A 72089-nucleotide genomic window follows, 5' to 3' on the forward strand; every position below is an offset into this window, starting at 1 on the left:
TTTCTTTGAGTCATCAGTTTCATTGTGGAAGCAAAAGACTGTGCTACCAACAAAACAAGATTAAGATCAGATATATTAATTCATTTAAAAGCTTTAATGTCATATTTACTGTTTAATTAATTATATTCCCTACCTACAATGTCCTTGAGTCATGAGAGTGTATTGTTTCTATATATGACTTTTATTGAGAAACATATATTCTATGCTACTATAGTTAATTAGTCTTAAGAGGAAAAATCCCTAATGTAGTCAATAACCCAACAAAGCAAAAGTGCAATTCCCACCACAAAGGCCTCTCTACCTACACTCACATCCCAATCATAAATGGAGAGTTTTTTTTCCTTGATTATGTTAGCTCCAAGGGGCAATGGGAGCTTAGATATAGAGATATATTGGTGGGTGTTTCCTACTCCCATGGTGGAGGATAACTTTCTCTATATTTTTATTTTCATAAAGGACATAGATGAGGTGCATGAGCTTATAAGTCTGCATGAGGACAAGAACCAGAGAGAAAATTGGGTTCTCCCCACCAACCATATGACAGGCTAGTCAATCCAACCACCTCCTTTAGCTGCTTTTTGTCTTTGGTTCTTTTTAGGGGCAAATTTGTCAAAAAAAAATAGCTTTTTGTTTTTTTTTTTTTAAATTAAAATTGAGGGCAAAACCATCCAATACGTATCGATATCGGAATCGTCCAAGATTGATATAAGTGACGGTTCCATCCTCATCGATTTGGATCCCGATTCCGAGTTTTTCTAGCTTACATGGATAGACCTGGATAGGTCACTGTGATAAAGGACCTCACACCATCTCTGTAGTAGAATTCAACCTAAAACAAGCACATAGAACAGTTAAAAAGATGATGTTAAAATTTCATATAATCACACAAGGATGACATATTTCATTATAATGGAATCAAGTGGCATTTCTGTAATTGTATGTTCCCCTAGATGTTTGTGGGTTTGGGCCTGATTTTAACTTATATACAAAATACTTAACTTCACAGATAATGTGATCCTTTATGAGAGTTACAACCCAACTGAACTTTCCCAAGCCCAAACCCAAGAAAATATGTGAGGTTGGGCTGTAACATTTTTGGCTTTAAGCCCATCTGACAAACTAAAATCCAGGCCCGGTGTACTTCATGGGCTAGCTGACGTGCGTACACCACCGTACAAGTCCATTCACAATACCTTGAAGAGTCACTGGGGTACTTTAGTCATTTAGAAAGAAGTTTTCATTCACCACTCAATGAAGGATCACCACCCCCATCAATGGCCATAAAAATCTGGATCCGGATCCTCTCCAATCACTTGGTTGTCCAATTTCTCTCAAACCACCCATCCAACGACTGGGAGGATTTGGACATGCATCCCAACACCTGTAAACACTTGAGGATGCATATCCAAGTCCTCCCAGTCGTTGAATGGGTGGTTGGAGAGGAGTAGGAGTTGGAGTTGGAGAGGATTTTTTTCCTAAAAATCTACCCCTTATTTATCAATGGTCAAACATACCCCCTACTATGCACGTATGGACATTGATCGATGGCCTCAGTCAATAGATACCCCATTGACTGTAGCTAAAGGAAAACTTGCTCGGACCTAAATTTAATAGGGCTCAAATTTTGTAGATATTTGGACCCCAAGGTCAGTTGTTCACATGTTGAATTTTAGTCTACTTGAACTAGGGCAAATGGCAAAACAAAGTACTGAAATGTCTAAGACAATGACAGAGGTTGTAATAGCGACCATCAAGAGAGTGCATGTATAAAGATGCATGGGAAGGTAAATGATTGAATTTGAGAATAAAATTTGATATGTTATCAATCCAAATCATTCTTTAGATATCCAACAGCAAGGAATTACGACATCACTTTTCCATATGGCAAAAGTTGATGTCCATATATTCCATGGCATTGGATGATTTTGACTTTGATAAAATTAATGATTCTCACCTCCAGAGTTTGATGGTCAAACTGTGTTGTTTCTCCAAGATCACAATTCCTCGTACTTCTATGCTAGCTACTGCAATTCTCATATATAACTTCATTCTTTGTTCTTAGTTATTTTTCTCGCATTTTCCACACTGTTTAATTTAATTTGTTGAGTCATACACGGTTTTACCAATGGTATCCGCTGGGGTGACAACACATAATTTGAGAGAGAGAGAGAGAGAGATATTTCAAGTTTGTTCATCTCCCCAATAAATAATAAAGAAAAACAAAAGTTCCATTGGTTTTGTAAGAGTGTTCCTAATTATTTATTGGGGCATGAGATCTCTACTTGGCACCGTAAGATGACGCTTTTGCCCCCTGGGTAAATACCCAGATGTGCTCACCCATTGGCGAGTGAAGGAAACACCACCAAGTAGAGATCTTTTCTCCTTTTATTTTTTTTTCATACTTTGCACACTGTTCTACATAATTTTATATTTGAAACATATTTAATAATGTTAAAACAGGAAATAGAGTGACAAACTCCTCCAAGAATTAGGTAAAAAGTTAATTATAAAAATAATCAAAATTTAGAAAACCTGGAGACTCAACCTGGTTAGACCGAATCATATTTTTTTAAAATACAATAAATAGTTATCCCACACACAAACTCAAAGCAAATGCATAAAAAAAAAAAACAAAACTATACCTTAAGTTTCCAAATTGATACAGAGAGAGAGAGATGACTTATTTATTTTGATAAGAGAAATGGCTTATTTTCATTCAGTCATTGACATTTATGGTACTGTCTTACCTAAAAAAAAAAATGCTACATAGAAAGTTGAGAGAGAGAGATGTTTCATTGTGCTAATGTGCCTATAAACTCAAGGGGTGTGGAGAAGGGAGTCGAGGGACCAAGGACCCGAAGAGTATTTGTTTGGTCTTCACTATTTTACATGAATGTTTGAGTTTGAGTTTTACATTTATTAGTTGTTAATTATTACATTTATTGATGTATTTGCTCAATAGTCATATACTTAAGTGGTCATTTATGTATTTGAAAAATTGACAAGACTCGCTTAGTTAACAGTGATTCGGGTAAAAAAAACCGAGTCTTACTTGACGCGGACGATTCTTCACTGAGTCACATCATTTTTCACCCTGGTCGAGTTTACGTGACTCTTGACCAAATTTTCCAAAGTTTTGAGTCAACTCGAATGACTTAGATGAGTTAAAACTTGGTTTTCCAACTATGGTGGATTGGTGGTAACTAGTAAGTTAACACCGCTAAAAGTGATTAATTTTTAATAAAAATAAGTTCCAATAGCAATAAAAACCACCGTCAAAAATTTTAGCAATACTATTTTGCAACCGTAAAATTACCTTTTCTATCCAAAAAAAAAAAAAAAAATTATCAGACTAGATATACCAACACAATAAAACCCATGTACTACTAAAATTTAATAGCTGCAATAGAATTCGTGGTGGATTCCCCTCAAAAGTAAGAACCACCGTTAAAATATTTAGCAGCGCCCGGTAATTACAGAAATTCTTTGGCTGCAGCCCATGTTCTTGCTGTACCCAATTGTAGGCGCAACCTTGAAAGAATTCCTTGCACCTTAAGGGTTCACAATTACCCACTTAGGTCTTAATATTTTCCAAAATACCTTTCTGAATTCCAATTCGGCACCTACATTTGAGGCTGCAGCCAATTTTTGTCCCGTAATTACCGCCGCAAGGACCAAGTTCTCTTGGAGTGGGCACCTTGTGGTTGTACGAGTGAGGTTGATTGTGATATGAACTTGTTGGGTCAGCCTATTTTCATCTGCTTCGGTCTTCTGTTGCTAAAGCGGCAACCATTCTTCTATCTCTTCCAATTTAATGGGCCAACGCATTGTACATAAGCTGATACATGTCGTTGAAGGCTCGATGGGGGCAGAGTCCTGCACTGCTTTCTCTTGAGGGACAACATGTACACCTGTCGTGACCTTTAGAGATCTAAAGTCCATCATCTTTGCCTTTTAGATGGCCTTCGTGGGCCTAAGAACTTCGCCATGACCGCCAACAAATTTCTTCATCAGATGGATTTTTAAAGAGTGAGAAAGAGTCTGGCTCAGTTGCGGGAAAGGGTATCAATTTGGGATCAGAACCAAGAACCATCTCAGAACCATTCCGTTAAAACGGTAAAATTTGTTATGGGATCGTCCCATTAATACATGGGTCAGTATTGGGATCTGATTTTGGTTCCGAATAATAAATGAGACAGGATTCCCAATGGTATCAGTACCGAAATACTGATTAAGTATTTGATGGGCCCAGAACTATTGATACTCGTCTGTTCAAAGGGGTATCAATATTGTATCGGTTGATATGTGTTGATCTCGTTGGTATTACTATACTAGACACCGATACCTAATCGACATGGTAATGTTGTATTAATGTATGGGTAAAATGGTTTAAAAATGACTTATTTTTTTCTTCCAAAAAAGGATAAAAACATCCTATAGGGTCTGAATGAGCCGATTCGTATCCGATCCCGATACTGTGGGTTTTTTTTTCCTTTATGGAACCGGTACCGTGATTTGAATCCAAACTTCGATTGCTGGGACTGATGATGCAATAAAGAATCTTTTATCATACGTCACCGTGAGCTCTTCCGCTACCATATATAGAACTGATCTCCTCTCAAACTTCTCGCTCTCTCTCTCTCTCTCCCCAAACCAAAGCCCCCCGGCACGCACTACAAAGTCCTTAATTAGATTCGAAGATATTTTCTTGTTGAATTCGTCTGTCGAGCTCGCCGGAGATTGAGTTACGTGAGACCAAAATCCGAGACACTACTGCTCAAGTAGATCACCGGAACGTTTTCACAGTAGGTAGGGCTCTCGGGGAGGGGAGGTGTGACCTAGCTACTGTGAAAACGTTCAGGTAATCGACTTGGGCGCTGTAGACAAGAAGTCCCAAATAAGCCGTAAAAATTGGACTTCTTATGGTTTTCTTTCAGGTTTTTCCTCCATAACTTCCCTTATGCATGTTATAAAAATACTGATTAACTTAACCCTTCTTTCTTCTTCCAGTGTTTTTGATCTGTAGGTATAGGGTGCAAATCAAGTGGTTCTACCCTATATTTCTATTTCCCAACCCTTCCCCAATTAAGAGATCCCTTCCCATCTCTCTGACTTACTACTCTACCCATCTTGGTTTCTTAGATTGGAGATCTGGAGAGGAGACAGTGCATGCAGGTAACTGATTTTGGTGATGAATGATATGATTATGTTACATGATCATGTACGTGAAATTAAGTACTGCTAGCTGATCAACCAGAAGATGAAGAAGCAAGCATTCACATGATCCGTCAAAGACGAAACAACCTTCAACTCCATTGCTATCCCCTGGATATACAATAGTGGTCGTCTCAGCTGTTCGTTCGTGGTACAATGTCTTGTATTCCATCACTTGGATTTGAGGGGAGTGAGTGTTCATTTATGTGAGCGTAAGTGAACAACTCACAGCCGTTCAGATGGAATATTCTCATAGAATAGATTCCATCTAAATAGTTGTGAGTTGTTTAATTACACTCACGTACGTGAACATTCACCTTAGATTTGTGGGTTGATTTCGATAGGCCATTAAGAAGTTGTTTAAGGACTATAAGATTATTTTGGTAAAATTTATATATAAAGTTTTGTTATATGTTTGTAACGAGGGTTCTTTTTCTAAAATACAATCTGAGAGATATATGTGAAGACGAACTACACTACTGTAACCCTAATCTCCATTAATTGTGTAACTATTGTTTGTAACTGTTTCAAGTGATGAGCAACTTTCTTTTTCTCTCTTCCTCCATTTCCTTTGGTTTCACATGCCACCGGAGACGTGCACACGCATCTCAGTACAGTTTATAGGCTAATTAATTCTAAATGGAAGCCATGTCTAGCTAAGTGTCCGCTCGAATCTCGAGTTTGGAAACTAGTTAGACCTAGTCTCACCTCTTCAAATTGGGAAAGGCTAGACAGGGACTGGGAGTGGTCGTCTTGGTTATGAGCGCCGGTCCACTACTACGTCTACAACCTATGATCACTCCCTTTTTCCTGTTTCCAAGAATGTTTCTTTTGTGCCCTAAACATGTAGTGCCCTAAACATGTAGTAATCTGCCTCAGCTCTTAAAGTTCTCAACCCTAACTTCTTGGAAGTTGGACTCCAACTCTCCAACCAAAATCAAATAAATAAAAGGGAAAAGGGGTGCACACGAGATTCTACTCATCGATGCCTCAAATAACGGGTGAGGGTTTTATAGTCATTTTGGATGGGTATTTACCATGTATATATAACAATTTTTGCCTTAAAAAATCAATAGGAGAGGGTTGGATATGTCACCAGTTCTCGATTCTATATACCAATCATAGGGTTAGACACAAGAATCGAATGAGAAGAGAGGACGACACGTGTTGGGCACCTTGATAACAAGCACAGCCACCACCTTTTTTTTCTAGGGAAAAATAAAAGAACCATAGTATCTCCAGCATGCACCCGCTTATTTTTTTTTAGTGCGGAAACTGGTCAAGAGGAGGACGAAATTTCCATATCAACTAGTAAAAGCATATTTACAATATTCAAAATGATCCCCTAGAAATTAAAGGAGGTCTCTCAAAAACAACAGCTAGGGAAAGAGAGGACTCACTTAGAAATGTGTGAACCAAGTCATTCTCCTCTCGACCAATATGTACAAAACTACAAAAAGCAAAGATCGATTTCAAAGATAAGATATCCAACATAATAGAGGAGATATTAAAGGGAAGGGAGAAGGGTGGAGGGCCTGATGGCATGCACCCTCTCACATAATGAGATGTGAGACTTATATTTATATATTCTCTTATTCTGATTCATGTGGGACCTATATGGATGATCTTATTCTCTATACTATCATTAGTCAGGCATGCAGAGATTTCTCTCCACGCTAGTGGGTCAATCTTTTGACTAACAAACTGGATTAATTCTTCATTAATATTATTATATTAAAGAGTGTAGAACGAATACATATCAAATGCTGCCACCTTTTCATGTAAATTAATAGGAAAAAAGGAGGAATCTTCCGTGCTCTCTCTCATGATCATGGGATGTCTTGTAATACATAAAATATGCAGCTTCCAAGAAATTGTTTACCAAAGAAAAAGATTACTATCTTTCGAGAAAAAATAGCTCATGAATTACTAAGAAAGCAGATGAAGCTTCCACTTCTTTTTAAAGGAAAAAGATAGAAGTAGTTTAGACTTAATTGGTCGTTGCACAAGGAAAGCAACTTAATTTCAACATTCAACAGTTCAACGAACCATAAGTTTAAAGACTTTAAGTCTTCTGTTTTTTGTTCCTAGCTAGAGACTAAAACATTCTTGAAGATTATTAACGTTCTATTTGATTGCAAGGAAAATTTAAGGGAAAGAAATTGAAATTTTAAATCTAAAAAAAATAAAATAAAACACACTTACAATCATTGTATAAATTAATTATTTAAATTTATTAACATAATTAATTATGATACTTTTCAGAATTAATTTTTATGGAAAAGGGTTCTCTTAACGAACAACTTTCCTATGTCCACTCACATGGGTTTTTTTTTTTTTTTTTTAAACTTTTTTTTTAGGTAGAAGAAAAAATCTCATGTGAGAAGAAAGCATAGGAAATGTTGTTGGTTCAAAGACACTGATTCTTAATTCCTACTTTACTTTCAAATCCCATGCAAAATAAAATGAAATTTGATAACTAAGTATACAATGATTTAAACTTAATCCTACAATCGTGTGGTTTAATTATCATAAAATTCTTTAATTTTCCTTGCAACCAAATGGAGTCTAAGAATCTGATTTTATACATGAGCCATGTATATACACCACCGTCAATGCATTGAATAACGACCTCACCCCCTGCCCGAACATACTACCCAGGTGGGGTGAGATCGTCATTTCTGCCCTCCCTATGAGAGGAACCTACGAACCTAACCGGACAGGAAACCTGAGAGGAGAAAATCTCCAAATTCATCACCTTTTAGGGAATAGAGTGTAATTATTTTGTAAATAAAACGAATAGTAGCTTACTTTGAGCATGCACGTGGAGTGGCGGAGCCATGCTTAGAAAATAGAAATAAGAACTCATGGTTGTTGGGGACTTGGAATGAGGGAATTCTAACTAAATTGTAAGGGATGTATAGCATAATTATGAATTGGAAATACATAAGTAAGTTAAATTAATAGAAAGAAATAGTCGTTGTAGCCACCTTTATTTTGATCGTTGGATCTGCTTCACCAACCATGGTCGTTGGCTGCTTTTTCCCTACTAGTGGCCTATCCACCAAATCTCAATGGAGGTAATTAACCCGCCCGCATCTGAAACTTGGAGTTCCCTCATTAACCATTTTGGTTCTCGCTCTAGCTAGCAATAAGGGAACTATATATGCTTCATTTTCTCACTCCTGGTAACATTGACGGTTAGAAAATAGTCTGTTAGCACACATAAAGAAATTGAAATTGAATTTGAAAGAGAAAGATAGGAATCAACAGTTGTCAGATACGTCGTTGGTCCGAAACCTACTTATATTCAGCTACGGTCCGTTATGTCCAACATTGATGGGCTCATCTTGGTGCAGTTGAAGCCTTTGTATGGTAAGCCCATTTGCACATATGAAAACACTGGCTCCAGGGAATGCCAATCTTTTGTCTATTTTTTTGTTGTATCTCCATTCGAGCTACAAACTGCCTTCCCTACTCAATTCCAATCATGCTTGGAGACGAAATCATTAAAAAACAATTTATTTATTATTGGCACCCTTCCCCTCGATTTGTTCATTATGTCATTTATTTGGTCATTCCGATCGATGATAACTACCCCATGAATCCAAATTCTGGCCTATAGTTACTGAACGTAATTGCAACTCACTCCCAACCCAAACCCCTTCTAATTCAACTCCTAATACCCCTCCGAACATCCTTCAACCCAACCAATCCACCACTAAGGTTTTCCATTCATCTAAACACACCTACCATCCTATCTTTAATCCAACCCAATCTAGACACATTTACCAAATCAAATTCTGATTCAAACATTAATTGTTTCTAAATCCAATTCAGAGACCCAATGCGTTAACCCATCTTTAAAACACATCCGATGTTTGACCCCCTCCACCACCACCACCACCTCTATGTATGTTCATGGGTGTTCTGGTCCCCAACGTAAGGGGAGTCTATCTCTCTCCACCAATCGATTTTAATTAGTTATTATTGAATTTATAAAGTGACACTTATCCTGTCCTTGATTTTTCTTGCGATCATGATAGAAGCCTACCCAAGGGAGGCATGTGATTATCTCCCAGTTTATAAATAGATCCATATTAGATGTTTTAGAATATTCAAGGGTTTGACGCCCCCCCCCCCCCCCATGAACAACACTTCGTTTGCCTCCTTCATCTACGCTAGTAATCATGCATCCTAATGTAAATCTCTCTGGAAATCTATTTGTACCATGCATCTCCAATAGAATTAATAAAATTTAGATTCTTCTCAGTGATTTTAACTCTGTCCTCTCTGTAGACGGAAAAAATTGGAGGCAATCCATTTCACATTGAAATCACCCGCAACTTCTCCAAATGTCTATGGCATGCCGACATCTTGACATGAAATGGACAGGGTTTAAATTTACGTGGAGCAACCAAAGTTCCAGTGACAACCAAATCTCCTGCAAATTTGACCGTGTGCTTATCAATCATGCCTAGTCACTGGCTTTCCCATCATCCCTAACTCAATTTCTTCTCCTACCATTTCTAATCATTCTGCATAGTGGTCTCCCTGCAGGACTGCAACATTCGAAATAATGCCCGACCTTTCTATCTCTACAACCATTGGTATGGTCAACCAAACTTCCTTGTGTTGTCCACCATTCATGTCGGTCCCCGCAATCTAGCACCCCAATGTTTCAACTCTTTTGTAAACTCTAGTCCACCAAGGTTGCCTTGAAATCATGGAACAAAAGCACTTTCCCAAATCCGGATGCCAACTCCTTTGTAGCCAACCTCCAACTCCAACTTCAGACCCACCATAGTAATGTTCTCCTTACTTCCCAAGAGAGACAGACACTCACTCATCTTCTATCCCTCCTAATGGCAAAGGAATTAGAACTTCATAAAAAATCGAGAATCAAACCGCTCCAACTTGTTGATAGGAATACTGAATTTTTTTTCACCATTCTCTCTCCTCTCTTTAGAACTTCAATAGAATTACATCCATCAAGACCTGGATGAGACTCTCTTAGTTGATGATGCAGCCATAAGGAAGGGAGCTATTGACTACTTTAGTCAAATATTCCACGACTCCCCCCAATGGATATCTCCGCTCTTGAAATTCCAACCAATAGATGCCTCTTAGATGTTAAATCTAATCTTATGTTTTGCTTTGTCACCTTTGAGGGAATCCATTAGCTTGTTTTCAACTATGATGATGATACTGCCTAGGGATGGATGTGTTTGGACCGAAGTTCTTGAATCCACTTAGGATATCATAGACAATGATCTCTATGAAGCTATCAAGGACTTTTTCTGCAATAAACGCATGCTTCAAGAGCTCAAGCTCTCTCAAATTACTTTTATTCTAAAAGGAGATAATATTGATCGAATCCTTTAATAACTTGAGACCGATTTCCATCAGCCCAATTATTTATAGATATATTTCCAAAATTTTGGTTAATCGGATATAACTTGCTCTTGATGAACTTTTTTTTTTGTAAATAAATCTCCGAGAGAAATATCACTAATTAATAACATTCTCCTCTACCAACAACTCATGCACCACTACCACCTCCCCAAAGGTATGCCTAGGCTTGTAGCAAAGTTTGATATCTACAAAGCATTCAACTCCATCCAATTGAGTTTCCTCTTTGAATGAAAGAAAGGATCGGTTTTGTCAAGCATTGGTTGCAAAATCAAAATTTGATTTCCCCTTGTCAAATTCAGCTTAGGCTTTAGGGCTGGAGTCAGACCTAGAAAGAGAAGCCCGAACCTGTGTATCTCCTTGGAGGGATCCATAGAAGTTATGTGGAATTGCGATATGATTGAGAGGGCTCTTCTTTTAATGATGCATAGAGTCCACATCTCAATTTCCCTTCAACTTTCATTTCCTGGCTAGCAAAATGCATCACTAATCCAACTATGTTGTCACCATCAATGATAGACAATCTGAACAATTTTGGGAAAATAGAGGCCTACGACAAGGTTGTCCTCTCCCCTTATCTAGTCTTAATCGCTCTCCAGCATCTCAGTGATCTCCTCAATGATGTTGTTGACTCCAACCTCATCCAGTTCCATCAAGACTATCATCATCCCAAGCTCATCAACCTCTGCTTCTCCAGTGACCTATTTATTTTATGTCACGCTAATCATTTATTTGTGCAACAGCTCATGGATGTTATTGATCACTTCGCCTCCTACTCTGGGCTTTCCATTAGTTGCAACAAGTTAGCTCTTATCTTTGCCAATTATTCGCCCACTGTCTAAACCTCTATCACTGGCATTATGGGTATCCTCATGGACTCCATTCCCATCTGGTACATTGGTGTTCCTTTAACTTCCGAACAGATCAATCATGATAGATTCACCCCCCTCCCTCTTGCTTTTCCTCTCTCAAAAGGCCTCTTCTTGGAAAATTCATGCCCTCTCTTATTCGGGGCGTCTTCAATTAATCAAGTCAATCCTCATGGGCATCATTAATTATTGGATTAAATCTTCAATTAAAGCCTTCTTCCAAAGTTTACTTGGCTTGGTCACAACTCCAAAGGAGTTTATGAAGTAACTTGGAACACTATTTGTCGTCCTCTTAAAGGAGGCGGGCTTGACATTTTCCGTTTAGGAGAAATCAACAATGTCTCCCTCCTAAAAAGATCTCTAAAATCTTGCATTTTTCAAACCCTCTATTTGGGTGGACTGGATCAAATGTAAATGGCTGAGACACAATTCCATATGGTCCATCCATATTCCTCTTTCAACCTCTCCAACTCTCAAAGCAACTTTGAAGAATAGAGATCATTTTGTTGGTCTAATCCAACATCTCATACATAATGGAAATAAGACTTTTCTTTGGCATGATCTATGGCTGAATGGTAAGTCTATATTCCTAGAGATCTTCCTCTTTTCCAATGCGGTTGGTCATTCTAATCATGACAAAGTCAACTCCCTCCTGACTAGTAATGGATGGCCTTCTGACCCTTCCATTGATTTGTTCATTTCCATCATATGGGATGATATTCTCAGGGTCAAGATCTACCATTATATGTCCTTTGACACCGTTTCATGGAAAGGGAACCTCAACGGGAAATTTTCCCGTGCTTTTGCTTGGGATTCCCTCCGCACTAGGCAACCCCAAGCTTTGGGCAAGTCTTGCTTGGTTTCCTTTCTCCACCCCCACCCTCCCAATTCAGCTTTACCACTTGGCTTGCCTTGCTTGATCACCTCTCCACCAAGGTGAGGCTAGCCTCTACGGGGCCAGTTAATGACCAATGTTATAGTCTTTTTCTTTGAAGCCCGGAAACATTGGACCACCTATGCTTCAATGTCCCTTTCTCTCATTCGGTATGAGTGCCCATTCTTCCTCTTAATGGCTTCTCTTGTATCCCCACTCCCACGTGGCATGAAAAAGCGGCGTGGGCCTCTCACCACTTTTATGGGAACTCTCTTATTCGACAACTGAAAAAATTCAGTTTCTATGCCGCTATGTATAGACTGTGGATGGAGTGAAATAACTAATGCTTCAAAAGCATTTAGCATAGACCAGAGGAAATTACTCATATTATTATCAATGACACATTCCTTCACTTTTGGACTTTAAAAATAATGTCCCAGACAATGATCAGAATCGTAAATTCTTTGAAGCTTGGGGGATAAAAGTCAATTTCCCTGTTAGAAGAACCACCTTCCATCGTTAGTCCCCCTCCCAATTGGGTAACCCTAAATTGTGATGGTTCCATTCGTGAAAACCTTTGAGAGTATGGTTGCATAGGAAGAAACTCCATTGGTGAGCCGGTATTCTTCCTAGCGGGTGCTACTCCCTCATAAAATATTCTATGGACTGAAATATTTGTCATTCATACGGGAATCATTCAAGCTTTGCAAATGTGCATCTCCCATCTCATCATTTATTCCGACTACCTTTCAACCATTAAACCCATCAATAATGAGCATCAAACTCATTGGAATACTTGGCAGCTTTTACAGGTTATCTATGAACTATCTTGACACTTCTTTGAAATTAGATTTGAGTTTTGTTTAAGGGAATCCAACCATTGCGTCGACTGGTTATCTGGAATTGTGAGCAACACAGAGGAGATCTCCTTTTGCATTGATAGCATCCCTCCCCCTTTGTGTTTCCTTATATTTAAAGATGCTAGGGGACACAACTACATTAGGATGTAATTTTTTTCTTATTTTTTATTGATCCTTTCCATTATATATATACATGGGAAGATCAATTTTAAGTACATGATCACGACCGTGTATGAATTATGAAACACGGTTAATCACTATCATGAGTTATTAAATCACACTTTCACATTTTGCCAGATAATTATGGTTACACCAAGCATAACACTTCTATATTAATCGCATCTTCCAAGCATACATGGGCCAACAATATTCTTGGGAAGAGGGTAATCAGCTGTGGACTCACTCATAAACAAAAACTAAATCTCGGTTTTGCAAGAAATCGCGCAAAACCGAGACAAAATTGATATATTGTACCAATTTGTACCTAATTTCAACATGTTTCGGCCATATTTCGGTAGTTGTGCAAGTTTTGACCAAAATCACCCATATAAATTCATCTTATCCCCTTCAGAACGTGACAAAATCTAGAGTTTCAATCTAAAACCTAGTTGAACCGCCTTATTTATGCCAAATACTTTGTTATTTCATTTACTTAAAGATATTATTCATAAATAAGAAAAAACCACCAATTTGAATCCAATAATAATAATTAGAAAAGCAAATTTCAAAAGGATAAAAAGCTAATCCCCCAATTCAAGAACAACAAAAACTGGATTTTTTGCATTAGGTGAAATTTAAACTTTCTAATGTAGTGATTTTTTTCAAATTTAAAAATTTCATAAATCCTACTATGATAAAACATTGCTAAAACCAAAAAAAAAAAAAAAAATCATTTGTTTTGATACTTAAAAAAATATTTTCATTTAGAATGATTTTGACAGTATTCACACACAACAAATAAAGTTTGACCGGAACATAATTCTTTCAATATAAATCGAATTTAAGCAATCTTAGACTTCTTGAAAAGCTTTCTAAAATGGACTAGGTTGTTACAATGGTCTTAGAGCAAACATCCAACCCCAATGATGAGGTCGAGCACATTGGGAACGTTGTGTCTCATAGAGGGGGTGAGGAAATAGCCAAGAAACGACCCAGTGAGGCCAAGCTCAAGAAACGAGGCAGTGAGGTGAGACAAGAACCTTTAGTCCCTCATCGACTAGGGAGGGAGATCCTGAGCAATTGATAAAGGGTTGCCTCCTGTACTTGGTATGACACATTTTATAGCCGTGAAGCCCTTTGGGCCAAAGCGAACAATATCATGTCAGGGGAGGGGCTAGGTTGTTAAAATAAATCTTTCCAACAACTGATTGCTTAAATCCAATTTATATTTAAAGGATTATTTTCTGATCAAACTTTATTTGTTGGACATGAATGTTTTTTTTATGGGAAAAGAAAGGTATATATTAACATAAAGATAAAAGAGTTTGTACAATATTGTCTGTGAGCCTCAAAGGTTTCATATAATTAGGTACATAAGTTGCCAACAAAATTAAGTTGTACATGAATGTTATCAAAATCGTTCTAAATGAAAATATTTTTTTAGGTATCTAAACAAATGACTTTTTTTACTGCTCCTTTGATTTTTATCATTGTTTTACCATATTAAGGTTTATGAAATTTTTAGGTTTGAGAAAAACCCCAACATTAGAAAGTTAAAATTTTCACACAGGCCAAAAATCCTATTTTTGTTTTTTGACTTTTTATCATTTTGGAATTTGATTTTCTAAATTTTTTATTAAATACAAATGAGGATATTTGCTTATTTATGAATAATATTTTTAGTAATTGAAATAATAAATAATAAATATTTATTTAATAATATTTGGCATAAATAAGATATAATTATGCTTTGATACAATTTTAGGAATAATATACACTATTAAACTTAGGTCAAAACCACAACTACCATTTTGAATGTTATTTATACGAAATTAATACATGGATTGGATTCAAAATATAAAAAAAATAAGCAACACAATAAAAATTAGGATTTGGCTCCTCTCCAGTGAACCCCCTTGCCCAATAAGTATCAGAGGCATCCAACGGTTGGGCTGCTGGTGCACACAGGAATGTGTGCTTGCATGGGTCCCAACGTGCATCTAGATGAGAGCTTAGCACTCTAGCAGCCCAACCGTTGGATGTCTCACTGGGCACTTAGGTTCGAAGGATAGGATCCGGATCCTAAAACTTAGGGCAAAAATACTAGGGCCTAGGAGAAAATTCCGATTGGGATATGATCAAATCCGGCATATCTCGGTATCGGGGCTGACCGAAACCGGCCACGAAATCGAGATTTAGAAGCTTTTGCCCATGAATGAGGCTTAGCCGCTGCTGAGGATAGACGGTAGTGCGGCAGTGGGAATTTGTTGCAGGAACGCCGGAGACTCTGTGTCACTTTCGAGCGCACGAGAGGGAGAGAGACTGAAGTGGTGAAAATTAAACTTTCATCAGCCTGATGCTTCGTCGCCTCTCATTTCCTCCCCGCCGAACTCTCTTTCCAGCTTCTCAATATCATTCTATAATCTCGCCGGATCCCCATTGTCCGGCGACCACACTACTGCTGGAGTGTCATCGCTCTTCCGTCGGCATGACACGAATTCTCTCCCGCCTTTTTCCTCACGCTTTCAGCTTGGCCTCTTACAAAACCGTTGCTTTTCGTTCTCTACCTCATTCAGTCTCCTCTTTTGTTCCATCTGCTTCTGATTCTTTGACTTTCAGCCGGAGATTTCCTGTTCTATGTGGAGCAGATCGAAATCCTGCGAGAACGGTCGGAGGGACTTTTACAACGCAGAGAGGGTACCGAAAGGTGAGGCACCGCTTGGGGAAGAAGAAGAAGAAGGAGTTGGAGCTTAATGTCAGGATTTGTATCGAAGAAGAATTGCCTGACGACCCCGAGATTCTGGTGCGTTTGTATTTGACTTTGCTTGTCTGGGTTTCTCTGTATAGGAATACCACCGAATGAATAATATGAGTGCTAAGAATTCATAATGAGAAGTGATTGTGTAGGATGCTTTGTTGAAAATCTGTATAAGTTGAGATCAAAATTATCTTTCAATTCCCTAATTTTATGTGATAATAGTCAATATTGATCACCCACAACAAATTGTTTTTTCATGACCTGAGCATATGGAATAAGTTGAATTTTTTTTTTTTCATGTTTGTAATATCATAAGATATTCATAACATGGACTGAAGCAATTTTGTCTGATCTCATTGATAGGACCAGTGGGATTTTTTTATTAACCTTTTTATGCAAATTTTTTTACCTTCTGATTAACACCATCATTTTCTAGCAGAGTCTTGCAGAAATGCTCAGACTAAATGTTCCAATGGCGATGAAGTTGGCTTTTGACGGTCTAAAAGATTCAGAGTATAAAACAAGAGACACTACTATAGATGATGTTGGTGGATTTGATACTGTTGAGCTATCTGTTCTTCTTTGCAATGATGAATTCATCCAGAAACTCAATAAAGATTGGAGGGATGAGGACCATGCTACTGACGTTCTCTCTATGTCACAACATATTCCTGAACTTAATCTCCCAATAGTATGAATTCAATCTTTTAACTGACTCTTGATTTTTCCCTCATGTTGGTGAACTGTTGACTATGCGTCACTCATTTCGCAGCTTATGCTGGGTGATATAGTAATTTCTGTTGAGACCACAGCTAGACAAGCAGAGGAAAGAGCGCATACCATTCTTGATGAGATCCGCATCCTTATGGTTGGTTGTACATTAGTGTTTTTCCCCACTTATGTCATTTCCAGATTTGTATTTTCAGCTTTCAAGCGTCTGTTTAATTCGCTGACATTGTGTTTTGTAGTTTGAGTATATTATTCTATTGAAATCGGCTGCCTTTCTTTATTTTTCTTTTTTCCTTTTAAAGATATATTACTGGATAATTATATAGCTCTAGACAACTATTAACCAACACAATAACTAGATGACTATAAGGCATATAACAATGGCAGAAGGTCCTTAACACAGCCACATAGGAAGGCCTTAATCCATGGCCCACCTACTTTTGCCACATAGCAAGGTGATGTCAGGGAAATTAGAAGTTAGTGCAAGTTCTTTTTTCCCAGGGGGAGGGGCTTGATATGAGGCTCCCTCTTCTGTATAGATCTTTTCCGGCCTTGTGTTGTATAACAGGCTTTTTTATTGAATCAATAAAATTATCTTTGAGTTATCATAAGAAAATAAAAGGGTAGGGGAAGGGAGGGGGTTGACCTAGCACTGTCAACATCCAGTGGTGACATGGCGGGCATCCTTGGTATGGATAGAGCAAAGATACTTTTTGCACAGTTGTGTGACTTTGCTCATGTTGCGGGCTTTCGCAATCTCTTGTTTCATTTGCACCTGGGCATTTCTTGTTATAAATTTTTGTTACCGAAAAAAGAATGAATGAAGAAAAGAAAAGAGGATTACTAGCCACTACCAGCTCTTTTGTAATGCATGTAGAAACAATACAAAGAAGAGAACATAAGAGTACAATGCTCTTGGGTTCCCATTGGATTGAGTCATCATCCAAAACTGGCTTGAAAGGATGGTGTAATATACCTATCTCTGCTTTAATTTTACTGAGAGGCTGATCCACACAAGGTCCATTATAATTTAAATCATATTTGGATATACCCTAATTCAATCTGTTAAAAGTATTATTCACTTTTGTATAAAGTTTCCTTAACATATCTTTATATGTATATCCATCTTGGGAATATCTATACACTGCTCGACTCAACTAAGCTTTATCCCTACTAAATGGGGTCAGTCGAATCCTATTTTCCATTCAACTCTACTGAGAGCAATGTCTCTTGTTAATTTTTAGCCATGGTTATATTTCCTCACCACTTCTTCCAAGGTCATTTGAGGGCTAACCTTTTTTCTTTTAGCTCCTCCAATTTGAACCATTTCACTCTTTAATGATGCATCCATTGATCTTCTTTGTACATTTCCACTTGTTGCATTGTTTCACTTACCTTTTAATAACAATGGCTATCCTGATCTGAAATTAATAACATTGAATCTGATATATCTTGGATTGAAAGTAGGCCTTATAAATGCATTAGTGAATCAAATTCAGATGTATCCTGTACTCAGGCCTGATCTGTTACGACCCTGTACTACTAAAGAGGTTCTGACACTTTTCATGCAGAGGTAGATTTTTCTCTTTACCAAAATTTTTTGAATGTAAGTTAAGAACTGTAATTTGATGTGTCTTCCTCCAGATTCATGGGTTGCTACATCTTTTGGGATTTGATCATGAGGTCAGTGATGAGGCTGAAGCGGAAATGGAGAAGGAGGAGGAACTTCTTTTGAAGAGTCTTGGATGGAAGGGGAAAGGGTTAATTCAGAGTGCATATGATGCTACTAATAAGGAGGGCCATCAACTGGAAACTTCAGATGGTAAGTGTTTCTTCTATTATACAGCTTTATGATGGGTCTTTCCCTTGGCTGGATTATTCTTGAATTTGTTCTGTAGTATAAAATTTCATAAAGATATTGGCAGTTTGAGATGCTTTGCAGGTGAGCTGTCAAAAGAGAGAAAGAGAGAAGGCAGTCTGCGATTTTACAAGCCAAAATTCAGCTATATCTTCTGTGACGTGGATGGTGAGCTCGTGCAGAAGTTGGTAACTTGCTTCTTGAATTTTTTTACTTTAACTTACACTACTGGCCTATATAAATATAAGGCACACTGCTGAACAATAGAAGCCAAGTTTCTCCAACAACAGCAAAAGCACTAAAGGAGGCTGTGTCAAGGGGAGTAAAAGTAGTGATTGCCACTGGAAAGGTGAGAAGAAATAAGTTTTACGCTCTTAGTTCTAGTCATCAAACTTATAGACTATGGGAACATTATTTTAGAATTTTTACCTATCATGTTTCTTCGTGGCCAACTGAGAGAATATTCCTTCAGCAACTTGCTTGTGTGTGCGTGCATTTTCACATGCACTCAGTTTATTCAGAACATTATTCCTTCTTCATTGAGTGATAACTGTCCTTGTATCAACTACTTATCCTGGACTTCATCTTTTTCTTTATTTTTTGGGTTCTCTGCTGCTTGTTTCATAATTTACCAATTATCAATTGTTTCTTTTGTTTTTGGAAACAGACTCGTGCTGCTGTTACGCATGCTTTGAAGATGGTTGATTTAGCTGGAAAAGATGGCATTATTTCAGAATTTTCACCTGGGGTCTTCTTACAGGTTTATCTTTTGGACTGTTGCTTAGTTGTTGATTTGTCTTTCAAAATGTCAGCTAACCTATGGGCTAGCATCTCAGGATAATTGATGGCATCATGGCTTTTTGGTTATACAATTGAAGATCTGTATACCCATTTTCTTATTATGTTTTTTTTCTATTACATGTTTGAAGCCTTTTTTTATGCACACAATGATGGTCCAATTTTAGGTTAGGCGGTTTGTTAATGGCTTAAGTAGTTCCTTGGGGGTGTCTTCAATGCCAGTAAATTGCCACGTGTTAGGTTCAGAGAATTGGGAACCACCTGGCAAGGCCAAAATTAGCTTGCATGCCTGCAGCTAGAGTAGCTTCCTGGGGTTTAATATTCTCACTTTTTGACTTTTTCTAATGGGTGGTAATGTTTAGGTGTATTCTGAAACTGCTAGTTTTTAAAGTGCAATCATTTGCATCATCAGATGCAATTTTGCTCAGTTTCTGGGGCAAAATATTAGAGAAAAATGCAATTATGGATGACTCTTGAACAACATCATAAACAATAACATAGCCTTATCCCAACTAAATGGGGTTGGCCACATGGATCCTTGCTCTCCAGTCAGCTCTATTCGAAGTCATACATGATACGAGGCCTAAACTAAGCATGTGTTTCCTAACCACTTGTCCTATGGTTATTTTAAACCTGCCCCTAGCTCTTTTAGTTCCCTCAATCTGAATCAAATCATTCCTCTATACTGGGGCATCCCAAGGCCTCCATTGAACATGGCCATGCCATCTCAAACGACTCTCTCGAAGCTTAAGGTGAATCGGAGCTACTCCTGCTGTGATTTCTATCAACTGATTGTCACATCTATTTTCTTGAAGATTACCACATCAAGATCATTGTTGCTTCAACAGGTTACAAATTTGTGGGTTTTTATTTGTTACTTCAACCAAGCAAATTGTTCCCTCATTTGAGTTCCCAATGTTCTTTTGGTTCCGTCATATGATTTCTTCGGTTTCCAAGAGAGAAGTTAAGATTTCTTTTGAGATCCCATTGTTCTCTTTGGTTATCCTTTTGGTTTTCTATTTGATCCTGCCTGGGATTAGACCTATTCTGGTCTAGTCTTACATTACATCTATCCCAACATCCTCATTCATCTTTGCTACACTTAGTTTATTTATATGACACTTCTTAACTGCCCAACATTCCACACCATAAATCGTAGCCATTTGTACGATGACTCTTGAATATTAGTAAATTCCACATGTGATGTAGAGGAAGTATCGGCCCAATTCCTAGATTCTCTGGACTGACAAAAAGTGACCCGATCTGGCAGAAAATACTAAAACTCCCAGGGCCAACTTCCGGACAGCATAACTTTGTCATTTCTCATCTGAATCGCCATTAAAATATCTTTTCGGAAATGGCGTGTAGAGATCTACATGTAGACAAGGCAGAGCCCGGTTAAGTCAAGTCATCCACCCAAAAAACCCTTTGTTTTCAAGGCCGTCTGGGGGTTCAAAGTTTTGGCGCAATTTTTTAAGTTTAAATTTTGGCACTCTTTTATTAGTTTGAAATGTATCATGACCTATTATATAAGGTCTCTCTTTGGGGTTTGTAATGGATCCTTTTGAAATCTATTGACATCTGTCAATTTTACCCTTATCTTCTACCTTGTGGATTTGAGGTTCGTTTGTGCTAGAAAGATATCTAGCCCACCCACCCTTCTACTGTGTCAACATGTCTAATTGTTAGAGGATTGGAAACCACATGCAAGGCCAAAATCAGCATGTACATCCACAGCTAAAATGATTGCTGTAGTTTAATATTTTCACTTTTTCATTTTTTTCCCTAGTGGGTGGTAGTGCTTAGGTCTAGTCCAAAAGTTACCTGGTTTTAAAACAAGTAAATCTATAATATGTGCAATCATTTGCATCATCAAATACAATTATGCTTAGTTGGTGAGGCAAGGAATATGAGTTGGTAAGAAGCCAGACCTCTCAATGGTCAAGCAAATGCTACAAAACCTACATTTTCATAGAAATCTTTCTAGTTTCCCATTTATGATTCATGGAGCTGTCTAGCTGTTAATAGGTGATCGATGCAGGAGGCTTTTACTACAACCTACTCCCTAGGGTTGGTAGGGCCCAAGAATAAAAACTGTGGAAATTATGGTTGCGCAAATTGCAAGGGGGGTGGAAGAAAAGATTTTGGAGTAAAAATAATAGAGAAGGTTTGAAGATTAAAGCTGAGATGTAGGGTTGAAGGAGAAATCAAAAAAATTATATCAAATCAAATCCAAATAGAGCGAAACATGACAGTCTGCAACTGTGGGGGTAAATACACCATATGGCTGAGAGAGAATTGATTTCTCTATGCTACCTTATAATGCCAGTTAGAGTGGATAATGCTGATGAAAATTAAAGGTTTCTTGAATTAGAATACCAAATTGCCAGCCAGAACTGTGACCAGGCATGATGATCAATTATGTTAGTAGATTTCTTGAAGAAGCAAGAATTTGATCAGTAATCCTTAAAGAGAACCCAGCCAAATTCCAAGGTTCAACTCTTGACATCAAGAATCAGGTGGTATTGAACAAGAAACAAATACCATTGATCAAAGATATTCCGTCTTTGGAACTGAATATTTCTCAACTTATGTACATCAATTTGCCAGTGTATGCTGGCCTATATCTGTATTATTGAAATTCTTTTCTGATTTGTTACCTTTATAATGTTGATTTCAAATTTTCACTCACAGTATGTTGTCATTTTCTTCCTGAATTCTAGGGATTGCTAGTTTATGGAAGACAAGGTCAGGAGATTTTTAGAGGAAATTTGGATCCTAATCTCTGTCGAGAGGTAAATCATTCTTTTATGAGTACAGAATAGTACTATTTGTTTCAAGTTTTCATTATATCTCTGGCTATTGCTACTCTTAAGGAAAGAAATATAGTCCCCGGCCAATGGATTTCTAACCACATAAGTGTTAGGGTTTAAAAAACCAGAAGAAATCAGAATTGCAGGTTAGGAACCAAAACCAGATTTTAGAGATTTTCAAGAACTTAACAAGGATAAGCCTTATCTGGGTAAAACTCTGGTTGAGTGATCCCATAGGAATGGGGAATAATTCAGCAAAGTTTGATTGAGATCTGAAGTTTATATCCCAAGTCATATTGGAATTTTTTTAGCCCTAGGATTCTAGTTTAGAAATTCAGAACTACAAAAATTAAATGAAAGATCTTTATGGTTCCACAACAGAATCTAAACTGAAGTCTTAAATGTTAACCCGAAATCAGAAACAGAAAAGCTCAGAATTGAAGAAGTAGAATAGCATCAGAATTCTAGAAATTGATGCAGGGAACTGGTATTCAACTGTAGTATAGTAATGATAGATTTGATGATTAAACAAAGAACTGAATTAAGAATAAGCGTCGAACTGAAGCCCCAACAGTAAAAGCCTAAATCAGAGCCAAGAGATTGTGTCAGTAAGCTGAGATTTTAGGTATCGTAATTTGAATGTTTTGAAAACTGAAATCAAACTAGAACCTAGAACTGAAACCAAACAGAAACTGAAGATAATAACAGCAGTAACCTAGCTGAGAGATTTTAAATCAGAAACTAAATACAGAAGAAATAAAGCATGCTCAAGGTTTAGAGAGGAATGCAGAACTGACCTGGATTGATGGAAAGAAAGAGATAAAGAGAAGAGGATATAATCAGGAGTCCCACCTGATTTGCCTGCTGAATCCACAGCAGAAAACATGCTACTGGATCCCACAGCAGCAGCACTCTTGAATCCACAAGAGCTAACATTCCAGAATCCTCCAGAGCTGGTCTGAAATCCACAGAACCAAGTTGCAGCCCAAGCCTTTTTCATTAAACATATGGAGGGGTATATTCAGCCTTTACATGTTTAAATAAAGGGAAACTTACGTTTACCACCCCTGTACTTTCAAACAATTACGTCTACCACCCCTGAAATTTCATCTTTTTCATAAATCTCCCCTATATTTTGAAATATTCTTACAAACGTACCCCTACCGTTAGATGAGAACAGTTAAGTGATGATGTCATTGCCCACATATAATCTAAATGCCCATAATACCCTTAATGAAGGTGCTATTCCATATTGAGAAGAAGAAGTTACCTGTTGGAGCAGCAGGTGGTCGCCGGAGCAGGAGGTGGTTGCCAGAGCAGCAGGTGGTCACCGCAGCAGGAGGTGGTCGCAAGATGCAAGGTCGTCAGGCTCCCAAACCCTTCTTGCTCCAGGTAACAGGGTATGCAACGGTAACAAGGGTGGGATGAGGTGAGTTTATTAATAACAAATAAAAAAGAGCAAAATTGTCTTTTCAAAATAAAACTAACAGAGTTAGCACTCAGGGGTACGGACATAATTTTGAAAATTCCAGGGGTGGTAGATGTAATTGTTTGAAACCACAGGGTTAGTAAACGTAAATTCCCCTTAAATAAAAGACATCAAAGGAAAAGAGAAAAAATAAACAGTGACTAACTAGGACTCTCCAGCCGCAGTCTGTATTTGGAGAGTCCCTAATTGACTCTAACTAATATTAAGACTAAACTGAAAAAGGAAACCCCTTCCAACCGCAAGCTATGAAAGGGTGTACTAAAGACACCCAATAACTGACATATTATAAAGAAAAAGACTCCAAAACATATCTGGATTTTATATTCGAGTCTGTCTAAACAACTTATCTTTAATAAAATCAAAGAACTAAAGAAACCTAAATTGACCCCATGATTTCTGGTTTCTACTTTCTAGAAGAACCAGAACTGAACCATAATTGAACCATAGGTTCAATATGAACCAGAAATCTGGACCAGGTTGAACCACAGGCTTTTCTTTTCCTCTTCCTAGCAAGGTTTAAAGTATCGGTATCGGGTATCGTGTATCGTATCGATCGGGTGATTTTAAGAGACGTATCGTATCGTATCGTATCGTATTGTATCGTTTCGGAGATACGTATCGAACAATACAAATATGCATAGAAATGGTCAAGATACACATGGAAATACACTTTTGGAACAAAAAACAATATAAATAAGCAATATATAATAAGTGTCATGCATAAAACCTAAAATGGTGACTAACGTATAACCAAACAAGTGCATTAAATTGAAATTGTTATAAAAGATGAAGTTTCTCACATGTTGTAATCGTCTATAGCCCTGAAGAGTATTGGATGATGCAAAAGGATGATGTTGTAGCACTCCTTGATTCGTTTTTTAGTTTAAAAGTGTAAAAAATCAAGATTAAATGCAAGATTTTAGACTCTTGGTTGAGAGTTTTCCTTCATTTTTTCGTTAGATTAGGAATTATATCGAGTCTGTGAGTGCAAATGGTGTTTTTATGGAATGTATCGGTACGTATCGGTATGTATCGGTACGTATCGGTGACATGTCGGTATGTATCGAGCCGTATCGGCCGATACGTATTAAACCACCCACTGAACCCTTTATTGGACATATCGATGGTATCGATACGTATCGGTCGTATCGTATCGTATTGGCCCGTATCGGTCAATACAGTTCGATACACTTCAAGACAATTCATTTTAAAAAAAAAAAAAGCACGTATCGGTATCGACCAATACCGATACGTATCGGTCCGTATCGTATCGTATCAGTCGATACTTTAAACCATGCTTCCTAGTGCTAGAATTCTGCATCATCGGGTATTAGTAAGCTATTTTCACGTCTATATTGTATTAGAATGTATGAAACTTTACTTGACGAGTCCTGGACCCCCATGATGAAAAAGTTACAACAGTAAGGAGGTCTGATTGAGAAGGCAAGAAATCAACTAAATGATCCTTTTTTCTTCTTTCTAGCCATTAATAATGGGAGTTTATTCCACACACAAAATGTTTCTGGAAAGTCTTTGTATTTTCTGTTTTTTTAGATAAGCTGGACTAAACAGAATAGAAGGAATGCAATTTTAGCGAAAGTAGGAGCAGAAATGATGTTTACAATTTTATCTTCGAGGTGGGTTTGGAACTTTGGATAACCTTCAAGTAGAAGATATCAATAAAGCTGTTTATCCAAATGGTCGTGGAAATATGGAGATGAGGTTGGTGGTTTATGGAGATCTGTCATTGCTGCCAAGTTGCTCCTCAAAATGATTGGGAGACTCTTCCAGTTAGATCATAGTATGGATCTGCTTTTTGGTGTGGGATCATGAATCATACACATTCCTTTCCAAGAAGAATTAGATTGAAAATTGGAGAGGGTCAGGGAAGCAGTTGTTGGAAGGATGGTGTGGAGATCAATCCTCTAATTTACTTCTCTTGAATTGTTTGAATTGGCTTTTGACCAAGTAGATCAAGTGGCTGATTATATATTTTGACAAAAATAATATCAGAACCTGGGTTTCTAGCTTGAGCCCAAATATCATCGACTGGAAAATGGATCAATACATGGCTCTTCAAGATCTTCCTGAATCTGTTCAACTTAATCATGTTGATCAGAATAGAAGAGTCTGTAGGTGGGAAGAGTTGTGGGAAGAGTTGGGTTATTTTACTGTTAAATCTCAGCTTCATGCTCCCTGATTCGTTCTGAGAATGATTTTGAAGACTTGCTTTCCATTACTAAGTATTTAATCAACTATGTGGGGTGACACTTACATAAATCTCATTCCGCTATTCAAATATGTCTGGTGCCATGTCGTCTGTTAAATCATAACTCACCAAGTCTTTTGTGGACATGTTCTTTTTGTGCTTCTTTTGTCCTTTTAGAACTTTGAATCTGTAGCAGAAATTGTTTTAGAAATTTATCAAAAGATGAGCTGTTCTCATTTGAATTTATCCATGTGCATATCGTTCAAGCCTATACTGCTAATGACTATTAAAATTTTCTTCTCAGAATGCCTTTTAAATGTTTATGGCTCTTTACAGAGTTCTCATCAGCCTGTAAGGTCTTAATTTTTTAGCTAACAAATTTTGTATCTGGGGTTTAACATTTGTGGTGTCATAACTATGAGATTGCAGAATCTCATGCCTTGATGGCAATCTCTTTATCCAACTATTATAAAACATTCTTATGCTTGTCATTGCAGGCATTTCTGTACTCCTGGGAGCAGAAGGTTCCTCTTATTGCATTTAGCCAAGATCGATGCTTAACGCTATTTGATCATCCTTTGGTCGACTGTCTTCATACAGTGTATCATGAACCAAAGGTCTGAATTTTATTGTTAGTTTATATTTCCCATGATAGATTTGATGAAAAGTTTGCTTGATATTAAAAACTCATTTCAAAGTGGGTTTTCCTTTGTAGGCAGAGGTTATGCCTTCAGTTGAACACCTTTTAACTGCTGCTGAGATACAGGTATGTTACTTTGCCATTGGTTAACTTTAATTTCGCCGCCATCAATTGTCACTAGATATGGATTACTAATACTACATTTTCATAATCATGCTTCTTTGAAGAATTAACAAGAAGAATTTAGATTGAGCTTCTGGTCCAATTAGATGGTCCCTTGTGTCAAATTAATTCCCTAGAGTAGGGAGCACTTAGTGCAACTGTATGTACAGGAAATCTTTAAAAGTTTGATTTACATCATTTTAAGGTTTCGATAAGGTGAAATATTATTGTTACAAGGGCTATTACTTTTCCAAACATCAGAAGACACCTATGTATGACGTGGACAGATTAGCCATCTTTCAAATTTCAGTGTCTAATTCGATCAAATTCCTCTCGTGTATTAGCTCTCATCCCATGTATGTTTGTGCATGTGCTCAGGCCATTACTGTGCACTCTCCCAACTCTGAGCAGGAATAGACGGTTTAGATAGTAAAAACCATGAAAATTGACGGCTCAGATATATCTTGTGACTTTTAGAAACAAAACAAACATTTGTGACATCAATAGCTACCATTTTAATAAACAAAATCTTTGTTCTTAGTTTATTATAGGAAAAGTTCCCATAAATGTATCCTGTTTTTCACTGCTTATGCCCCAGTGGTAATTTATTTTTCAATCATTCTTTAGTGAGAGTAAATTTGATGTGCATATGTTGCCGATACTATTTTTACTCTATCAAGGATATGTCTTCTAGCAAGGGAGACACAATGCTGAGAGGCCCCTTTTAGTTGCATCCCGTTCTTCCCCTGAAGTCCATGAATTGAATGCCAGTAAATGTAATCAACCGCAGAATTTTTTTCATGCCATTATGTAATCTTAGTCGAAGATTTTTGAATATACAGAAGCTAATCTTCCTTGACACTGCTGAGGGGGTGGCTATGAATTTACGGCCATATTGGTCAGAAGCAACAAAAGGGCATGGTCATGTTGTCCAAGCAATGCCAGATATGCTTGAAATTGTTCCCCCTGGAACGTCAAAAGGAAGCGGAGTAAGAATGCTTTTGGATCACCTGGGGGTGACAACAAAAGAGGTAGGGACTGCCACTATTTCTTGACTTATGGTCCCTTCAATTTCCTTTTCTGTAATGAATTAGGCGACCTATTCATGTGGAGGAATCTCTAGATGGACAGCTATTTTTGCCATGTGGAGGACTGATTTGGACAATGCACCTATTGCATTAATAGATCACCCCCTGGATTTTCTACATGACAAACTTGATGGCCCATCTGATACAATGACTCTAGTCATGATTGTTGCATACTCAAAAACAATTATGTCTCTTGGCTGTACCCAAAATGAAGAGATGGTTTATTGATATGAAAGAGTAACTAATCACTTGTGTGTATTTATCCTATGAGTTTTTGAGGAATCAACATTGGTGAACTCACTTCACTATGCTGTCTCTGATTAGGTAATGGCTATTGGTGATGGGGAGAATGACGTTGAGATGCTTGAGCTGGCTTCTCTAGGCGTTGCTCTCAGTAATGGATCAGAAAAGGCAAAATCTGTGGCTAATGTAATTGGTTGCAGCAATGATGAGGATGGTGTTGCTGATGCCATCTATCGGTATGCATTCTGAGCAAGCCAGATTGCCCAAGGATTTGCAATAAATTCTCCTTATTGTTCATTTCAAGTTTTCCTTTGGAAGGATGATCAATAATCCTAAAAGAGAAATACAGGAATTGAAGATATTGGCTTTCTGTCCATTTTTAGGATGTGATCCCAGCATCAAGTATTTCATCGACTGGGCTGCCCTCTTTCTTGTTTCTTGGTGATTTGACAGACCTCATGTAATGAGATTAGGGGTCATCTGGGGTTATTCCCTTTTTGTTCTAGCAGTTTTGTCTTGTGCCAGTTCCCAGGTTTGGCTGGCTGAACACAGCCATGGGCAATGCTGTGTCAGCCTGAGCTAATCTAGGGTCATGGAGTGATTATATTCGGTTAATTGTTTTATTTATTTTTATAGATTTGATTCTTGTAACAATGTAGATGAATGATTCAGTTAATGTCAATTTTGAATGCCCCTATCGATTTCCTCCTTGTCTCTTTTGATTCTCTTTTACCCATTTCATTGCCTTTAATTTTTTATTTTTTTTAAAAAAAAATCTCCATTTGATTGTTCTGTTTTCTTGCTCTAGTGCCCTTTAACCATAGCTTGCATATTTGGTTGATGCAAGGTTGATGCAAGAGAATGGCCTTGGCTATATCTGAAAGGACCATTGCTGCAAGATTTTACACAAAATGAAGTGGTTACTTTATCACTGGATTTTTCTTTAAAAGAGTGGATCCATGCAACTTGCTCCCTCTTCCATTTAAAATTAGGGTACTCGGTTCCCCTCATGCTGCACGCAGAACAACCTTTATGCATATGAAACCATGGCCTGATCACTATTATGATGAAATTGCAACTCCCCCTTTTGTCATTGGTTGAATTTGCTCAAAAGTCTGATTTAGATGAGAACTTCTTGTAGTGGCTGCAGCACTCTTCAGCATCACTGACCTCTTAAATTAATTAAAGAAAAAGAAGGTTAGAGTGACTTTGTTCATTTTCCGGAGGAATGAAATGAGAAGCTTTGATGTTTGACAGATGGGTTTGTGACTTTGTCTACAACCAAAGGATTAAAACCCCAGAATTGAGATCTGGATCAGTCCCGGATGATTCAGAATTGGTCATAATAAGCCTTAACCCTAGTTTCTGTACAGGGATCGTCCGATCTGAATTCAAGAGAATTGGGATAGGCCTCAGTCGATTCTGATCCGGTCCCAATTTTTAGAACACTGCTGCAAATTGAAGAGCATTTGGATGGCTGAAATGGTCAGTGGTTGAGGAGTTTACACTAAGTCTAGGAATTAGTAACTATTAATCTCCAAAATTTTGGTATTTCTTTCTTGGAGATTTCCAAAGTTTAACAGTAAGACAAATTATTAACTCATATTCATATATGTAATGCAACAATGTATGGTTTTGATCACTCTTTCTTGCTGATCTTCTAGGTGGTCTGACTAATGAACATCATCTTTTTGGCTAATTAAACCAATTCTCTATTTAAACGTTTTGTTTATATTGGCTTGTAGGTGGGAAACATAATTAAAACTGCCCATGAGATTTAAATATATTAATTCCTTTGTACAGGAAGTGGAGGCCTACAACTACCCATGAAGCTACCTATCTTACCTGCTAGTGAAGAAGCAGAACCCCTTGAAGGTTTCTTTGATATGACAGCCTTAGGAGGAGTACATGACTTCCGTGTATCTAACCCACCTCCATAGCTCTTACATGTCTTCATTTTCTTTCTGCAGGGAGCCTCTCTTTTTGCCAAATCATCTAAGCACCTTACACTAGATAGAGATGTGAAAGACTGGGACTTCCCTTGATAATGCTTAGAAAGCCCTCTTCTGCAAATGCATAAAATCAAACACTTAGTCAAACCAAACTTAAAAATGGCAAAAAGAAAGTGGATGCTTCAAGATGTGTGAATCAGTAATGACATGCCAATAGAATAGACTAGAAGAATAAAACTCAGATTACTTACTTGATGGGGAGCTGATCCATGAGATCTGATAATTCAAACAAGGGTTCATTATTAGAAGGTTGTGGTGGTGAAGATGAATACGTTGTCGAAGAGGAGGCATCCTCTGTTGAGTCCGACAACGACGAAGACGAAGATGTAATTGATGAAGTTGTTGTTGAATCTGCTGCTTCAAAGGAGGATGTTGCAGAACCAGAATAGCAAACATCTTCTTCAACCTCCATGACTAACCACTGATCAACTTGCACAGCATTGGCAGCAAAAGAACCAACTGGTTTGGAGAAGGAATCTCCAAGACTTCGCTTTGTGCCATCATCCATTAAGATCATCAAATGTTCAGGAAAAGAAACAATATGACTAGAAACTGAATTGGAGTTTTCCTTTAGAGTTTTCTTGGTCACAAAGAGGAGACATATATATATATATGACTCCAATCACATGGTTAAATTAGGAATCTTTTCACCATAGGTGAAGGAAGGAACACTGGTTAATCCTTAAAAGAGATTTTATAATGTTTGTTTCAGATCTGTATTTTACATTTTAATGTAGCAGGGGACAAATTAAGAGGATTAGGTCTGAAGCTTTGAACCCATCCATATCCTGAGTCATCACTTTTGCCTTCACACTCAACACCCCACCAACAACCCCTCCTTTATTTATTATGAGCACTTGTAAAACAAAAACTCATTCAAACCTGGACTTTTTTCTTTTGTTTTAGGTAATTTAAATTTTTTGAAACCCAGAAAACAGAGACTGGTTCTTATAAGATAAACAAATCCAAAATATCTGAAATTGTAGGCCCCATTAATTGGATTAGCTTAACCTCTTAACCAACCAAATATCAGCACAATCTGATGATCTTAACCTCCTAACTAATTAGGTAACAAAATTCCATGTCAAACTTAAAATAGATTAAGGTTGTGTTTGGTATGCATTCTCACTGTAGATTCTCGTTTTAGAATATATTTTAAAGTTTTTTTTTTTTTTTTTTTTTAAATAAATAAAAAAGAATCATGTTTCAAAATACGCTATAGAATCAGTATCTATTCCAAGAAACACATACCAAACACAACTTATATATATATTATAGAATCCATGGAAATCTTTTTGTGTCAAAAGGGGATAATTTTCATCTACTAGTCAAAATTTAGTAAAACTTTGAACAATTTCAGAGGCAAAGGCTAGGGGAATTTGTTGGTCCATAAATCATGCCCTTACTGTTGACCTTGTTTAACAAGAAGGAAACATTCGAAAAGAGTGTTCCTCTTTTTTCCATTTTCTTTTGCTAAATGTGAAAATGTTCCAAGTTCATATGGTCAAGGAACACTTACTTGCTAAATAAAGAACAGAATGTTGGACCTTTTCCCCCTAAATGCTGGCAGGTAGAGTAGAAATAAAACCAATCAAATTTTGCAAGTATTATCCAGGGTTTAAAGAAAACAAGAATCATGATATTATCCAAATCATTTGAAAGAGGTAGACGCAGACCCCACAAGGAGCTTTTGACTTTTGAGAGGTTCTTTGTTTCTATTCTATAAATAGTTATGTCGGCACTTTGGGGAAAAGATGGATAAGAAGGTTGACGAGGGTACATCTCACTATGTTTGAATTTGATGGGCACTTAAACCTCCACCAGCTTAATAGTCTTCTTCAGCTTTGGATTGAAGGTTCTTTCTTATCCAATGCCCCCCACTCTCTCTCTCTCTCTCTCTCTTAAATCTCTACCACATCTTAACAGTGAGCTTTGGATTGGTGGTTCTTACTTATCCAATGCCCCCCTCAAAAACTCTCTCGCTCGCTCTGGCTTACAAATAAGGGTGTGTTGTGACAAATTCCGACTCGCACAACGGTTCACCTGGTCGGGTCGTCCTCGAACCAACCTGCTACCACATCTTAACAGTGAGCTTTGGATTGGTGGTTCTTACTTATCCAATGCCCCCCTCAAAAACTCTCTCGTTCGCTCTGGCTTACAAATAAGGGTGTGTTGTGACAAATTCCGATTCGCACAACGGTTCACCTGGTCGGGTCGTCCTCGAACCAACCTGTATAGGTAAAACCACAAGAAAAACAAAGAAGTGCCAGCCTAAGCCGGTTAGTGCACTTCGATGCTTAAGTCAGAGCTTACAACAGATAATTCTTAAGCTAGAGAGTTTAAACTAAGTAAAAGTGAAATGCCCATACCTAAGCCTGGCATGGCTATTTATAGCTTTGAGTTGCTAAACGGTACTCAAGCTCTACCTGTTTATAGACAGTAACTTCGGTTTCATGTGATCCTTAGTGGCAAGACCCTTAACTGACACGTGTATGACTTAGGGTCATGCTGAACGTGTGATTCTAGGGTCATGCGAACTATGTGACTCTTAACTAACCGGGGTCAATTAAGGTGGGTTATCGTTAACTTGGGTTAATCAGGGCCGTCCCGATGCGGATTGCCAACCCGATCAATATACTGCCGAGCCGTAGCTGAGCTTCTTTATCCACGTGTTACGAGACGATTGGTCCTGGTTGGTTATGACCTATCAGGATGTCAAAACCAAACCGAAACCGTTTATCGAAATCGAATCGAACTGTTTAAATCAAAATCGGCAGACCGTTTAGTTAAATGGTCCGGTTATAATTTTAGAAATGACATCGTTTATTTAATCGGTTAGGTTCGGTTTAAATCGATTAATCCAACGGTTTCAAACCATATAATCTAATTAAAACCGATTATAACCAAACCTTCTAACCGTTTAAAAACCTTAGTTTCAAGGGAGTTATTGATTCGTATTGTTAGGTGTTTCTGGGCTCTATATTTTGAAGTTCTAACCATGGCTTCCGTTGTTCTTATTTCATTCTTAATTTTTCTATGCATCTTCCTTAATGGTTATATGCACTGCCAAAGGCCCCCAATTGTGAACGTTGGTGTGGTCTTTACATTTGGTTCTGTCATCAGTAGAGCTGTTAAAGGCGCCATGGAAGCTGCAGCTGCCGATATCAATGTGGATCCAACCATTCTTAATTTTTATCTTCTTCTTGCCCCCAATTTATAGAGATCCGGTGGATGTTCTTTCAAACAACTTCGTTTTCTGCTATTATCTTAGTTAATCTCTAAACTAAGTTTTAAGATTCAATTTATTTTTTTTTCTGTCCTGAAATTAAAACCATAAATTTTATCTCAGGTGTTCTAATGTATAAATATTGTAGGTTCTAGGAAAGTTGTGGATTTTAACAAAGCTATCAGGAAATAGGGAGATATTTTTTTTTTTTGGATAAGAAAAAATAGGGAGATTAAAAGAGATGCATTGGGTGGAATTTCTGATTGGAAAGATTAATAGAAAGTCCATTTTCTATTAAAAAATGCAACAGGTAACCAATGTAAATTAGACTCAGTAAATGGTTTCACTGTCTAATCGAAAACGTGTAAAAAACCGTATAGAACCATTTAAATGAAACGTTAAAAAATCGTTTATCAAACGGTCTAGGTTTTGATTATGAGACCGTTTAGTTAAACAATCTGATTACGATTTCTACCCTCAAGCAGTCAAAACCAAACAAAATCGAACTGTTTAACCGAAACCAGACTGTTTAACACCCTTATTTACATACAATAAGGTTTACCCCTCAAAAAAAAAGCTTTTAGCATGTTTTTGGGAGATTTTATTTATGGATTAAGACATTTCCACGTATTGGCCACATCATATATTTGGTTTTTTTTTTTTTTTTTTTGTCCTTTCTTATTCTTTGGAGGAAAGGGTAATGGTGTTTATGTGAATAAATCCCTAATAACATTCCTGGGAGAGAGTTCCCACAGTATCAGTATGAGGGAATCTCCCACGGCACCAATGGTGATGTGGAAAGGATATAATCTATATGGGGTCCACATAGTTAAGATAAGAGTGCAAACAAAAAATAAAAAGGCAAAAGATTGTTGCCAGGCTGTGTGGCACTATGGCCCCTGCACCAATGCAGGTACCAATGAGAGTGCAAAGAAGTGTCAACATGAAAAGGATTTTTTATTTCACAAGGGTGGGACAGTAATTTTGTGCACTTATATGTCTAGATGCAGTTTCCATCCAACCTAAAAGGAAGTTTTTCTATTAAAAAAGAAAAAAAATTCTTTTTAGGGACAATTACTATTAGTCCAATGCACTCACCCTATATTTACTCAAAGTCCCCTACTCTCAACTTCTTTTTTGATTCCCTCATAAAAGCAAAGTTCCATCACTCCTCCCCTGAAAAATTCTTGGATTGCCCTTCCATCAAGGTGTCCTCTCCCCTTAACCGAGTGCCCCATCACCTCTCTCCTTGTGGTCATCCTCCCTACCCCACCCTTCTCCATCTCCTGGGCCCCCGCAGGCACACATCCCTGCGCACCCAGTAGTCCAGCACTGTTGGATGCTCACCGGACACTCCCTAAGGGCTAAGGATGTCAAAACCAAATCGGAATCGAATACCGAACCCGAAATGAACCAAATTAATCGAACCGAATAAATTCAATTTGGTTTCGATTATAATATATGAGTATTTAATTCGATTCGATTCGGATATGATTTTAGTTAAAAAACCATCGACTTGAACCAAAATCGAATCGAATAACTCACTTAAATCCAAAACCATATATGACTTTCATATTTTTCTTTTATTATTTTACGATTTTACACTTTTACTTGTACTTAAAAGTCTTTAACAATTTTACTTTTACAATTCTGCGCTGGTAGGGTCAAAGTGAGAGGTGAGAACGTGTGTTACAAAGTTGTTTTGTCTCACTCGGTCACTCCTTCAACAGTCCAAGACTCCAACTTCTACCCAATTCGATCGCCCCGTTCTGCTATGCTGTGCTACGAAGTGCAAAATTGTACTCAAATCACTACGAAGGTACGTTCTGTATTCTCTAGCATTCTCAGCTTTCTCTCTCCGTCTGTCTACGTGCCTTATTCTTCTTCATCTGTTCTCCTTGACTCCAGCCGCCATCTAATATCAATAAGCCCAGTAGAACCGTATTATAGAATCGAATTGGAATCGTAACCAAATCGAACCGAGCAGATTCGGATTTGATTTCCAATTTCAGAACCGACTTGGTTATCGGTTTCCTAGTGTGTAACGATAGATTCTGTTTTTGCCGGCAATATTAGGCTTCCACGTTCCTCCTTCGCAATCAAAAGAAATAGGAAAAAGACAGAAAAATATAAGTGATCTAAGCAAATATTTCAGTAACGATGGCTAGAAAGAGAGAGAGAGTTCAACTCTTCATCAACTTTATAAGTATTGACAAAACGAGAGGGATTACTTATTAGCAGGGTTTCAAAACTTACCCATCGATTTGAATCAGCTGGAATCGGTTGGATTGGTCAGTGCCGATTCGGACCGATGCGATTTGGATTTTTTGAAACTATGCTTTTACGACCATATCATACCATACCATACCATACCATACCGGGGACAGCTCAGGAGGCAGAAATAAAAAGACTTCTATTAGGTTTAAGAGTAACCAAAAGACTTAGAGAGTCGCTTGAATATCTTGAACTTGGAGGTCTGGAGGATTTGGTTGGATGGCTTACAAAAGACATTTTTAATTGGCCATGAAAAATCTTTACCTTTTTGTGAGACATTCATTCTTCTCTAAATTACTTCTCTAATCTAAATATTGTTTAGAAGGATAGGTCTTTCGTTTTTATGGAAAATGATCTTTGTTATCTCAGCCCTAAACGGCAAATTAAAGTATTGTTTTACCAAAGGATAAAAAAAAAAGAAAGAAAAGAGGCACACTATTGTTTTAAAAAAAACAATGTAACCTCCTTTTTATAAAGAGAACATTTATATAATTAATATAAACCATAATCAAATCAAGGGAAAGAGAATGCCATGCAATGTGTGGCTCCTACGCCCAAATAAAGGGTCGCACAAAAAAAATCATGGCACCCTCATTTCGAGTGGTCGTGTGTCTGGGTACAAAGGCCGCACACGATCAGGTAGTGTTCTGCCTTTCCATGGGTGTGTGGCAGTCATTTCAAGTGGCCCTGTGTCTAGGCACAGGACCGCAAACGACTAGATAGTGTTATTTCTTCTTCAAATCAATTATCTGGTTCTGTTGTTACAATCATTTCCAAACAAGTAAAATCTGCAAATTCTAGCATTGAAAGAGTCTAGAAATCCATCAAACCTTTTACAGCCTCTTTGTTTTGCAACTCTTCAGAGTGTTGAAGTCCATCAAATTTGATAGAATAAAAAATAACGAGGGATGAGAGAGAGAGAGAGAGAGAGAGATCGACCGATAGAAAGGGAGAGGGTCAAAACTTAAAGATATAGAGATGGTCTTGATTAGGGGTGTAAATGAATAGCCGAAATCCGTTTCTGTGATCGTGTTCGTATCCATTTAGCACTATCCGAATCCTTCTGAAAGCTAAACAGATGCGGATACGGATAGGCTATAGCTATCCGAAAAGCTATATTTACATGTAAACGGATAGAATATCCGATCCATATCCGTGTCTGTATCTGTTTAATACTAAACGAATCCATCCGAATGCTAATCGGATGTGGATGCGGATTCGGATATAACACTATCCGAGCCGAATCCGATCCCCCCCCCCCCTTTTTTTTTTTTTTGCGTAAAAGAGGAATAATTTTATTTAAATGTAAAGATAGATATCATCTGTTACATCACCCTGATGGCAGTTTCTACGTGCTGATTGGGCTAGCTGATTTGCAATATGGATATCATGCCTAGTTTTTTTTTATAATTACAATATTCTCAAAAAGAATTAAGTCTGTTTTGATGTCAAAAAGGAGAGAAAAAAGTTTCCATGGCCATGGGTAGTCTCTTTGGTTCTCTAGCCAGTGAACCAATTCTAAAGAGTCTGTCCAAATTTCTATGCTTCCGCTTCCCAGTGATAGTGCACTTTTGATGCCTTGTTGGAGTCCTTTGATGTCTACTTCTAATGTTGTACCTGTACAACCAAAGTCCATAATTACTGTTATCAAATTATGATTATGAAAGAGTGTTGCTCCCCCTCCTCCAATAGAAGTATTTGTATCAAAACTTCCATCAGTGATGATGACGAGCTTGTCGGTGGTTGGTAGCTGCAGATAGTGATCTAATATTGGTGGTGGTTCTGGATCTTCTGTGATGATACCCTCATCTTTTGGTGTGTAGAATATGTTTAAATCCTTCTCCCATCTTTGAATTGCTTTGATGATTCCAAGTGGGTCCAGTTTTGTGCATTGGAAGAGGATTTGATTCCTAGCTTGCCAGATGAAATATCTTGTGATACAAGCAACCTGTAGAATTATATGTTTCTGCAACTTTGTTAAACCCTGTGTTGTGCATATGGTATTGAACAATTGGGGGAGATCTTGGTACTATAAAGACTTGGTTCGCAAAACCAAGTGAACCTGTAGCCCAAATTCTTTTTGAGACTTCACACGATAGTAAAATATGCCATGTGGTTTCATCCTTTTGATTGCAAAAAGGGCAAATTGCATCAGTATGGATAAACCCCTGTAGTCTGGTTTTGGTAGGTAAACCATTCTGAAGAACTTTCCAAGTAAACAATTTAAATTTAGGGTGTAGCTTTAGAGTCCAAATTGATTTCCAATTCAGACTTGGACCTCTACCTCTTGGATTGAGATAAGATGTAGCCATCTTAGTTGTGAACTTTTCAATTTTATGGAGGGGGTGATATAAGGAAATCAGGGTGTGGGTGTGCTGGGAGAGGGATTTGCAAAATAGCCTTTGCAACTGGGTACGAGAAAATCGATGAAATGAGAGGTATGTTCCAAGTTTGATCTATCATTAGATCATTGACCTTGGAGTAGGGAAGGTAGTGTATTAGTGACGGTGGGGGTTGATGTTGTGGTAAGGTGGGGATCCAAGAGGACGTCCAAATGGAAGCTTGTTTGCCATCACCAATTTTCCAGCATATAGTACTTCTCAAGTCCTGCATGATAGAGCAAATACCCTTCCATACCCAAGAACATTGTTTTGTTCTTCATACCGTGGTTGAATCAAGGAGGGAAGAGTGGGAAAAATATTTGGCCTTCAAAACCTTTGACCAAAGTGAATGTTGATTAGTTATCAGATTCCAACCCAATTTCATCAAAAGAGCTTTATTGTGTACTTGTGAGGTACGGATTCCTAATCCAGCAGAACTTTTTGGCGTGCAAATTTTTTCCCAAGAGATGAGTGATATTCCTTTTTGACCTGCCTTTTTGCCTTTCCAGAAGTGGGCATTAATGGAATCAAGTTTAGTGCAGATAGTTTGGGGGAAAGGGAAGCATGACATCAAGTAGGTTGGGATAGAGTTAAGCAGCGATTTTATCAGGACGGTCCTACTAGCTTGAGATAGTAGGTGACTATGTCAACCATTCAGCTTACCTTGAACTTTGGAAATAACATCAGAGAAGCATCTAATTTTAAACACAGGGGGAAGGAGGGGGGGTTCCCAAATACTTGGCAGTGGGATCCATCTCAGGAATTCCAAGGTAGTTCTTTATAGAGTTCCTCATGTTGGTTGGGACATTGTTGCTAAAATAGATGTTGCTTTTGGCTAGGTTAATCTGTTGTCCAGACAGATCTTCAAATTGTAAGATAATGGATTGGAGGGTGGAGGTGTCTTCTTGATTTGCCCGGCAAAATAGTAAAGTGTCGTCAGCAAAGAATAGATGAGTAATTTCTGGAGCACCTCTAGCAATTTTAATTCTCCGAAACATATTAAGATCTCTGTAAGTCTGGATTAGTCTTGAGAAACACTCCATGGCAGTGATAAACAGAAAAGGGCTTAGGGGGCAACCCTGGTGCAATCCTCTGGTTGGTTCAAACTGGTTGAAGCAACTGTCCCGGACTTTTACAGAGAAAGTGCAGGAAAAGAGTGATGTGATCATATCTTCCCATTCAGTTGGAAAACCCAAGAACCCAAAGATAGCTTTAATAAAGTTCCATTCAATTGGATCATAAGCCTTGGACATTTCAAGCTTTAGGGCAATAAATCCCGTTTTTCCTTCCTTTTTCCGCTTCAGGTAGTGAAAGATTTCATGGGCAATGATGATGTTATCACTAATTTGTCTACCTTGCACAAAAGCAGATTGGCGGGGAGAGATAAAAGAGCTAAGAAGTGGTTTAAGATGCAGTGCCAGAATTTTCACAATGATCTTGTAAGATACATTGCAAAGGCTAATGGGCCTGAATTCCCCTACATAACAAGCATTAGTCTTTTTTGGGATCAAAGTTAAAAGAGTGTGGTTGACTCCAGGTGGAAGGAATTTCGAACTGAAGAAGTCATGAACCAGTTTACATACATCCTTTTTTACCAAATCCTAGTGGTGTTGGTAGAAGAAGGCAGGGAAACCATCGACACCTAGGGATTTGAAGGCCCCCAAGCTGAAAACACCATTCCTAATTTTGTCCTCCGATGGTAGGGAGATCAGGTGGGCAGCTTGAGAAGGGAAGATGCAAGGGGAAAAGAGACTATTGACAAAGTTTGGATCCAAGAGGTTGGTGGTAGAGTAAATCTGTTGGAAGAATTCAGAGAATTGAGCTGCAATCAAGGGTAGATCAAAGATTTTTTCTCCATTATCATCACAAAGGAAAAGAGCATTTTGAATCCGATCCGTTTACATCCCTAGATAGAGGAGCTGACTGTCAGAGGTTTTATTTTTTTTTAATAAAGAAACAAATATATTACTTGAAAAGAGATATGTACAGACGCATTATAGCACGCTATATTACAATAGTTCCGGATTGCACTAAGAGCTAGGATTTTCATCCTGCTATAAACAGTTTCATCCCTACACCCTTATGGAAGAGACAATGCCCGTTGAGCCCAAGCCCTTATGCTTGGTGCTTTAGGGGAAGATGTTCATACTCCGACCCCTGCCCTTCTCTTCATCACTACAAACATGCATTCCCTGCTAAACCTCTCCCTGTCTAGTGGAGTGGAGATGTTGCAGAATGGTGTCGATCAATGGATTAGTAAACCGAGAGCAGTTGATGGGTTGACTGATTCATGAGATCGCCTCTCATGGCTGATGATTTGAATGATGGATTTAGAAGCAGCAAGAGGAAGGGCATCGCCATCGTGCTTCTCATTGTAGAAGACAGGACGAGAGAAGTGTGCGAGGGTGGGGCGAAGAAAACCACGCGTAAAGCAAAAATAGTAGCATGCAGCCAGAGCTTGGTCTCTCTCTCTCTCTCTCTCACAATTAAATCATAGAGACTAAACTCCCCATTATACATCTATTAATTCTGTATTTAAAAGGAAAATGTATTGAAAACATCATCTCATTTGGCAGAATAAAGTTTAAATAAAGATCTCATCAGCATTGTAAGCTATAACCATTACATATTATATATGTCCACAGGTTTCACACTTAACAAAATTTTATTACCCGGAAGTCTACATTCTGCAGGATGTCCTAAGCTGCCCACCAGAATTCCAAGATCAAGGTCCATGTCCTCAAATTTCTTTATAAAAGGATGATTCTGTAAACAGAAAGAGACTCAAAAGTTAAGGACCTTAGCTTGAATGAAATGAAAACCAAATCCCAAAGAATAACAAGCAAACAATGGTGCTAACCAGAGGGTCCAATATATTATGTCTTGGGGGTCCTTTTGTATGCCGCAAACACATCCAGTACCAATACTGAGTACTAAATAAAAACTACTAAATACTGTTGGACACACTCATTGTTCTTTAGATATATCGGTCAATTAAATATGATTTAAATTGATGCGTTTTCTTCGGTATAACCTTGAACACAACCCGACAAATGAAAAAGCAACAACTTTGTTTTATTATAGTATGAAGGTTCTCAAGAGTCAACAGCAACATAAAACTCCATTACTCCATGACATGAGAACCTCTTCAATTCTCACAGCTCTACTGGTTTCATTGAATTTACCTGATGCAATGGTGCTAAGTACAACATAACTAATATGGCGGGAAAAAAAAAAGGATTAATATGGGTTACGATGTATACTACTCCCATTCTTATTGCAGTTCGAACTACAATTTGAAACAATGGAAAGGAGCACAGGATATACATCGTTAGGGTTTAGGATTTATGGTTTATGCTTTTGGGCTTAAGGATTAGGGTAATGTTCCCAAGGATTTCACTTTGTGCAATGAGATTGCACACTACAGAACATACTAAATACATACATACAGCCATCCCATGTGTAACCAAAATGACGGAATGGCAGCATCCCAAGTGTAATAATCACAAAAAACAGATCGTATGCTTTATTACAAAAAACAAAAAGAAAAGGAAAAACTGAAAAGGATGCCAAAAAGGCCAAGTAGAAATACTTTGGCAAGATGTCTCATCAGATATGAGTTGAAGCACACATGGGGGGTCAAAATCTGACCTGTTCAAGCTGATTTTTTATACTGCGCATTTTTCCGTGCACACTCCAAAATAGTTTTATCAGCAGTGATGAAGTAGGTGGCAATTGAAGCTGTCCATCAGTAAGCAAAATAGCAGTTTAGTTTTCCACACTGAGAGTAAGAATAATTAAATTGTGATAAATAGTATATGCTCTGCAAAGGAATGACTTGATTTTAATAAATAGTGTATGTCTGCACAAACTACAAAGCCAGTGCATTTGGAAAAAAGTGAGGGATGAGATACAGAACTTGCTATAAAGCCAGTTTCATATCCAGACCAGTCACCAATAAAAATTGAGTCACAGGTGGTCAAGAGCAGGGTAACCACCCAAATACTATTCTGCCATCCAAAAGACCTGGATCAGATTGTTAGGTTTTAGAGGAGAAAGAGAAGAGAGGAGAAAAGCTCCAAGGGAGGCAAAGTTCAAACACGATTTGGTGTAATCTGTTATGTCTCTCAACTTGAGACAAACAACCTTATATTGAGAAGAATATCTAATTACACTTAGGCCCTTAGCTTAATACAAATAGCACATAAAATACATAAGTAAGTGTCTAAGTACAAATATACCCCTGAAACTAAGTACTCTTAACACTCCCCCTCAAGCTGGGTGGTATATGTCATACATACCCAGCTTGTCTAACATAAAACTGAAGTGATGAGAACTAAGTCCTTTGGTGAATATGTCTGCCACTTGTTCACTTGTCTTCACAAAAGGGGTACAAATAGTCTTAGACTCTATTTTCTCCTTGATGAAATGCCTGTCAACCTCAACATGCTTTGTCCGGTCATGTTGGATCGGATTATGTGCAATACTTATGGCTGCCTTGTTGTCACAGTATAGACTCATAGATTCTGTTGTCTCAAACCCCAATTCTTGGACAAGTTTCTTCAACCACAAGATTTCACACACACCATGAGCCATGGCCCTAAATTCTGCTTCAGCACTTGACCTAGCTACCACAGGTTGCTTCTTGCTTCTCCAGGTGACTAAGTTTCCCCCAACAAAAGTACAGTATCCGGAGGTGGACCTTCTATCAGAAATAGACCCGGCCCAATCTGCATCTGCATATACTTCAATTCTCAAGTTACCATTCCTAGAAAAGAGAAGGCCCTTTCCAGGACATGACTTCAAGTACCTGAGGATCCTGTAAACTGCATCAAGATGTCCCACCTTGGGTGCATGCATAAACTGACTCACCACTCCCACAGCATAGGTAATGTCAGGTCTGGTGAGGGAAAGGTAGATTAACTTGCCTACTAATCTCTGGTATTTTTCAGCATCCACAAGCGGTTCACTACAATCTTCCCCTAGTCTGTGATTCTGCTCAATGGGGGAGGAGACTGGTTTACATCCCAAGTAGCCTGTCTCTGTAAGGAGATCAAGAACAAACTTCCTTTGACAAACATTGATCCCTTGCTTGGATCTAGAAACCTCAATCCCCAGGAAATACTTCAATGGACCGAGGTCCTTGATCTCAAACTGTCGAGACAAGTAAAATTTAAGCTTTGAGATTTCGGCTTCACTATTTCCCGTGACCACAATGTCATCAACATAAACAATGAGAGCCGTAATAGTGCTGTCCTTCCTTTGTATAAACAATGTGTGATCAGCTTGACTTTGAGTATATCCGTTTTGCAGGAGAGCTTGTCTAAATCTCTCAAACCAAGCCTTAGGAGACTGTTTGAGTCCATAAAGAGCCTTCCTAAGACGACACACTTTCCCACTGTCACCAGTATGCTTGAACCTAGGAGGAGGATGCATATACACTTCTTCTTCTAGGTCACCATGTAAGAATGCATTCTTCACATCCAGTTGGTACAAAGGCCAATCAAGATTTGCTGCCATTGAGAGAAGTACCCGGATGGAGTTGTGCTTGGCCACTGGAGCAAAGGTTTCCTGAAAGTCAATGCCATACACCTGTGTATAACCCTTAGCGACAAGTCTTGCCTTATATCTCTCCACGGTACCATCAGACTTGAACTTGACTGTGAATACCCATCTGCACCCAACAGGGACTCTCCCTTTAGGGAGCTCAACAAGGTCCCAAGTATGATTCTTCTCAAGTGCCAACATCTCTGTGTTCATTGCTTCTCTCCATTTTGGATCTGCCATAGCCTCTGCTACATTCTTGGGAATAGATATGGAGGAGATAGCCACAGAGAAGGCTATACCTGTAAGGGAAATAGAATCATAGGAAACAAACTTGGCAATGGGATTAGTACATGCCCGAGTTCCCTTACGGTGGGCAATAGGAAGGTCCAAGTCTGAGGATATAGGAGTAGAAGAAGGTATACCTATCTCGATGAATGGAGACTCAGGATGAGGTGATGAAGAAGGATTTTGGCAGGTCTTCTTTATAGGCAGCCATGAAGCAGGATTTCTCCTTTCCTTCGTATACACCAGTAGCTCCCCTTGTTCTCTGTTCCCCGGTACACAAGGATGCTCCCCCTCAACTACATTCTCTATACAAGGCTCCCCCTCAACAGAACTTCTCTTTCCCTTGTCAATCTGAAAAGGTGAAATAGGAACAGGATAGGAGATAGGAAGTGAGACAGACTCGGGAACCTCTTCACCTGCAATACCACCACCAAGCGATAAACACTCCCCCTGAAGAGGTGACTGAAAAAAAGGTATGGTTTCAAAGAAACGGACATCTCTGGAGAGAAGCCACCGACGAGTGGGAGGATGATAGCATTTATATCCTTTGGAGGTGGAGGAATACCCGAGAAAGGTGCACTTCAGAGCCTTAGGATCCAATTTAATGCGGGCAGATTTGCTAACATGTACATAACAAATACAACCAAACACCTTTGGAGGGAGAGAGAATGAAGAAGACCGTGAGGGTAGGACAGCAAGAGGAACTTGAAATTGTAAGACACTAGACGGCATGCGATTAATAAGAAAGACAGCAGTGAGTAGAGCATCAGACCAAAAAGTTTTGGGAACATGCATGGTAAACCAAAGGGACCTAGCCACTTCAAGAAGGTGGCGATTTTTTCTTTCAGCCACCCCATTTTGTTGTGGGGTATCAACACAGGCCACCTGATGAATAATGCCATGGTCAGAAAAAAAGGTTTCCAAACCACTATACATATACTCCCCACCTTTGTCAGAACGAACAATTTGGATCCGGGTTTGCAATTGGGTATACACTAACTCATAGAAATTTGTAAATGCAACATGGACATCACTTTTATGTTTCAACAAGTACACCCAAGTAACCCGAGAATAATCATCAATAAAAGAGACAAAGTAGCGGAAGCCACGCAAAGAGGTAACAGGGGAAGGCCCCCAATCAGTATGTATAAGATGAAAAGGTGAAGTAGATATATTACCATTGGATGTATAAACTGTTTTACAACTTTTGGCAAATAGACAAGGTTCACAATGAAAAACATGAGAGACTGGAAAGGAAGTAAACAAGTGAGGTAACTGTTTCCTCATAACAGAAAAAGAAGGGTGTCCCAACCGACGATGCCAAAGCAAAATATCCTCTTGAGTACGTCCACCTTCTAGCCCACAAACATAGGATTGAGGTTGTACAACAGAGGAAGCACCAGTTTCCAAAACATATAAGCCATCAGCTTCATGACCACTGCCAATCACCTTCCTCGTCACCAAATCCTGAAAAAGACAATGGGTAGGAAAGAAGGTGACAAAGCAATTCAAAGATTTAGTCAATTGGCTAACGGAAAGAAGGTTAGTAGCAAAGTTGGGAACATGAAAAACAGACTTCAGGGGTAAGCAAGGTGTAACCTGGATATCTCCCTTACCAGAGATGGAAGAGAATGTACCATCGGCAATTTTTACCTTATCTTTCCCAGAACAAACAGAGTAGGAATTATACAGCTGGGACCTACCAGTCATATGATCCGTGGCGCCCGAGTCAATAACCCAAGGTGTGATGCCGGAGGAGGAAGAGGCCTGTAGTGCAGTAGAAGTAGGAGCTGCAGGTGAACTGTCCAGGTGGGCTACAACCCGGCGAAAGGCAGCAATGTCAGCTGGGGAAAGAGAGGATGAATCAGCTTCAATGACCCCAACATGAGCCTTAGGCCCCTTCTTTCGCTGTCCCTTCAGTCCCCCAGTGGAACCAAGTGGGGGCTTCCCATGGAGATCCCAACGAAGTCCTTCGTATGTCCAGTTTACCACAATGGTCACATAAGAATCGGCTCTTCGAAGACCCCTTAGCAGCCCCTTATCGGCTCCCTTAGTGGAGTCCCGAGGGATGGAAGAAACAAGAGCAGAGCGCTCAATAGTGGTGTTGATACTAGTCTCCATGGGACCCCTACGGGTTTCCTCACTCAGAGATATCCACACACCTCCTCCAGTGAGGGAAGACTAGGTCGGCCAAGGATTTATACCCTTAGAGGCTCAAATTCAGGATTCAGGCCACCAAGAAGAAATAGTACCCTCTCCTTCTCAAACAACCTGTGTACCTTGACTTCATCATCAGGACACAACTGAAGATCTCTATAGTGATCATACTCCTCCTACAGGCCCACAACAAGACAATAGTAATCAAAGATGCTTCTATCACCCTGGCGTAGGCTAACAATCTGTTGGAGAAGTTGGTACACCTTTGTAGAGTCTCCAACACGATCAAAGATACGGGCTACACTGTTCCAAATATCTTTGGCAGTCTCTTTACCCATAAACCTCCGTCCAATCTCAGGCTTCATTGAGAAAAGAAGCCAAGCCATCACCAGTGAGTTCTCAATGTCCCATTTGGAATACCCTTGCTCGGTAGGAAGAGGTGCCTTGATGCTGCCATTTATGTACCCCATCTTTCCCTTACACCTCAGGATCAGTTTCATGGATCGAGACCAATCTAGGTAATTGGTATTGTCCAACTTGACAATGGGAAGCTGCACATTGGTGTTCTCATATGAAGGGACAGAGGATGATGCAGCAAGTGGGTCTACAGACAAAGGCAAGGCTGTTTCCTCATTTTTGTCACCCATATTTAATTCAAATCAAATGCTTAATAAGTCCAAACAACAGTATTTCAACCACAGCCACTGCTCCTTGAACACAGCAATAAAAACAGGCAAAAACAGAGACCAGAAAAACTGAAAAAAGGCTTGTAAAACCCAAACGAAGCAGCAAACAGCAGCGGAGCAACAAGGGTAAGTCTTCCTTACCCAAAAACGATGTTGTATGCCCAAAGAAAGCAGCAAACAAAGCTCACACGAAGAGCTGGATCACTCCAAGATATCGATCAGCGGAACCGGGAGAAAAACTGCCGGCCGAAACTCAGATTCTCTCCTCGATGCTACCAGCAGACTTGAGAGGATCAAATGATAGGGAAGAAACTTCCAAACGATGCTAGAGCATCTGGTTGCTCCCTATTTGGTTGTCAAACAAGGAAGGAGAAGCTTGGTGAAGATACCTCAAGGTTTCCTTCGCAAACCAGCAAGAACAAGGGGATTGCAGCTCACTCCAGCCTTCCACACAACCTTCAAACTCCAGGAAGAAAGTGCTCTGATACCATGTTAGGTTTTAGAGGAGAAAGAGAAGAGAGGAGAAAAGCTCCAAGGGAGGCAAAGTTCAAACACGATTTGGTGTAATCTGTTATGTCTCTCAACTTGAGACAAACAGCCTTATATTGAGAAGAATATCTAATTACACTCAGGCCCTTAGCCTAATACAAATAGCACATAAAATACATAAGTAAGTGTCTAAGTACAAATATACCCCTGAAACTAAGTACTCTTAACACAGATATCCTACAAACATTATGCATGGGTAAAAATTGGGAGTTGGGAAGAAGAAAAATAATTCTAACAGGCAACAGATTATTCCAAATTGTCCCTACTTTTTGAGGGATTCAGCTTGAGATGACCAGGTCTTGAAGATTGAAACCCCATGTTAAAAGCCTTCAAGAATTACAGGGTAGCTTTCTCATTCAAATTTTCAAAAGCCATATCTCCCACAGTCCCACTAAGACAATCAGGCTGTGACAGTTTAAGCAGCTCCATTGACTACATGTTCCTCAATGCTGTGAAATGAAGCACAAAAACTGTCAAGTGAATGGCCATTGAAGTTTGAACAGGAGAATCCCATTCCAACAGGATGCCTAGCAACAGTATCACCACGACTCATTGAAAAGAGAACCCATGATTATTTTTCTGATTCAGCTTATTCATCATGCAAACCAGCAAAGAAAGATAAGAAATGATTTGGACCAAGTCAGTCAGACCTAGAAATTGAAATTGAACAGGCTGCTCAAATGCTTTTCTGATAAATGAATACAGCCCAAATTCTCTTGAAAAAAAATTTCCACAGCATGTTTCCTCAGATACAATTAAAGGGGGAAAAAAAAACCTTTAAGCTATGGCGTTTAATACTCTAACTTCCCACTTTTGTTAATTTATTTTCCTAGTTTATCATTCATCTACAACATGGATTCCAAGTTGACCTTCCTTTACAACATAAGTAAAACTAATCATAGCAGTTTGCAAAGGGTTAAATGGAAAAACAACAAAAATTAATGCATTAACTGCCTGAAGTGGACTATCATTTTGGAACAGTTAAAAAGCCCAAAGTAGACAGTTTGAAGGAACAAGGAGAGTGTTAAAATAGTAGTGTAAGGGTAATTTAGTCTTTGTTCTACTTTATTTCCCATCTCTTTGTAGTGCCAGTTTATGTAAGGGCATACTTGTCCTTTTTATTATTTAGACTTTATTATAAATAAATCAGGGGCAGACCTGCGGCAGATTATTCAGTTCTGTCCGCAGGTCCTCTTCCTTCTTGGGATTTGCGTGCTTCCCTTTCTGCTCTCTTCTTCTTCTCTCTCTCAATACTCTGGTCTGATTATAAGGTTCTGGTTTTATAACATGGTATCAGAGCTTATATAATCAGATTGGAGTCCTCCCACGATTTCTCTGCTGGACTTCCATTCTCGTTTTTCACCTCTGGTGTGCAGCCACCTATTGCTGCTTTCTCTATGAATTAAAATCACTCCTTCCATTCATGGAGTGTTTTATTCTCTTTTACACTACTGATGACTGCTGACTTGGAGATTTATTGTACTGCTGCCAAGGATTGCTTAAATCGATATCAGGCAAAAACCCTGACAATATCGATTTCTTTTAGGTGATGGTTGTTGGAGTTTTTTTTTTTTTTTTTTTTTTGGGAAGCCTGTGGTGGTGTGGATCCTAACTTGGTTCGATTGTTTTCACATCCCATACGATGCCCCTGCTGTGGATTGAAGTTCGTGATCTCATTCTCAAATCCTAAAGTTGATATTATTGATGGTTACTGCTATTTTCGGCTTGGTTTTCTGGAGCCACTGCTGATTTGACTACTACTACACCCTATTATTGGGGCCCCTTTATTATCTAACTATTGGAGTTGGCTGTGGTTGCTACTCCTCATTATCTCTTCACGAAAATTCTGCTGCTGCTCTTATCAACTTTTTTTTAAGATAGTTTGTTACTATGGCTGATTTGAAGAACCCCACCGATTATGTCAATGTTCAGATTACATCAATCAAACTCAAGGGGAGTTCTAATTGTCGAATTTGGGCCCAAGCTGTTCGGGTCTATATTACAGCTAAGGATAAACTTAGCTACATTACTTCTAGTCCTCCAGCTCCATATTCGAAGGACTACAGTACTTGGGTGAAGGAGAATGCAATTATTCTAATTTGGCTGTGGAACAGCATGGAACCTGATATTGCTGCCAATCTCATGTTCCACACGACTGCCAAGGGAGTGTGGGATGACTTGAAGGAAACTAACTCCCAAGAGAAGAGTATGACACGTATCTATGATCTTTATGAGAAGTTGTTCCAATTCCAACAGTCTGACAAGTCTATTCAAGAATACTACAGTGCTTTCAAGGGGATTGTCGAAGAGCTGAACATGTTTCAGCCCCTTACTACTGATATTGAAAAATTGAAGGCAAGCGAAATGTGTTTTTTGTCTCCAAATTTTTGGCTGGATTAAATCCTAATTTAAAGGCTGTGAAGGGTCACCTACTGGCGGGTGAATCTGTTCCCACTCTCAATGATACCTATTCTAGGCTGCAACGTATCGTATCACCTAGTTCTAAACCAGACACCACCCCCCAAGGAAAATGCAGCATTTACTACTACTACAAGTCGTGGCAGAGGCCGTGGTTCAAGAGGGGGGCGTGGGGCTGGAGGCCGTGGTTCAAGTGGGCAGCACACTAACAAAGCTGCCCGGCAATGCTCTTATTGTGGGAAATCTAATGACACTTTTGAAACATGTTGGTCCAAGCATGGGAAACCAGAATGGGCTCAACATTTGGCCAATCATACAGTTCCTGAAGATAGTACAAACATAGTTGCATCCAGTGATACTAAATCAGGTTCAGCCATGGGTGAATCCTCCACCAACCTTCGTGATGAGGTTCATCAGCTGATACGCCGCACCAAGAGTCTAGAGTCATCCACTTTCACTATTGGGCGATCTCCTTCCGCTGCCACATTGGCTCATGCAGGTACACCTGCTTTTCTCTCCACTACCTCCACACCTTGAATCATCGATTCAAGGGCTTCTGCTCATATGACTAGTAAGTCATCTATTTTTAGTTCTATTTCACCTAAATCTCATACTCCACCTGTTATACTTGCTAATGGTGCTTCTACTCCGGTTACTGGGCATAGTACTGTTTGTCTCAATTCTATTCTTTCTCTATCCTCTGTCTTGCATGTTCCTCAATTCCCTTTAAGTCTTCCATCAGTTAGTCAACTAACTAAAAATTTAAATTGCTCAGTAACAATTTTTCCTTCTCATTGCCTGTTTCAGGATCTTCACATGAGGAAGACGATTGGTGGAGGGCGTGAGAAAGATGGATAATATTATCTCTACGGTGCTGCTCCATGTGCTTCTGCTGCTGCTATTACTGTTAGTGGAGAGTCACCATTCCAATGGCATTGTTGGTTAGGACATGTGTCCTTGTCGAGGTTAAAAGTTTTATTTCCCCAATTTAAGTCTTTAGATAAGTTGTTGCGAGTTGGGTAAGCATCATTGTGCTTCTTACTCCTCTTGTCTTATGTCCCGTAGTCCATCTTTATTTTCTTTAGTTCATTCAGATGTGTGGGGTCCTTGTTGTGCAAGTAATAGACATGGTTTTCGGTATTTTGTCATTTTTGTAGATGACCATTCTCGGCTTACATGGTTATATCTTTTAAAGGATCGTTCTGAATTTTTCCATGTATTTCGAAATTTTTGCAATGAAATAAAGACCCAATTTAAAGCTTCTATTCAAATTTTTCGGTCTGATAATGCCTTAGAATTTGTTCAAAGCAAAATTTCTTCTTTTTGTGATGATAATGGTATGATTCACCAAACCAGTTGTTCCTACAGCCCTCAACAAAATGGGGTAGTGGAACAGAAAAATAGACATTTACTTGAGGTTGCCCGTGCAATTATGCTTCATACGCATGTACCTAAACATTTTTGGTGTGATGCAATTCTTACTTCTTGTTACTTAATTAACTGAATGCCTTCTTCTGTGCTTGCCGATAAGTCTCCTTTTTCCATTTTATTTCCTGATTTACCGGTTTTTAACTTACCGCCTCAGATTTTTGGGTGTGTCTGCTTTGTCCATAATCTTTATCAACCAGGCGATAAGTTAGACCCTAGGTCTACTAAGTGTGTTTTTCTAGGTTACACCCATACTCAGAAAGGGTACAAATGTTATAACCCATTACTCGGAAACAATTTGTGAGTGCTGATGTCACCTTCTTTTAAGGTACCTCCGACTTTTCTGATCAGCCCTTGTCGGGTGATCCTTTACCTATGTCTGACCCCCCTCCTATCCCTGCGGTTGTTCCTCTGTCTACTTCTCCACTACAGGTGTATAGGCGCAAGAGGCATATTGGGCAGCTCAATACAGACACTACCGGTAAATCTTCCTCTCTTCCCGGACCGTCATCAACCTCTAGTGCGGATCCTCCCTTACCTGCTCTTCCTACCTTACCAGCTGACCCAAATGACTTATCAGTGGCTGTTCGCAAAGGTAAACGATTCTGCACCCAAAAATCTTTGGTTGCCTATCCCATTGATAAGTTTGTGTCTCTCTCCCACCTTCTAGCCTGTTACCATAGTTTTGCTCTCTCACTGTCTATGTATACCATTCCTCGTACCCACACTGAGGCCTTGCTATTCCTGCTTGGAAAAGGCCATGGATGTGGAAATGGATGTCTTGTTGACTCGCCATACATGGGAGTTGGTGGATCTACCTCCTGGTAAAGACCTTGTGAAGTGTAGGTTGGTGTATACTATTAAGTATCACTCTGATGGTTCTGTTGAGTGGCTTAAAGCCCATCTGGTAGCCAAGGGATACACCTAGACTTATGGAGTCGATTACTTTGAGACTTTCTCTCTTATGGCACGGTTAAATTCTGTTCGCCTACTTGTTTCTATGGCTGTAAATTTTGACTAGCCTTTATTCCAGCTGGATATTAAAAATGCCTTCCTCTATGGTGACTTACTCGAAGAGGTCTATATGGAGCAACCTCCAGGGCATGTTGCTCAGGGGGAGAATGGTGGACATGTATGTAGGCTGCGCAAGGCAATTTATGGGCTGAAACAGTCCCCTCGAACGTGGTTCGAGAAATTTAGTACTATTGTGACTGGCTATGGGTTTTCTCAATGTTTTTCAGACCATTCAGTGTTTGTTCGTCGCCAAGGAGAAAAATTGGTTGTGCTAGTTGTCTATGTAGATTACATCATTGTCTTCGGAAATGATGAGAATGGTATTAAGGAAGTAAAGGATACCAAAGACTTGGGTCAGCTTCATTACTTTCTTGGGATTGAGGTTATTAGAAGCAAAAAGGGGATCAACCTTTCTCAAAGAAAGTATGATTTGGACCTTCTAACTGACACTGGTATGCTTGCTGCCAAACCAGTAGACATTCCTATGGATCCTAATCAAAAGTTTGGGATTAATGATGGTGAACCTCTTAAAGAGGTGCACTCCTACAGAAGCTTGATTGGAAAGTCAATATACTTGACTATCACTAGGCCAGACATATCATTTGTTGTTGGGGTTCTCAGTCAGTTTATGCAGTCTCCTTGCAAGTCTCATTGGGATGCAACTGTTCGAGTTCTTCGGTATCTGAAGGGTGCTCCTGGAAAGGGGCTTATTTATCATCCCAATAGACATATGGAGTTAGTTGCGTACTCTAATGCAGATTGGGCAGGTTCGGCTAGTGATCATCAGTCTACCACGGGGTATTGTACTTTTGTTGGCGGAAACCTGGTCACGTGGTAAAGTAAGAAACAGACCACAATTGTCAGGTCCACTGCTGAAGCGGAGTATAGAGCTATGGCTCATACTACGGCCGAGCTGATGTGGATTCGGTCGTTACTTCTTGAGATGGGTTTTCCAGTTCCGAATCCTATGAAGATGTATTGTGACAATTAGGCAGCCATCTATATTGCTAGTAATCCGGTCTTCCATGAGAGGACCAAACATATTGAGGTGGACTAGGGGTGTCAATGGGTTGGTTCAGTCCGGTTTCGGTTCGGGGTTTTCGGTTTCGGTGTGGCTTTTAGAGAAACCGAGACCAATCCAATAAGAACTTTTCGGTTTTGGCTCGGTTTCGGTTTCGGTTTCGGTGCGGTTTGGTTTCGTGTCGGTTTCGGTTTATGATATCGGTTTGGATTCGGTTCGGTACCAAGTTTTTTTAAACAAGTTGGGTTCGATTTTTGCCTATTTTCTTCTCTTTCTCTTTTCAACTACATAAAATATTTCATTAGCCCCACACTTAAAAAGGAGATCAATGGAAAAAGCATTGTTACAAATCAATTTCCCTATTTTCATAACCTCATACTCATTGATTTGTAACAATTTATCTTACAACCATAAATTTGCTCACTAATATTGAAATCAATTCAATGATTCATAACCTTATACTCATTATTCTCTTATCGGTTTCATTCGGTTCAGTTTTCGGTTTGTTATCGGTCGGTTCGGTGCGGCCCGGTTTTCAACCGGTCCCATCATACCCCAGTCCAAAACTGATCCAATAAGGATCGGTTCGATTCGGTCTCAGGTTTTTTCGGTCGGTTTCGGTCGGTCTTAACGGTTCGGGCTAGGTTTTGACACCTCTAAGGTGGACTGTCACTTCGTTCGCAGTGTTGTTTTGAAGAAGTTGGTTGAGACACCATTTGTTTCTTCGTCTGACCAGCTTGTTGATGTGTTTACCAAGTCCCTTTTTGCTCCTGGTTTTCGTACATGTTGTAACAAGCTGAGCATAGGTGATATATATGCCCCAGCTTGAGGGGGAGTGTTAAAATAGTAGTGCAAGGGTAATTCTTTGTTCTAGTTTATTTCCCATCTCTTTATAGTGTCAGTTTATGTAAGGGCATACTTGTCATTTTTATTATTTAGACTTTATTATAAATAAATCAGGGGCAGATCTGCGGCAGATTATTCAGTTCTGTCCGCAGGTCCTCTCCCTTCTTGGGATTTGTGTGCTTCCCTTTCTCCTCTCTTCTCTCTCTCTCTCTCTCGCTTTCTCTCAATACTCTGGTCTGATTATAAGGTTCTGGTTTTATAACAGAGAGTAATACCAGTAACTAAGAAAATTGATAAGAGTGAGAATATGGTTTAAACAGGGTATCCACCATCCATTATGGAGTAACAAAGAGAGAGAGAGAGAGTATATCAACAAGAGAAATAAGGATTAACTAATTCCTAAAAAGAGGAGATTTAGACAAGATAACAGAATTAGATAGATAGAAAAGATAAGACAATAGGGAAGATATTTTTTAGATTAAATAGCAAGAAAAAAAAAAGAGATAATTGGGAAGAAAAGTAATATAACAAAGAGTTAAGAGAGGGAAGATATTCAGCCACATAAGGCAACCTTAGACAACAACCAATTCTTATCTATTAAACTCAACTAAAAACATAAGAGTATACAATGCTATTTCTATAGACTATGAAAATATAAAAGTTAACTAAACTTACGACTCTTCAAATCTAGACTCTAACAATACTGATCAAATAGGACACTTTGGACACTTTGACTAGCTATAGTAGAAATTAATTTGACTGCGGAATAACTCAATGCTAGATCAATTTATAAATAAATTAATAAAAACCAACATGGGATCCCCACATGACCTACTTTAATACTCCCTTACAGCTGTCAAAACAATTACAGTTCTCCCCTGATTACATAAAACTGACTCTACACTATTGAAGCAAATCCAGGGCAACCATTCTGGCTCTTTGGATGCTCCTACATTATTAATTCTTTTTACCAGAATCCAGAATTTTTTTTATTATCGCTTTGATTCCTTACCAGAGTCCCTGTTATTATCTTATCCCTTTGATTCTTTAACAAGAATCTCTGTTTTTATGTTTCCCTTATTAAAGAGGATAGACAACCCTTGTGGAGTGGACAGAACATTGGATGGAGCAAACAAACTATGTGTGAACACTGAAGTACATTCTCTATCACATACAAATCATCATGTATACATAAAGACAATTGAGGGGACTCTGAAGGCAAATAATAGAAAGAAATGAGCAAAAATTAGAAAATGAAGATAGCCCTAGGTCAAGAAGGAAAAGATCAACAACTTATACAGATTTAGATTTGAACTGCTCCATATAGAGCCAGAAAAGGATTTGGGGTTTAAATATAAAAGGTTTCTCTACAGGAATTGGAGATTATTGATAAGATTCTACACCTGCATTCACAAGCATCACTAGAAGCTATGATATATCTTTGATCCAAAAGTTGTATTACAAGCATTCTAAGGAATTATCACAAAGTATAGAAGGATGGGAGAGGAGCCAATTAGTTGAATTTTCTCTCAAATCCATGACATGCTAGAATAACCTTCCTATTAGTCCACTCAAACCTGGGAAATCCCTCCATGAATTGAAACCCCATCCCCCCCCCCCCCCCAAAATAAAAAAGTAAATAAAACTACCAAGGAGAAATCTTATGTAAGGGAGTATTCTTAATTGCTTACGTATTAGAGAAGAGACATGCTAGGGTATATCCAAGACCAGGTCCTTGTTTTAATCAAGGTCAAGGTTGCTCACTAGGCAGCACCTGATGATCTATTTAAAGGTATTTTGAGTGGTCTATTTTTTGGGGATTGGGGACCACTGGTTTTCTATAAGGAATAGGGAAGGTATGGACAGGATGATAGTTCCATGGCAGCCTCCTCCAGAGGGAGTGGCTAGACTGAAAATGGGTGATGCTCTTTAGGGATTCCTGGTGCAGCAGGAATTGGGGCCCATATTAGACTTTTAGAAGGTAAAGGCACTTCCTCCGGCCTTGGGGCTTATTAGAGAAACCCACCCTAAAAGGGTAGAGATGACGGCTCTAAAGGTGGGGTTACAACTTCTAATCAGTAAGGGATGTTTCCATGCGATAATAGAAGGGAAATGTTACAGATTGGAATGGGAGTTCTTCAGAAAAACCTTGGCGCTAGCCTCCCAGTAGAATTGCTTGTTCCAATGGAAGCAAATAAGTGCTAATGAAATGGGTGATGACTAAGCAAAACAGGGGGTCTTCTGGCCTGAACTTTGTTTTGGGTATATGTATACTTCTTTTTTTCTCTACTATAATAAATCATCAATTATCTCCTCCCGACCCCCCCCAACAGAAACTTCTTTTTTTCTCTACTACAATAAATCATCAATTATCTCCCCCTGACTCCACACCCCTAACAGGAAAAAAAAAAAAAAAAAAAGTGCATTTTCGCTCCCAACTCTCCGTAAGCAAGAGAGTACAACTTAACTAAAATTACTGATAAAACAGAATAAAACAACTAAAAGTAAAGCAAATAAAAAAGCAGAACAATTTAAATTTGAGTATCTGAGTTGTAATAGTACCTGCGGATATGATCAGTGCCTGTGCCGTATAATTAAGATTATGCTTTGCCCAAGGAATCATACGAACCGCAAGCAACTGACATATTATTACAAAAACAAAAAATAAGAGAGAGAGAAACCATAATGGTGAAAAGTTCAGGCTTCTAGGGCAAATGTCCGGGTTTGAGTCTTGGGAGCGACCACTTTGCATAAAAAATGCCAAGGTCAGGATCATTACCAAACTCACCCCTCCTAGGACCCCACATAGGCGGGATCAGCAATGGGTAAAAAGGGTGTACCCAATGCACGAGGCTCCCGCCACTGCGGGGTCTAGGGAGGGTCATAATGTACGCAGGCAGCCTTACCCCTGCTTCGCAAAGAGGTTGTTTCCAGAGACTTGAACCGGTGATCTCTTGGTCACAATGGAGCAACATTTACCATTGCACCAAGGTCCACCCTCAATGGGTAATGGTAAGGGTGTTAAACGGTCCAGTTTCAGTTAAACGGTTTAATCTATCTCAATTTTGAAACCATAAGTGAACCATTTATTAAACGGTTTCACGATTTATGTTTAAACAATTCTGTTCGATTTCGATTAACGGTTTCTGTTCGACTTTGGCACATTTATGTACATCTAAGAGTGTTAAACGGTCTGGTTCGGTTTAAAACGTTTAATTAAACAGTCTCAAATTTGAAACCATAATCGAACCAATTATTAAACGGTTTCATGGTTTCGGTTTAAATGGTTCAGTTCGGTTCGATTTTGACACCCTTAGGTAATGGCCATATAATGCAGAAACAGTTCTTAAGGATCCATTTGTTTCCAAGTAAAAACCATGTAAAAGGAAAATCCTCAAGTTCAATCAATACAAGAAAGTAAAATTTTTCTTAACAATTTTTTAAACTTTGGCTTTGACTGGAACTTAAGAAACATAAGAAGAATAAAATAAATATAAAAGAAAGGAATGGGTCAGATACTTCAAAAGCCCTTCTTCTTTTTTTCAAAGCAGTGGTGGTCTTGTGAATTCTGCAACAACACACCAAGAATTCAGCGTCTTTGAACCATACCTACCTAAGAAACCGAAGATTGTTACTCATTATCAGCCAGGACAAAGACTGTGGATCGCTAACACCAAACTTGAGTTATAGTTTGGTGGAAACCTATCTCTACCTCACAAAATCAGAGCAATAAACTCAAGGGGAGAAAAAGATGCCCATTACTGATTCAACCATATGAGGGAGTGTCTCCTCCTTCGAACAAAAAATTCGAACCAATTACCAAAATGTACATTGCGATCTCGATTATTTCAGTCTCTTGACTACCAACGAATAAGGATTATATTTGCAAAACCCGTCCCCCACCCAGGTTGGGGGGAGGGGGTTGAGGGGGGAGATAGAGAGAGAGAGAGAGAGAGTACCGTGGGCACAGTAGTAACGACGCAAGCAACTGCAGCTGCCTTTGTCCCAGCACGAACCCCCTCTGCAAATCAAAGAGATGCAAGAAAAAAGTAAGTATAAGAAAAACTGTTCCGCGAGAATGAAAATGAAAGCTTCCGTTGTATCCTACAAGATCATTATCTTCAACGTCGCTATGATGATGATGAGAACGACGAAAATGAAATACAAGATGAAGAAAAACTTCAATTCAAAAAAGGGCAACAACAACGAAGACAATTCGATTCAGATTTATGGAAAAATACTATGAATCATGAAAATAGTAATAATATTTTCACGGTGAAGAAGGGAAACGTAATAATACCTTGAGTACAACGTCGTGAAGCCGCGATTTTCTCTTCTTCATAAGGAGAAGGGATCAATAGAGATTTCCTTCTGTTAATCCACGCATCTCTCATTTCCGATGGGATCCCCATTGCTTTTTTGTCTGCAGAATCACTCCGAGTTCACAATAATACGATTTGAAAAAATAAAAACAAAAATAGCAGAAAAAAAGAGGTAAAGCTGAATAGAATGAACAATAATAATACCTTACAGATCGAAGAGAAGAGTTTTCCTGAAGATCACTGTTGAGAGCCAACAGAAAATGAACAAAAGCGAACAAACAGCTTTTGAGTGAGTGAGCAGAAGAAATAGTGAAAGGAGGAAAGCTCCACCCACTCCCTCGCGGAAAATCGTATGACGTATCCTCTTAGATGCCACGTGTCTTTTCGATGGAGATGGACGATAATTATTAATAGTGCGCCATTGGATAAAATTTCTCCTCCTTATCATACCGGTGCATATTTAATCTTGGAGAAAAGGAATTTCGATACGGTGGAAGGAGAATTCATTCTATTGAGCCTAGCTGATGACACACTACTTGTGTTTCCTTCTATCTATCCTTCCCACGTGAAACACGTGGTATAAAAATCATGGAAATCAAGCCAATAACGATAGATTTAAGGGCTATCCGATTGGGAATTTCCCGAGTTTGGTGGGTCTCTCCCACCTTACATTTTTGTTACATTCTTTGGGTGGAGGCTTTGATCTTTATCCCGTGTAGTTCCTCCAATTTCTCTCATAGGGGTCGGAATGATCATCTTAGTCATGCCCGAACATATTGTCTAGGTGGGGTTCACTCCCTCTTATTAAAAGCATTAGGAAATTGTACCGGGCAGAGAATCACAGGAGGTAATTTTCTGGCTTTGCTTCCTCTCTTTTTGAATAAATTTATTTGTACTATTTGTTGATCAAAAAAGAAAGAAAAAAAATCATACGTAGCAAAATGGTTAGAAAAACATGTGAATGAGATCACTGTCTAAGCTTGTAGAGTCTGCACGCACATTGGCTAATGAGAACGCACACGTAAGCATCACCCTCCACAGTTTTGTATTTAGACACAAAAACCACGTGAGCCATACAACCAGATAGCTTTCATTTCTCCAAAAAAACATTGTACTGATTAGGGTTGCAACAGGGTCAGGTTGGGTCGGGCCTTTTAAAATCCCAGCCCAACCCTGAGTTCCTTTAGCTGGGCCCAGGCCCGACCAGGCCCTGACTTAGGGCCAGAAAAATCCAATCACCCTGATTGGCCCTAACCATGGGGAGGAAGAGAGATGGATGGGTCGACCAAGCTGGGAAAGGGAGATGCATGGGCTGGCCCAACTGGGAGAAGAAGAAGAAGAGAAAGAAGAGGAAAAAGAAGAACAACCAAAAAAAAAAAACAAGAAAAGGAGGACAGGGTCGGGTTGGGCCGGGCCGGGCAGGGCTCAGCCCCAGGCCTCAACCCTGACCCGGCCGGACTCTGACTCAGGGCCGGAATTTCCCAATTTTGATCTGCCCTCAAGGCCAAGATATCTCAACCCAGGCCCTGTTTGGGCTCAATGCGGGTTCAGGCCGTCAGGGCCAAACTTGCACCCCTAGTACTGATATTTTGAGAGGTAAAATGCTCTGATCGGGCCTGATAAGACCGGTTCATATTGGTGTCAACAACGATCGATATTAATGGCGATAATCATTGCAAACGCTAAAAATAGCCCATCTAGATACAATGTGGGCAGGAATTTGGGCTAGAGAATTCACTCTAGGCCCCACCCGACCTGAGCTTGCACTCGCACATGTGGGATCAAGCTTAGTCCAATTAAGCTTAGCCCAATTTTAGAACAGGTACAAAAGCCCAAATACAGGGCAAGTTGGGCTGGGTTCAGCCAGAGTATTCCACATTGTATCTAGATGGGTACGGGCTCAACATATGCCATTATGGTCGTTAATCATCCATACATAAAAAAATATTTTGAACAATTGTAAATTATTAATAATGTATTTTGTACGATATTGACCATTGAGTGCTAATTCCTCTTTAAGCTAAGGCGAAGGTGAAAGTGAAGACAAAGGTGAAGATGAAGGCGATGGCAAAATCGAAGACGAAGATGAAGATGAAGATAAAGATAAAAATAAAGACGAAGACGAGTTCATGGTAGGGGATAAAATGGAGGACAATGCTGTAGTAGCTTGGAATAATGCTCTAGTGGTTTTGGCTTGGCATGCTCAAGGAGTGGTGGAGGTTTCTAAGATGACGGCAGATGATGATAGTGTTTGGGTTTTCAAATATATTGCTATATGGATACAATTTCATGATATTCCTCGCGAGTTACTATCTCTCAATTTAGAGAGTGCTACTACACTAGGTATAAAATCTTGCAACCTTGGGCCTCCAATGCCGCTACAACTCCACCATTGACCATAGCCGGCAGTGCTGTTACAGTGATTCATCATAGTTGTTCCCTTCAACCAACCTTTGCATTAAATGATTGTAACTCCTTTCAAACGGTTACACATTTAAATGCTCAACATGCTGCCAGTGGTTACACCAACATATTCTCTGCTACAATGGTTAATGCTCATCAATCTCCACAATTGACCAGTGGTTATGTGCCTTCAATCTCATCAGTTTCAACATCTCCTAGTAGGAATAAGTTTTCATAATTTCATCTATTTCATACACTTAAGGATCATTATAGGGCTCATCAATTCCTACACAGTAAGGAGTGGTACACTTCTATTACAGGCAGCAAACAATTTGCTAATGTCAATGAGCTTCTTCAATCGGTTATCAATCATAATAGCCTTCAACTTCTCAACAATCAAGCAACACTAACAGTAATGGCACAACTGGCCAATGGTATTTCAAATGCTCTAGTGTTACAAGGACTCTCTACAAGTAATGCCCCAACAAATGTGGTCGTTACAGCTCATTTGACATCTAGTTTGGAATAATGTATTTTCATTTTTATTTTAAGGGAGGAAAACAACGTGGCTAACTCCCACGTTAGGAGGGCCCGATTCTTGACGTGTGGAACTGTTTGGCCCACTTCCATTCCATGGTTTCATGAAGCTTGTAATTCAAAATCCATGTGTACTACATGTTCATATCATTAAAGTTTTGTTTACCAAAAAAAAAAAAAAGGCTTGAAGGACAAAAGGAACCTCCCTCTGTGAGCCACTGTCCCTAGCGACCCTCCCTCATATAGCTCCATTCACACACCATGAGTTAGAGGCTCTCTTGTTTTGGCTTGAAACAAAAGGGCCCTATGTAAGTCACTATCACTAGAGACCCACCTGTAAAATAACCTCGAGGGGGGGTGAATAGGTTGTAGCTAGTGGATTTGGCCTATTTTTGAATTAAGCATACAAATAAAATCAATCAACCACACAATCAAAAGAGACAAGAGATTTTATAATGGTTCGACTCTAAGAGTCTATGTCCACTCCTCTCAATACTTGAGAAAATTCTACTAATTATTTCACTTTCAATACAATCGGTTGAGAAATATCACATTTACAAATCTTTTTACAAGATAAGATGATCATTTACAACCCTTTTAAGGATAATAGGATCCTTGCATTACCTAGCGCAGTCTAGGCTAATACAAACCTAAACTTGTTCTAGAATTTTACAAACTCAAGGTCAAAGCAAAGAAAATCAGTTACAATAAAATAAAAAAAAAAAAAGGTTGGATAGGACCTACTCGAAGTGTGACAAGTAGAGGTGTCAACGAGCTAGGCTGGGTCGGGCTTGCCCTAAACCTTATCCCAACCCTGTGAGCCTTAACCTAAACCCAAGCCCAATCCGGCCCTGCTAAGGCCAAGCATACCCTCAACCCATCCCGACCCTGGCAGGGTTTTCCCAAGCCCGGCTCGGCCCTAAATATCTTGGCCCATTGAGTTGTGGAACTAACAAAGCCCAATCACAGTCCAGGCTATAAAAAAGGGCATTTTTCCCAGAGAGGTTGTTTCCAGACTGGAATCCTTGACCACTTGGTCACAATGGAAGAACCTTGATCGTTGCACCAATGCTCACTCTCTATATGTTGTTTAAATATATATCATATAATACAGGGTCGAGTTGGCCCTGCCAGGGTTGAGGCCCAGCCCGATCCTATCCAGGCTCAGGGCAGGTTTGAGCTGGCCGAGTTTTTTTTACAACCCTAGTAACAAGTACTTGTGCAATGTGATATGAAATAAATGCACAAGTGAAGGCTTCTTTATTGCTCCCCTAGATGATGTATGGTGGAGCAATTATGAGGGCTTGAATGCTTGAGTTGACTTGATGAAAGGCTTGACTTGAAAAGCTTCAACTCAAGGACATAAAGTGTTTGGAAAGTGACTTGATTGCATAATAAAATATTCTTAATTGACTAGTAGTTGATGGTTAAAAAGTTGTATCAATTTTATCTTATTAGCTAGTGGAATTTTTTTTGGAAACTTCCATTTCATCCTAAATTTAATGCTTTCATTTGGCGTTTGCTTAATGCAGGACTTCTTACCAAGGATGTTCTATCAAGGTGGAGCCAGATTGACTCGACATGTGCTCTCTGTGGAACTGGGGTTGAATCACCATGCCACCCTTTTCTTTCTTGTGATTGGGTTAAACGGCTTTGGGCAGCTGGACCTTTGGGGCTCAGGACTGACTCTCTGGCCTTTGATACTTTACTCCAGTTCTGTCGGTTCTTTCATTTACAATTTTGCACTGATAAGGCTTTATTAAAGTGGTTTTTTATTACTTTCATAATAGCATGTTACTTTATATGGTCGTGTCGAAATAGGTTTTTACTTCAGTCTGTACAACTTAATCCTTCACGAATATTACAAGTGGTCTCACAATAGCTGGCTGACTTGAATGTAACTGTTTTCAACTTGAATTGTACACAAATGGGGTGTATCCCTGATGCTGCCATTTCTCTAACCTCACCGGTTTTTGCTTTGCCTCATTATGATTATTCTATATTGATCTGTGCAGGATTCAGTTCACCTGGACTGACATGGGCGGGGTGCGCCTATCTCCTTTTGGTTGATGGCAAGTTTAAGTTTTTTGATGCAGGAAAGCTACTTTGTATAGTGGATGTAGAACCTTTTGCTGCTGCAATCCTTAAGGGTCTCAACCATGCCGCCTGTATTGGGTTGTAAATTAAAGAAATTTGGTGTGATAATCAATGGATCACTGATTCTCTCCCATCTCCAACCAAATGCCAATGGCCATGGCACTTAGTTCCTAAGTTGTTACAAATCTCAGATCTAACCCAGCATGTCTCCTTCTGTCCTATCAGTTGTAAATTTAGTAGGGCTGTCGTTACTAACTTAGCTTGTAATGCTTGTATGGACTCTGTTTTTTAGTGGTGTTTTCGCTTTGGTTTCATTAAAAAAAAAAAAAATTATCTTATTAGCATAGTTGAAAAACCAGATGTTTTGACTTGATTCGCCTTTCTCAAAACCTAGTGACTCGGATGAGTCAAACCTGGTCAAGCTGAATCACATTTCTTCACTAATATGCTATGATATGCATCATCCATGAATCATGACAATTAGAAAAGTAGGCTGTATGAGCTTTGTGGTCAGGATGCTTTAGGTTGCTCACGAGTTCACTCTCAATAAATCATTTTATTACCAAAATAAATAAAGAAAAATAAGCTGGAAGAGATGGTTTGAAAAAACCAGAATACAATGTAGGTGCTTTCTTCAATAAGAAAATATTTAATGATTGCTTAATGGCAAAGCTAAGTCTAGAATACGAGAAGAATTCTCTTAACCTAACTTCTACATTGAATCTTGGAAACCTAAGCTTGTCATGTCGAAGTCCACACTCCATCACTAGTACTATCCCCAAGGCCTTGACAAAGGGTGTTTAACACAGTCTCTAAAGCTTCACTCCACTAAATGACAACACTTTTCAAGGCAAAATCCCCTAATCCCCATCTCTCTTCCGTTCTACCTTCTCAATTTCTTCATAGGTCTGTTGCTAAGCAATGGCTTCGCAGCTTCTTGAACAGGAAGCAAGTCCAAATGAGAAATGAAGATGCAAGTTTTAGGAGTACGTTGCAATCATAAGCCAGAGCACAGATTATTGTTGGTTCACGGGGCAAAGTGGGGTAACAATAGCAGTTGTGGAGGGAAGGGCAACAACGATGGATGTAGTTATCAGCCATGGAGTAACAGTAGCATCAGGTAAAAGAGGTAGGGGCAGACCTAAAATGACTATTGGAGAACTGGTAAGAAAGGATATGCATGTGGTAGGGCTCAATCCTAGTATGACTTCTAATAGAGTTGTCTGGAGGACAAGGACCCATGTAGCCGATCCCTTGTAGGGGAACGTTCCTGGGATGCTGCTTTGACTTTTCCCTTTACTTACTTCCTATTCTTTTTCCTTTTACTTATTTTACTTGTTTTTTACTTCTCTTATTTATTTTACTGTCATAGCCTCTATCGGATCCATGTAGCCGACCCCATTTAGTTGGGATAAGATTATGGTTGTTGTTGTTGGAGTAACAGTAGCATCAGTGGAGTAGCAGTAAAAATGGCAGAGTTGCAATAGCAACAGCAAGTCAACAACAATTATGGAGGGAAGGGAGAGGTGGAAGGTTGTGCTACGACGACGAAAGGGGAACGTTGTGATAATACCGCAGTGATCAAAGAGATAGAGAACAAAAAGGGGGAAGACAGAGTTAACCAAACTCGACTATTTTTTTAGTGGCTCAGGAAAAACTCCGATTCTTATTTTTTATTTTATTTTTTATACTTGAACGAGTTTATCTAACTTTTGACTAGGTTTTCAAATTTTTTGACTCGACTCAGGTGACTTGCCCCAGTCAAAATCTGGTTTTCCAGCTATGCTTATTGGGACTATTTATAGACCAAAAGGTTGAGGAAAAAGAGGCTCCAACAGTCAAAAAATGACTATTTTTTTGTCAACCGGTCAACTAGCCATTGGGAAACTGGCTTGACCAACTGGTTCAATATTGGTCGTACTTTTTTTGATTGGTTGGGCTAAATGGTCTAATTGGTTACCAATTGGTTTGAGCCAGTTACTTTAGTTGGCTAATACTGCTAACAGGTTCGCGTAAAATTGCACTTTTTTATTCTGCTTTTGTCGTGTCTTTTGGGGGCATTTAAAATGGTCCTTTTAATTGTTTTGGTCAATTTTATATATGGGTCCTCAAGCATCTCCTAAAGGCCATCTAAGCTTAGGTATAAATGAATGTATAAGTATGATATGTAAGAGATGCAAGAGTCCTAATCTAGACTATGTGCACATGAGCATCTGCACAACTTTGTCTTCAACTTTGTCATTAGGATTTAATCTCATCCTACCTTAGACTCTACTTGATCTCAATTCCTGTACTTCTTCAATCTTCTATTTCCATTATAATAATGATGTTTCATCCTTTGTTTCTCCACATTGGATCATTATAAGATATCACAGTGGGAAAATGATTGTTAAATATCCTCAAGTGTTTGTTATCATCAAAACCTAGTTATGACCAACTTAGGAGAGTGGGATTCCCATGTGGGCATTTCCCCCCTACTTCCCTCCTGTAGCCCCTTAATTTACATAGCGTGAGTTAGAGGTGTTAAAAGTTGGCTCACATCAGTAGGCTCGACTTGAATCAATTGGTCGAAGACCAAGACTAGCCCGACTGATTACTACACATCTAAATGTGTTGAGCTCAAACACCGATTGATTAATAACCAGGTGGTCCCAATGCAAGGTAGTGGCCTGGTGGTCACTTGAACGGGACTATCCGAATATTGTAATCGGCCAATATCAAGCCCTTTTCACCCAATTATAGTCTGTTTAAGGACTGTTTATAGCCCAATTAGTCAATTAGCCATTCAAATCTCATTTATTGCCTAATTAGCCCAATTACCTTAAGCCCGATTAGGACTAGACACCGACCGGCCAAATAGAAACATGTCCATGCCTTGTCCTACGAGGCTTGATTACCTAAACGAGCAAAAATGGTGTAGGGCCTTAAGTTGGTGGCGATCGATTAGGTGCAATTGTTTGACAGCCCTACCATGAACCACCCTCTAACCTCTCCTCCCTCACATAAACCTCTCACCTCGCCTCCTCTCTATTGTGAGCTATCCCTTCTACAACTCCCACCCCAGTCCCACCTCCCCTCTCTCCCATAGTCCCCACCCCTACCTCCCCTCTATCATTCTATTGTCGGATCTCCGACCGAAATGTAAAAAAGGAATGTTTTGCAAAATCATTTCCTATCCCTTTCTTTTGGTTAGATCATTTTGCTCGTAACATCCTTATTTATTTTTTTTTTGTACAATCCCGATTTTGTTCTATTAGTTCCATGAAGAAATAAAAAGACAATAAACATAGATAATTTATATCTCAAAAGTGGACCACCAAATGGAATTCTTGTGCTTGAAATCCTTTTTCAATTGATGCAACCAAACAAATTCAATTATTTGTCAAAAAACCTATCTTTTTACTTGTTTCAATAAACCAATAAAAATTTGAAATAGAAATTAAGGGAAATGTTCTCTATTTGGGAGCATGGTCCTATGCATGTGGGAGCCAATGGGAGAGCATGCAAGGCATCAAGTGGGCGTCATTTGCACATATCATGGCGGTGGGATGGTCAATTTGCCCCCCATGTGTCTGGCGTAGGGTGTACACACCTGAGTTCCTTTTCCCTAGAAACGATATTAAGGGTTAGTGTTCTCTATGGGAGTGTGTGGCCCCAAGGCACACACGGGGGGCAATGAGAACATGCGTTGGCATCATGGGGGATTTTCGCCTTTCATGGGGGTGGGGCGGGGCGGGGCAGGGTGATCATTTAACCCCCCCCCCCTCTGTCTTTGGGCGTGGGAGGTACATATAATTTCTTCCTTATATTAAAAAGGCTATAAGAACCTCGAATCTAAACTAGGGAGATTAGGGTGAAATAGGGCCAGGTTTTTTTTAAAACCCCAACTCAACCCTGAGTCCTCTTAGCTTAGCCCAAGCCCAACTTGGCCTTTTGGTCGGGCTCAGCCCAGCCTAGCCAGGCCCTGATTGACCCTAATCAGCCCGGGTCGGCCTTGATTGACTCTAATTTTTGCCAAGGGCCGAGTTGGCCCTGATTAACCCTGATTTTTGCTAGGGCTAGGTTAGCCCTGATTGACCCTTAGTGGCTTTTTTTTTTTTTTTTTTTTTTCATTTGCGTCCTCCCATACATTTAAAAAAAAAATGATATACGTGTGATTGGGTATTGGTTTGTTTCATACTCAATTGGCTATTAGACTTTTCTTTGGATTAAAAAACTTAGTCCAAAACTTAAAATTTTAAGGGTAAATTACACTCCGACCCTTTGAGGTTTATCCTAAATACAGAGCGACCCCTTGTGTTTCTAAATTATACAGTCGTACCCCTTGAGTTGACGATATTAAATAATACAATGTAAAATACCAACTTTGTCCTCTTCTAAGATCATAAACCAAAAATCTATTCAAAATAATTCTTTTTAGGCCTTTAAAGGTTGATCTTGTAAGATGTGTCATGTTTGGAGTACTGCAGGTTGAATTAACTTCAAATGGTGCCAATATTGGAGCAGCAATTGGTTTTGCTTTTGGGTAGTCATCCCTTTCAAACTTTGAGTCTTCCTTCTATACGATCATTCCTTTCTCTAGCAACTACATGCAACAGAAGAAAAGTCTTGACTTCCTACAAATTTTGCAATTTAGGATTCTCTCATGGGAATTAAGCCAAGGTATTCAAAGCATACCAGAGAGCTCTCTGTTGGACAAGTGTGTGTCCATCAAACTCGGTTTGGTCCGGTTCAACCTGGTTCACCTTTATATTGAACATTTATACATTTTAGTTTAATATTGTCACATGCGATATAAACTTTTTGAGCATTATGTGTCCGTAAGTTATACTTAAAATGGTAGTCACGACTAGGGTTTGGGCTGGGCACCCTTATCATATGGTCGTCGCATTGGGTATGCCTAGACATGTGATGTCAGGGTACGAATGCGAGTGCTCACATGTTTGATGTGTGCATTGGCGAAGAATCTACTTTGTCGATTCCCTCATGTATTACTGCCAGATGTAGGAAGGGATAGACATGTGTCACCGACACCTGCATACTGAGGGAACCGTCCACGCAAAGTGTGATCGCATTCTTTGGTTCATCAATGACTGAGACTCAAGCGAGTCAAAGCCGGTGTTCTGGGAATGCGTGAACACTTTGTGAGTGAAGGGATTATCCAACACGGTCATCACTGCCCGATTGGGAACACCAAGATAGAGACTGCTCGTGCATGGTCGGATCGAAACGGATCCGATCTTTGGAAATGGTTTTGCAAAATTTATTTTACATAAAATGATACATTATTTATAGTTATTTCAAATAAAGTGTTTTATCGAGTTTTGTGGGACCCGATCGGATGCACAGACGCTCTTATATGGACATGTACTATGGATTGGGGTTTGGCAGTACATGTGTACATGCCCTAGATTCCATAATGATGGTGTTGATTAGTGGGGGGATTGTATATGATAAATTGTTATCATATAGGGAATTATTTGGAATTTACTAATTTAATTGGCTCTTTATTTAATTAATGGATTTGGTGCTAATTGTAATTATCCATTAATAATTAAATAAAAAATCTAATTAATATTTTCCCTATTAGATTTTGCTTCTTCACCTGTGTAGCACTTTGAGTTTAAACAGAACTGCCAAACTGAGAGAGAGAGAGAGTCAGACTCTCACTAGGGCTCTATTAAATCTATCTAGGATTTAATTAAACCCTATTATTATAAATAGGAGACCAAAAAACGTAGAAGAGGAAGCTCTCCACGTTTTTGGAGTAGACACTATCTCTCCTACATTTTTGGTTTCTCTCTCTCCCTCTTGTGATCTCTCTTCTTCTTCTTGCTTCTCTCACCTGTGTTTGAGAGTTAGGGTTTGTGAAACCCTAGATCTGTGCTGAGGAGTTTGAGGACATCTAGAACTGGTGTGTAGAATCTTGGTAGCACCATTAGAGGTTCAGATCTGTTTGCTTGGAGCGCTCGCTGGAGGAAGAACCACTGTCTATTGGAGGAGCAACACTTGAGGCTCACTAGGTTAGCAATTCTTCATTAATTCCTTCAGTTTATTGATTATTAATATTTATGGGATGCGAAAGAAACTCGAATCGACCTTTTCCGCTGCGCATTCGAGTTAGGGATGGATCCCCCTTGCCATGTGATGGACTAGGGATGAGTTTCTTCGTCCCTACTGTGATAATAAATTTGATGAGACACATGAGGGAAGGAGAAACCCTAACAGGGATGCACCAGGGTTCCCATGGGCGACCATGGGAAGCCCTAAAAATTAAAATGGGGCACCAATGGGACACCATGGGCTAACCCAGGGCGTGCAAAACCCTAAGAATAAATATCTTGGTCTCCCTAGGGAACCATGGTTTGATCCCTAGACCGTTGTTAGGCCAACAGTGTGGTATCAGAGCTACCTTTCCCACCCATGAATATTAGATAATTAATAGTTTAATGTAATTATCATGAGTGGGATGCAAGTTGGCACATGGGTGGTTAGAATATGGTTGTTGTAACAACCTTCCCATGTGCACATGGGTAGTTACAAGGTTGTTAGTGTAACAACCTATTCATGTGATGATGGATTTTGTTTATTTTATTTATTCCAATTATTGAAGCATGTATCCAATTAGGTTGTGATTACTAATTTTTAATTTTAAAATTTTTTAATCATATTCTATATATGGGGGGGGGGGGAGCGCATGCTGCCAAGCCTCTGCGCACGCCCTCCCCTATGAGCCTACCCTTGTGCGCATCCCCTTGCGGGCTGCCTGCGGCGGCAGAAGCTTACGAGCTACGGGCTGCGGCCTGTTGTCCGTGGGCCTTGTGCCTATGGGCTAGGAGTGCCTGCAGCCTGCGCAAGTGGACTGCATGCACCCCCCTTGTTTTCCCTCCAGTTTAACAAAAAAAAAAAAAACAAACAGATTTTTCAAAACAGAATTTTATTATTTTGTTTTGTTTTTTGGAGGATGATGATGGGTGAAGAGATTCCATCTTTACCCACTTGCAATTAAAATGCGATTTTAATTTTATGGGCTTGGATACATGTTATCACATGTGATGTGGTGGTTCAATAATTGAAGGAATCCATGTTTTAATTTTTGGTTTACTTGCTTTAATGCCCATGCATGAAATTATATTATGATGTGATTATGGGAATGACATTCTAATAAATGGATGGATTGTTTATGTGTGTGATATATGGGGTTATGGGTGGATGTGATGCTTCTCTCTCTCCCCCTATCTTTTTTTATAAACAAATGTACTCCACCCCATGTTTTCCCTCCAGTTTAACAATAAAAATCAATAAAAAAAAGGATTTTTCAAAACAGAATTTAATTCATTTGTTTTGTTTTTTGGATGATGATGATGGGTGAAGAGATTCCCTCTTTATCCACTTGCAATTAAAATGTGATTTTAATTTTATGGGTTTGGATACATGTTATCACATGCGATGTGGTGGTTCAACAATTGAAGGAATCCATGTTTTAATTTTTGGCTCACTTGTTTTAATGCCCATGCATGAAATTATATTATGATGTGATTATGGGAATGACATTCCAATAAATGGATGGATTGTTTATGTATGTGATACATGGGGTTATGGGTGGATGTGATGCTTCTCTCTCTTTCTCTCTCTCCCCCTTTTTTTTTTTTTCATAAACAAATGTACTCTACCCCATGGGCAGCCCAAATGGTGGGTTGGTTTCTCCATGCGGGGTTTCTTTATTATTATGGAAAGGAAAGTGTATAGAATTTTTCATAGGTTTCCATTGTAATTTTAGAGGAGTTAGGACTCCCAGGGCATGTTGATGGTGATCCACATGTGGTGCTCAAAACTTATGGAGATGCAAGTCACCTAATTTGAAGACGTAATCGGGCGGAGGAGATGATCGAGGCGTGGCATCCATGGTATGATAAATGCACCCAAAGTTATTAGTTTTATTTTTATTGGGAGGGTTCTTTAATTGCTTCTGATAAAAATGCCGTCATCCCATAATCACTTTTAATTAATGTTGATTAATTTTGTTGTTTAAATCTATCCATGTATGTGAGAGTTAATTAATCCCTCTTTATTCACAATACATGTATGATATGGACTAGTCTTAATCGATAGACATGTCCATGGCCTCCTATTGAAGATAAATGTAGAAAGTGTGTGACATGATCCCGCATAAGTCGACATAACATTGTTAGGACCTCTGTCACACATTTATCTATATTTACCTCTATCTAGATACGTTAGGGTATGGATAGTGAGAGGGCACTGCGACAGTGAGCCATCTTTCATGATTCCATGATTCTAACTAATGCAATAGGTAAGTACATGACTTGGGTATATATCAGCCGATAGGATCTGGACATGACACCCAGGTGGCCAAAAATATTGGAAGCCCATGAGGCGGACAGCTTAGTCCACACTACCATGGTGTGTATAATGACTCCCGACAGGGTAAGTTATGCATGCAAGGGTTGTAGGTATCCAATTCATCTTTTGGGTTATGAGGAAAACCCAAATCATGAAAGACCATTGATGTATGTGTGCTCAATTTATTATTTTCAATGGTCATTAATTAGCATGTGGTTATTTACTTGTGCATGTGTAGATTAATATACGATGGCTGCCATTAATTCCAATCTGTTAACACTCATTAGCGAATACAAACTTAATGGTACAAACTATGTCGATTGGTATCGAAGCATTAAGTTGCTCCT

At 39.1% G+C, this 72089-nt stretch overlaps 3 protein-coding genes across 7 annotated transcripts; 1 reads left to right on the forward strand and 2 right to left on the reverse strand.

Annotated features, from left to right (window-relative positions):
- Positions 1–15701: 15701 nt before the first annotated feature.
- On the forward strand, positions 15702–28503 carry LOC122659721 (endoribonuclease YBEY, chloroplastic-like). 3 transcript variants are annotated; one of them, XM_043854830.1, is made up of 12 exons: positions 15702–16191; positions 16586–16837; positions 16919–17014; positions 18520–18697; positions 18791–18901; positions 18982–19082; positions 19401–19493; positions 22255–22326; positions 26540–26659; positions 26758–26808; positions 27687–27875; positions 28257–28503. In XM_043854830.1, exons 1-12 carry the CDS (start codon positions 15745–15747, stop codon positions 28422–28424), a joined length of 1878 nt encoding a protein of 625 aa, XP_043710765.1. In that variant the 5' UTR covers positions 15702–15744; the 3' UTR covers positions 28425–28503. The 3 variants fall into 3 exon arrangements, with proteins under 3 accessions (XP_043710765.1, XP_043710766.1, XP_043710767.1); XM_043854831.1 differs by having other exon boundaries at positions 18818–18901; XM_043854832.1 differs by lacking the exon at positions 28257–28503 and having other exon boundaries at positions 26762–26808; positions 27687–27817.
- A 1326-nt stretch (positions 28504–29829) lies between these two features.
- LOC122659860 (suppressor protein SRP40-like) lies at positions 29830–30786 on the reverse strand. The gene is made up of 2 exons (XM_043855007.1): positions 30379–30786; positions 29830–30241 (listed from the first exon to the last, which is right to left on the reverse strand). Exons 1-2 carry the CDS (start codon positions 30702–30704, stop codon positions 29962–29964), a joined length of 606 nt encoding a protein of 201 aa, XP_043710942.1. The 5' UTR covers positions 30705–30786; the 3' UTR covers positions 29830–29961.
- A 9832-nt stretch (positions 30787–40618) lies between these two features.
- On the reverse strand, positions 40619–58597 carry LOC122657515 (early nodulin-93). Of its 3 annotated transcripts, none has more exons than XM_043852236.1 (5): positions 58552–58597; positions 58320–58472; positions 57979–58040; positions 41720–41809; positions 40619–40834 (listed from the first exon to the last, which is right to left on the reverse strand). In XM_043852236.1, the coding sequence occupies exons 2-5, from the start codon at positions 58429–58431 to the stop codon at positions 40691–40693; spliced, it is 408 nt and encodes a 135-aa protein (XP_043708171.1). In that variant the 5' UTR covers positions 58432–58472; positions 58552–58597; the 3' UTR covers positions 40619–40690. The 3 variants fall into 3 exon arrangements, with proteins under 3 accessions (XP_043708171.1, XP_043708172.1, XP_043708170.1); XM_043852237.1 differs by lacking the exon at positions 58552–58597 and adding an exon at positions 56582–56657 and having other exon boundaries at positions 58320–58532; XM_043852235.1 differs by lacking the exon at positions 58552–58597 and having other exon boundaries at positions 58320–58532.
- Between the last annotated feature and the right edge of the window lie 13492 nt (positions 58598–72089).

Source organism: Telopea speciosissima, chromosome 4, assembly GCF_018873765.1.
Source record: "Telopea speciosissima isolate NSW1024214 ecotype Mountain lineage chromosome 4, Tspe_v1, whole genome shotgun sequence".
In the NCBI taxonomy this organism is placed as follows: Eukaryota; Viridiplantae; Streptophyta; class Magnoliopsida; order Proteales; family Proteaceae; genus Telopea; species Telopea speciosissima.

What these genes read in the sequence shown, in the direction of transcription:
- LOC122659721 (XM_043854830.1), top strand. Translation starts at nt 15,745, where the DNA reads ATGCTTCGTCGCCTCTCATTTCCTCCCCGCCGAACTCTCTTTCCAGCT. An exon ending in TCAACTGGAAACTTCAGATG is followed by an intron (nt 18,698 to 18,790) that starts GTAAGTGTTTCT and finishes AATTTCATAAAG; the next exon opens with ATATTGGCAGTTTGAGATGC. An exon ending in TATCTTCTGTGACGTGGATG is followed by an intron (nt 18,902 to 18,981) that starts GTGAGCTCGTGC and finishes TATAAATATAAG; the next exon opens with GCACACTGCTGAACAATAGA.
- LOC122659860 (XM_043855007.1), bottom strand. Translation starts at nt 30,704, where the DNA reads ATGATCTTAATGGATGATGGCACAAAGCGAAGTCTTGGAGATTCCTTC. An exon ending in ATGGATCAGCTCCCCATCAA is followed by an intron (nt 30,242 to 30,378) that starts GTAAGTAATCTG and finishes ATGCATTTGCAG; the next exon opens with AAGAGGGCTTTCTAAGCATT.
- LOC122657515 (XM_043852236.1), bottom strand. Translation starts at nt 58,431, where the DNA reads ATGGGGATCCCATCGGAAATGAGAGATGCGTGGATTAACAGAAGGAAA. An exon ending in TTCACGACGTTGTACTCAAG is followed by an intron (nt 58,041 to 58,319) that starts GTATTATTACGT and finishes TTTGATTTGCAG; the next exon opens with AGGGGGTTCGTGCTGGGACA. An exon ending in TAAAAAATCAGCTTGAACAG is followed by an intron (nt 40,835 to 41,719) that starts GTCAGATTTTGA and finishes TTCTGTTTACAG; the next exon opens with AATCATCCTTTTATAAAGAA.